At 39.4% G+C, this 72,089-nt stretch overlaps 1 protein-coding gene and 1 pseudogene across 2 annotated transcripts; one reads left to right on the top strand and one right to left on the bottom strand.

Annotated features, from left to right (window-relative positions):
- Positions 1 to 41,882: 41,882 nt before the first annotated feature.
- LOC145104053 (tubby-like F-box protein 7 pseudogene) lies at positions 41,883 to 43,292 on the bottom strand (annotated as a pseudogene).
- A 20,138-nt stretch (positions 43,293 to 63,430) lies between these two features.
- On the top strand, positions 63,431 to 69,241 carry LOC145169173 (calmodulin-binding transcription activator 4-like). Of its 2 annotated transcripts, XM_079087748.1 has the most exons (13): positions 63,431 to 63,580; positions 63,688 to 63,842; positions 64,728 to 64,853; positions 64,965 to 65,080; positions 65,193 to 65,281; positions 65,740 to 65,785; positions 65,856 to 66,362; positions 66,589 to 66,625; positions 66,728 to 66,951; positions 67,060 to 67,718; positions 67,818 to 68,412; positions 68,496 to 68,789; positions 68,958 to 69,241. In XM_079087748.1, the coding sequence occupies exons 2-13, from the start codon at positions 63,830 to 63,832 to the stop codon at positions 69,024 to 69,026; spliced, it is 2,775 nt and encodes a 924-aa protein (XP_078943874.1). In that variant the 5' UTR covers positions 63,431 to 63,580; positions 63,688 to 63,829; the 3' UTR covers positions 69,027 to 69,241. The 2 variants fall into 2 exon arrangements, with proteins under 2 accessions (XP_078943874.1, XP_078943875.1); XM_079087749.1 differs by lacking the exon at positions 63,431 to 63,580 and having other exon boundaries at positions 63,598 to 63,842.
- Positions 69,242 to 72,089: the final 2,848 nt, after the last annotated feature.

The raw sequence follows: 72,089 nt of genomic DNA, 5'->3' as shown, positions 1-72,089 counted from the left end.
ACGTAAGCACACACACATTCATAAGAAGGGAAAAGGAGATCATCAAGTCGTTGTTGACTGGTCATCATCATCGTCTCCACCCTCCAGTGGTGGTGGTTTTTCCTGGGTTTTCTGGGGGAACTCTAGAAGTACCCTAACTCCCCCCCCCCCCTTCCATCTCTCCACCTTCATCTGAGAAGGCGATCAATCAGTCACTGGTCATCATCATCATCGCCTCCAATCCCCCACCATCCTCTCCACAAGACACTGACTTTATATGTAGGTTTCAGGTGAGGGCTACATATTCCAAGCCACGATCGTCCAATCCACTACTGCAAGCCATTGACTCCCTCATCACAAGTGAACGCCATAATTACCACTGAACTCCGCCATCACCACGTTTGAACCTGTCATCGATGTCTACTCCTTCTAGCGAATCTTTCAACCATCACCGTCTCAAGACCAATCTCCCACACCCTCACTCATAGATTTGCTCAATTTATTCACAATCGTCGCTCGATTTATGCAAGTGGGTTTTCATATTTGAGGGCTAGGTTTTTCAATTTGAAATGGTTTGATTTTAAGGTTTGGGATTTTAGATTTCTGGTTGATTTTGAGATTTCTAGTTTTTCATGTTTCAATTTTTGGTTTTCAGATTTAATTTGGTTTGGTTGGGTGTTGATTACATGCGATTGTTGGAAGTAAGCTGGTGGCGAGAGGTGGCTGGTGGTCGGACATGATATTGTTGACCAATATTTTCTGGTGACCTAGTTTTCAAAGAGGGTTTAGGGCCCATTTCTTTTTTAAAAGGAAATAATAACAATTTTTAATAATAAACAAATCAATAAATAATTAAGAAACAACAAATAAATAGAAAAGAAATCAAAAAAGAAATAAATAAGGGCAAAATGGTATTTTTATGTCCGTATGGATGAAACGTCTAAGTTTTAAACTAACGAGAGACGGTCCGAGTTAATTTTTGAAAATAGGGACAAAACGTTCATTTTGGCACTTGCACGATGGATGATTCGTGTAATTTAGTCAAATAAGTTACAAAAGTGTCACTATACTTTACAAAAAAAGGTCCATGTGTAGTTTGTTTTATAGAAATGGCTCATGTATTTAAATAGTATAGACCTTAGGTTTAAGACTTTGGCTAAAACACTTTTATGTGTTGATAAATTTGGTTTCTTTGTAGAAAATAAATTATAAAACTATCCATGTAAGTAATTTATAGAAAAATTCCCCGTGCAAAAAAAATAACAAAATAAAATAAAAGTACGACAAATGGTCCATATGTTTATAAAAATTCAAAAAATGATCCATTTCTTACTAAAAACTAAAAGAGTAAAGGGACCAAACTCTTAATAAAAAATAAAAAAGATAGTCCAAAACTGTAAAATAAATAAATAAATAAAGAGAATATGAAATAAACAAAGTCATAATAAAAACTACAAAAGTTGGCCAAAACTATTTAAAAAAAAGAATAAGGAACCAAATTTGTAAATAATATTAAAATTCTTAGTCAAAACTATAAAAATGAACAGTGATAGATCACAAAGTAAAAATTAAGGACCAAATTCTTTAAAAAAAATTAAAAAGATGGGTCAAACTGTACAAAAGAAAAGTAAGAGATAAAACTGGAGAAAATAAATTGAGAGGTCATTATTTCATGTTGCAAATTATATAAGTTTTATCTTTCTAATTAACCTATCTTTTTCACATTTGAAATTAAAGATTTGGAAGTGATGTCATGGTAAATTTTATTGCAAAGTACGGAGCCATTATATATCATATCTTATGAAAATATTATCATAACAATATTATCATAACAATATCATTCAATTACAGGATAAATTTCATTATTATAACAGATAGATAGTTTAATTTGATGTTATAATAAGAGAAATATCAAAAGTAAAGTGCGATTATGGGTTTTATAAAATACATATCTTATACTTGAAATGTAGTTGTATCTTAGTCGGGGCAGAGCATCTTCAATAAGTTTATGATTTTATTTTGTAGTTTATTATTACTTGATCTTAAAATCATTGAACCATATAATTTATTTGTTTATTTTTAAACAAAACTTCAAAAATGGTCCCTGTGGTTTTTGAAAATCTGAAATTTAGTCCCTAATCTTTAAAACCCTCACAGATGGTCTCTGTGGTTTCAAAACTTTTAACAAATGGTCCTTTTCGCTAACTCCGTTAGCATTTAACCGTTAAGTGAAGGACATTTCTGTCATTTCACAACCACATGGACCATTTATGATGTTTTGCCTTATTTTTTTTAAAAAAAGGAAAAAATATAATTATTTAATATTAAATGGCCCCACCCTCTCTCTCTCTCTCTCTCTCTCTCTCTCTCTCTAAACCCTCGATCAGATCTTAAAAGGCACCACCACCCGGAATTCCTTAGCCGCCTCCGTCATCCACACAAGAAATAATGGTGACTGAGATCTCTCATTCCTTCCTCCCGTTGTCGCATTGCCTCCAGACGGTGTCGCCTCCTTCCTCGACTTCTCGATTCTGCCTCTTAATTTAGATTCATGATGTGGAATTTGCGAGTCTTCAATCAAATCTTCAACTATCATTATCAATATTCTACTACTACTGCTCATCATCGATTCAATCCTAGTCTCGAAAATTGAGATTTCATGTTGTGGAATTTGTGAGTAATTCACTCAATTTGGAAGATCTGATTAATTTGATCCCTATATCTTATTGTATTCCTTCCACTTTGATCGATCACTCCACTCTGTGAATCTACACTTGATGAAGCAACTGGTCATTCAATCAATCGTTTCTTTTTCTTGATTAGAAATCTGATGATATGATTACCTTCACTTCGATTCAAGGAACCGATTGAAGATCTGATTGGAGATGCCGATGAGGTAAGTTATCGCAGTTCTTTTGATTTCTGAAATATTCTGTCTGCTGCTATTTTTTATTACGTTGCTAACAGAACGCCGACAACATTATGCAAAACTTGAGTTAAACCTCAAATCATATTTACAAGGTTGTATTCACAAGTTACAACTAACAGGGGATGGGGTCATCGTCGTCATCAATTCGAGAAGGGAAAAAACACGTAGGAAGCAGAAAAGGTTTGGTGTGGAAGATCTGTTGCCGAGACCGGCGATCCCGTTTTTCCAACGATTTCGTTTCTTCCTTGGTATTTAACCCAACAATAGGACTGTGGGAACGGAGGGAAGACAGTAATGACCAAGGGAGGGTGCTACGCGACGGTGGTGAGCTCGAAGGGTGGTATGGGAGGTCGGGGTTGGTCGTAATCACGAAGGGAAGAGCTGAGGGTGAGGTAGGCTACTACACCGTCGGGATGGAGGCAGCCTCTTCTTGGCCGGTGGTGAAGAAAAACGAGAAGGGAAGAGAGAAGTGAGGGTATATATATATATATATATATATATATATATATATATATATATATATACATATATATATATAGAGAGAGAGAGACAGAGAGAGAGAGAGAGAGAATGAGAATAAGAGAGAGAGGGTGTGGCCATTTAATATTAAATAATTATATTTTTTTCTTTTAAAAAAAAATAAGGCAAAACATCATAAATGGTCCATATGGTTGTGATATGATAGAAATGTCTTTCACTTAACGGTTAAATGCTAACGGAGTTAGCGAAAATAACCATTTGTTAAAAATTTTGAAACCACAGGGACCATCTGTGAGGTTTTTAAAGATTAGGGACTAAACTTCCGATTTTCGAAAACCACAGTGACCATTTTTGAATTTTTGTCTTATTTTTATTAATCATTCAATATATATTGAGTGTTCGATATAATTTTATGTTTAGTATATTTAACATTTCATTTTTTAATTATATTTTATTTTACCCCCTTAATTTATATTTTATTTTATCCTTTTATACTTGTTATTTCATAACTAATTATTTATTTTATTAAATAGTTCAATTATGAAATATAAATTTTATATCAATTATATAACATTTTTAATTCTTTTTTTATTTTTATAACTATAACCTAATATTTTTTTTGTATTTTATCTATATAAAATAAAGACCCGGCATAATTGTACTTATATTTTTGTTTGATTATAACATCTTTGATATAATGTATGTTTAAAAAATGACTAATTAAATAAAAATATTTTATAGAACATTTTAGATAGATAAAGATAAATTAGTTAAATTAAAAAAAAAAGTGAAAAAAAAACTATTGGAAAAAGTTAACTCTTAAAGATAACCATTTAACTAGAGGTTAAAATTAAAAGATGATAAGAAAATAATTTTTTTAAGTTATAATATAGTTTAACCATTGGAAATACTCTTTTGATGTTGGTTATTTGGATCTCATAATCGAAAAGTTGAAAGATCTTGTGTACCCAAAAGTCATTATAGAATGATATTGCTAATAACAAATAATTCTATAGAGTCACACCTTATAGCAAGTTACCATCAATTGATTATTTATTAGTATAATTTAATTATTAATAAATATATCAACACATGTATTTAATTATAAAATTATTATTTTACTAAAATAATATTTTACTAATTACGAATTTATTATTTATGGAAATAATATTAATTGGAGAAATAACAACTTATGAAATATATCATAAAAGTATGATTATTTATAAGTTATATTTATATCATAATAAACTATTTAAAGTTTATTTATATAAAATGTATGTATATATAGGGTGAAGTTCAATAGAGAACCATAATTAACCAAGGAACCAATGAACCAATCTTTTTTTTTCAACTTTTAGAACTTATTTTTTATCAAAAAAAAAAAAACTAAAAATACAGAAATTCATAACTTTTTATCCTTTTTCCAATGATATCAAATTCGATTTTTTTTACGTCAAATTCACAATGTGAATCTTTGAAAAGTCACAATGTGAATCCGGATTCACACGGTGAATCCGAAAAATATTTTTCACATTCAGAGTGTTAATATATGAATTTAGATATTTTTAGATTTTTTTTTCGATAAAGAATAAGCTCTACAAATTGAAAAAAAGATTTGGTTCTTTGAAAAACCAATAATTATGGTTCTCTATTGAACTTTTTCATATATATATATATATATATATATATATATATATATATATATGGAAGAATTCCATAGAAAATGCATAATTAGGGCAACAAATACTAGAACCAATGAAAACATTACACATCATTACAAATGGTTTTAGAATAGATTACACGAATGGTGTAACATCCCAAAATTCATGACCAAAAATTTCATTTATAATATAAGAAAACACTTAATAACTTTGTTCCAAACATTGAAAGCATTTCATTTAAAATAAATATCAGAGTCTAATCCCGAAGATCACATAATGTGGAATAATATGGGTGAATGCGATGCGATCGTCCCGAGCTCCTTATCTGAAAACTGAAGGTGCCTGAAACCAAAACTGTAAACCGTAAGCACGAAGCTTAGTGAGTCCCCTAAATACCACATACCATACATATCAACTGGGCCATACATGCCATACATATTGTGAGCCATACATATCAATCATATATCAAATAAGTTGCTATGTGTCGCACATAGTCTTGCTGTTATGCCACGGGCCGCCACATGGTCTTTCTTTCCAAGCCGGGGGCCACCCCCTGGGTCTTACAGACAAGTGCCAAGAGCCGCCTCCTGGTCTTCCATGCAAGTATCACAAAGACAACTAGCATACATACTACTCTACTTAGCTAATGAGCATACAATGTGCTAGGAGCCACCTCCCGGTCTTTCATACATATTGCCTAGGGCTAAACCTCGGGTCTTCCTACCATACATAATAACATACTGTGTGCCAGGAGCCTCCTCCTGGTCTTTCATGCATAATGCCTAGGGCTAAACCCTGGGTCTTCCTACCATACATAAACTACATGGGTCGGCATTATGGCCGTAGACCCATACACACAGGGAGGAGACTCACCTCGTAAGCTGACTGCAGAACCCCGTGAATAAACCTCTCGTTGCTAGCTGGCAGATCCCCGAACTGCTGATCTCTCGACTCCCCGAGCTATCGATCATCATACAACTTAGATAAGACCAGGCTTCTTATAACTTAACCATAAGTCCTCACTGGGGTAGAAGACCATTCCACCCCTCACATACTCTTGTCCAAGGGTCCTCAAAAGTCAAACTAGGTCAACCTTGGTCACAGTCAAAGTCAATGGTCAAAGTCAACGCTCCGAGTTGACTCAACTCGTCGAGTCACCCCCCTGACTCGTCGAGTTCCCATGCTACTCATAGTCGCAAAACCACGAACCAACTCATCGAGTCCCTTCTCAGACTCGTCGAGTTCCTTCTGTACAGAATCAGGACAAACCAACTCAACTCGTTGAGTCCCTCCCTGGACTCGGCGAGTTCTTCAATATGCTAAGCCTTTCTTAATGGATTAAGCAACTATTCTTCAGATCTAAGCTCCAAACTTCGAATACACTCTGGAAATGACCTTAGAAGGGTAAAGTTTCCAACTTTACCCATTAATACCCTCACTTAATGGATTTCACTCAAACCCTAACTCTTTAGGACCTAGATCTTGGTCCACAAGCCATCCATACTCCAAGATACAACATACAAGCATAGATCTGGACCCTTGACCCTTCCTAAACACGAAAATCTTCTACCTTTCCTTCCATACATGGATTTTTGGGGCTTAAAAGTCCAAAATATCCTCCTCTAGCTCGCATGGGGGCTCCAATGGCATAAAGTTTGCACCTTTAAGCCATAACAGCCCTTGATAGTTCCAAATCTGAAAATATAATCCTTTGAGACGTCCATGTCCCATAGATCAAGCTTCTTGGACAAAAACCCCATAAAAGTGACCATAAGGAGATCTAAGAAACTACTAGGAAAGTTAGAAGCTTGATTACCAGAAAATGAAGGAAATGAGATGTTGCTTCTGGATCTACTATCTTCTCATTGAACCTTTTAGCTCTTCCTTATTCCACAAGCTTCAACAACACGCAAGGATCACTCAAAATGGTTCACAATCTCACACTAAGCTCTAGGGTTTCGTGGATTAGGGTTTGGATAATGGAGGCTGGAAATGGGGCTGAAAGGTGGAGAATAGGATGCTTAAATAGGGTACAAAAACTCGGATTTAGGGTTTCCTAACCCAAACCAACTCGTCGAGTAGATTCCACCACCCGCATCCCAAACTTGCTCCTACTCGTCGAGTTATCCCCCCTTCGACTCGACGAGTAGACCTTCAAAATTCAAAGTATTTCCCTTCATTAGAACTTCCAGATTTTGAGTGTTACAAATAGTCCCTGTGGTTTGTAATATTTACCTTTAATCTACCAACTACCAAACATTTTAACATACACACACATTCTCTCTCTCTCTCTCTCTCTCTCTCTCTCTCTACTGCTTCACCGGAAACCACCGTAATCGTTGGAAACAACCAAAGATTTTTTATATTCACATTCTCCAAAACCAAAACTTCATTGTGTTCTTGAATCAAAGATCACCAATATAACACCCCGGAAACTAGGAGAAAATGTGTCATTCTTAATTAAGGTTTACAATCATAAGTTTGATTCGAAAATACAATACATAATCATCATCATATAAAATCATCAGATTGATAATAACAGTGAATGTGGAAAATGGTCGAGAGTGAATGTTTCGTCATCAAGTCGGGCCCTTCCCCTTAGAAGCGGAAGTACCTGAAATCACAATACAAACTGTAAGCTAACGCTTAGTAAGTTTTCCCAAAATACCACATACCAATCATATAAATGGGCCGAGTTCTGGGCTTCATTCCAACCCAAAAAGCAAGTACGGGCCCCGCCCTGGGGTATATTTCAACCCGAACATATCACAGTGGGCCCCGCCCTGGGGTATATTTCAATCCGTCATGTCATATTGGGCCCCACCATGGGGTGTGTTTCAACCCGATCACAACATGTATCACACAAAAACTAGCATACTGCATAACCAGATAATGGGCTGGCCTTGGTGCCTTCAACCCATAATACCAGGAAGAGACTCACCTCGGTCTGCTGATAAGTGCTAACTGCTCGGCTACTGATCCGTTATATCTCGCACTGAACATAGAAAAAATACCCTAATTAGAATTGGGTATGACTATGGGCCTAAATTCTAATCCAACACCTAAGGTCAAGGTTCCCCTCTTCACCCTACCCATAATGGGCTTAGTCAATCTTGGCCCAAACATCATAATGGGCCCTAAGGCCTAAAGACCCTACTCCGAACACTTAAGGCCCACAAAACAAGTCCAAAACATCCTTGGCCCAAAACGATATTCTGGTTGCCCAAAATACAGCCTTAAACTCCTAGAGTCCAAACTAGAGTCCAATACCGAAGAGCCCAATAACCGCAGCCCACTGCTGAGTACCCGGGGCGTACTCAGCTTATACATTAAGCGTATATGCAGCGCGTACAAGCTTGTACACCCAACGTACTTGCCCTTCCTATCCAACTTCATTCTTTTGCTCTTAATCAGTTAAGACATTAGCCCAAAACTCATATCTGACTTGTTTGGGGTGGTTTATCACGTAAAGTTGCCAACTTTACGTGCATGCATGGCTTAATGAGTACCTAGAGCTCAAAAGAGCTTAATAAATGACTTAATACTTGCATGGAGGTCACAAACACCATAAAGTTGCACCTTTAAGCTTAAGGAGTCCACTAAACATCCATGTCTACAATATTTGGCATCTCAGGTGGTCTTAACTCCTCAAGACCAACCAAAAGGACCAAAAAGGACCAAAACAAACTTAAGAAGATATCTAAGCAATAGATAAGCAAGGTATATACTTTATACCTCCAAAAGCTCCCTAAGATGAAGTATATGTTGGATCTAGAAGCTCAACCACGTCCAAGGCTTGCACCACAAGTTCTTATTGCAAACACATCAAAAATGGATCCTTTTTGTCACTTCAAGCTCAAAATCACTTCAAATGGAAACTTAGGGTTTTTAGGGACGTTTAAAGGTGAGGAGGCTAATAAAGGTAAGGGTCCAAAGGCCATAAATGAGTATAAATAAGGGACAAGTCCAAAGATTAGGGTTTTAGTCTCAGGCCACATACGTCCCGCGTACATGCTCGTACGCCCCGCGTACGAGGCTCAACTACCCGATCAAACGCGCCCCTATACGCTACGCGTACATGCACTTACGTCCGATGTACGAGGGGGTCTTCTTTGCCAACTTAGTTTTTCAAAAAAAAAAACTCAAAAAGGGAAAAACCTGAATTTGGATGTTACAACTCTCCCCCACTTGAATCAGACTTCGTCCTCGAAGTCCTCTAATGCGAATAAATCTGGGTAGTGTTTCCTCATCTCGTTCTTCGGCTCCCAGGTCTACTCGGAAACCCTTCGGATCTGCCATTGCACCTTTATCAAATTCACCACCTTATTACTCATAGTTTTAGTCTTCTTATCAAGAATCGCAATGGGCTTCTCAACATAATTCAGGCGCTCATCCACCTGAATGTCATATAATGAGATCACTGCAGAATCATCGGCGTCACATTTCTATAACAAAGATACATGGAAAGTGTTATGGATCTGACTAAGCTCATCCGGACGATCCAGCTGATATGCAACTCTGCCAACCCGGGCAGAAATCCTGAATGGAACAATAAATTGGGGACCCAACTTGCCCCTCTTCCGAAATCGGATGACACCTTTCCAAGGTGACACCTTCAGTAAAACAGAATCTCCCACCTGAAACTCGAGATTTGAACGACGTTAGTCATCATAACTCTTCTGAAGACTCTACGCGACCTGCAACTTGTCGCATACCTGTTGTATCAACTCAGTGGTCTTAAGCACCACCTCGGTGCTTCCCATGACTCAGTGACCAACCTCCCACCAACAAATCGGAGTCCTACACCTCCTTCCATACAACATTTCGAATGGAGGTCGTTCGATACTAGCATGATAGTTGTTGTTGTAGGAGAACTATGCTAGTGGGAGATAAGTATTCCAACTCCCTCCAAAGTCTAGCACACAAGCGCGAAGCATATCCTCGAGCGTCTGGATTGTCCGCTCGCTCTGCCCATCGGTCTCGGGGTGGTAGGTTGTACTGAAGTGCAGATGAGTGCCTAACTCCTCATGGAACTTCCTCCAAAATCGGGAGGTCAATCGCACATCTCGATCTGAGACCACTGACACAAGCACCCCATGCCTGACGACCACCTCTTGGACATAAATATCGGCTAACCTCTCTATGGATATACTCTCGGAAATCAGGATAAAGTGCGCACACTTGGTCAACCTGTCCACTATAACCCAGATAGAGTCAACACCTCGCGCCGTCCTGGGCAATTTGGTGATGAAATTCATATTGATCTCCTCCTATTTCCACATAGGGATGGGTAATGACTGCACCTTATCGTGAGGTATCTGATGTTCGGCTTTGACCTTCCTACAAGTCAAACACCGCTCGACAAACCAAGCAACCTCCCTCTTCATACACGACCACCATGTAACATCTCGGGTTTTCAGGTACTTTCAAATCCTTCCTTTGGTTTTAAAGTATGTCATTTTGGTCCTTGGATTATAAAGATGAAGCCCTAACAAGCCCTACTAGCAAAATGGTAATTTGGGGAGCAGGGGTTGTACGTTGGGCGTACATGTGAGTACGCTAAGTGTACAAGGGCGCGCCCTAGTATGCCGGGCGTACTAATGTCTGGGTGAAACCCTAATTTTTAGGGTTTGAGGAGCATTTAAACACCTTTATATATTATTTAGCCTCACCCTTTCAGCCTCCAAGCCCTTGAGTCGTTCTTAGCAAACCCTAACCCCATAAGAGAGTGTTTTGAGCTTAAAGTGTGTTATTTGTGTGCTTAAAGAAGAAGGAAGTGCATCTAGGAGTCTAGAAGGGAAGGCAAGCTTGTGGATCTTGGATCATCATCTTCTTGGGAAGCTCCAGAAGGTAAAAAGTTGCTACGTTTATTCTTGGTTTGCTTAGATCTCATCTTGGTAGCTTTATGATGTTCTTTTGTCCCAAAAAGTCTCATTGTTGTGCACGTTTGGTGTTGGACATTTCGGGCTGTCCTTTCAGACCCCACGAAGGGTTCTAAGCTATAAAAATGAGGTCCCTTTAGCTAGTTTGGCTCCATGCTTCTTAACGAAGGTCTTAATGGATTAATACCATGTATTAAGGACTTTTTGGACATCTAAAGTCATAAAGTTGGAGACTTTATGACTCGAAGGTGCATTTTGGACCATGGATCTGATGTTTGGGCTTAAGTGCTTAAGCCATTAAGCACTTATTGAGGTTTTTGACTCTGCAAGGGTACGCCCCACGTATAAGGGAGTACACCCCACGTACCTGGTCAACATCCCTCTTTTTCAGTCAAATGTGAAGCTTCTGTACGCTGTGCGTACCTCCGAAGTACGCTCCGCGTACTCGCATGGTTCAACTGTTTGCGAGTTAACTTGGCTGGGTTGACTCGGTTGGGTTGACTCAGTGAGATTATGGATTTTGACCAGTTGACCTTGAGTTGACCATGTTTGACCAAGTTTGACTTTTAAGGGTTTTTTGGGTATTATTGGGTTTTGATGGAATTGGTCACATGGTGGTTGTAGGCATTTGAGTTGTGAGATGAGATTCAGAGTCAGGCCTTATCAGTTATGTGCTGCTTGTGGGGTGAGTTTTCCACACTGTACTTTCGGGTCGAAGCCACCAAGGCTGGCCATTTGGTTGATAACCCGATATTGTTGATATGTTGAGTATGGAATTGATATGCATGCTAGTCTTGATATACTAGTCTGGTAGATCTGTAGGACTACCTGTGATACTGTCTGCTTATCTGAGTATGTTATTAATTGTTATATGTCGACATATTGTGTGGGTTGGGTTGAGGTTGTACTGCTCGGTGTTGTAGCCAACAAACCTTGGAGCAAGCCAGATATGAGCTGAGGGCCGTGAAGGGCATGCCAGACTCATACTGAGGGCTCATGAGCATTCCAGATACAAGTTGAAGGCCGGGAAGGGCATGCCAGACTCGTACTGAAGGCTTAGTGGTATTCAGTCCGAAGACTGATCAGGTCGGAGAGCAAGCCAGACATAAGCTGTGGGCCCAGGGGGGCAAGCCAGACTTATGTTATGGGCTCAGGGGTAATACAGTATGTTAGTTGTGGACCCATTGCATGTTGTTAATATATATGTGCTATTTGTTATGTATTGGTATTTTGGGGGAACTCACTAAGCTTTGGGCTTACAGTTTTGGATTATGTTTCAGGTACCTCAGAGGATCGCGGGAAGGTGAAGGCGTGATCGTGCACCTCCTCGTGTTTTGTTTTATGATTTTGGTATTACTCTGATAGTGAACTCACTTTGAAAACAATTTGTAAATAATGATGGTTTTTTGGTTGTTTAAAAGTTTAAAATTTTCATGAATTCTATGGATGTTACAAGTTGGTATCAGAGCCTTGGTTTAAGTGAATTGGAGGAACACTTGTGTGAATCCAGTCTCAAACTAAGGAAAAAAAATTAAAATGGTTTTCAAAATAATCGAGTATGCGATGTGTACGATCAGTCGGAGCCAGTAACTAGACCCCAAAATACCATACTGTTATATGATATTGTGATATGTTAGAACAATATGCTAGCGATAGGCTAGGGATCTTCAGGTTTTGCATGATAAAGTTGCCTGAGTATATGATGTATGATAGCCTAGGGTTCTTCTCTAATGGAATTGACATCATTATTGTAGTTGCTTAGTATATGCATCATGGTTATACATAACTAAGATCTTATAGCCTGAGAATGTTTGGTTTGGCCTTATTTCTTGTTCTTGTTTGATGAAGGGCTTAGGGTAGGATCATATATTCGAATGTCTATAGGGTCCAGCGTTATGTATGGCTAGCATACACGAGTGTTGCAGTGTTGGTGGAAGTTTCATGGATGAGTTGTGTGGGGTCATCTGGCCAGTTTTGAGATATATATAGATGTGTGCCCGCGTAAAGCGGTAGCGACAAATAGTTTTTTTGGCGAAGTTTTTTATTAGTTATTATGTAATAAAAAATTACCACTTTTAAATAAAATATTATGTTATACCTTATGTTTATATATTGATGTAAATTAATTAATATTGATGTTTAGTTTAAGAAATATAAATTAATTTATATACATTAATTTAATATTCTAAAATTTTTATTTTGTTCCAAATTGAATTTCTTAATTACTTTCCTTAATTCAAGTCTTCAAGCTTTTGGCAAGTATTAATGAATTGTTTATGCATAATTGATTTGTACAAAAAGCTTTGTAACTTATACCTCTTTAAATTCAAGATATGACTAATATGTTTTATCATATAGTATAAGATATATATATATATATATATATATATATATATATATATATATATATATATATATATATATATATATAGCATTCCTCTAGGGTGTGAGGATTGAGCGTATGAGTATGCTAGCAAGTATTGTTAGGATGTTGTGATGACTCTCTGACACAACTACAGTTAGGTGTGGAAGGTAGTATGGGCCCGTACTACTGAAAGCACAGGACCCGTACACGTAACAGAGAAGTCACAACCCCTAGGGCTTTGTTGGGAGTTGGTTCCCAGTTATGATATGTGTATTATCTGATATCCTCCTGGTTTATTTTTCAGTATGGTGACTATGCGTCGAGTTGAGGCAGGATCTGGATCGGGATCAGGAGCTGGCCGTCAGGGTGAGTCAGCTGAGTTGGATGACAAGATCAGGGAGATCCTGTAGGAGGATCTTGTTGCTCGATTCCAAGCTTAGTTGCCAGAGATGTTTGGGTCTATCAAGACCGCCATGGTTGAGTACTTTGATGAGCGATATGTTGCGTTGTTTGAGACAGTTGCTGCAGCAGCCACTGCATTCGTTGCGGCTGCAGGGGTTGGATCGGGTCGGGCTTTTCAGTATCGGGACTTCGACAATACGAAGCCCCCGACTTTCGATGGGGTGTAGGACCCGATCATCGCCATGAGGCGACTATCTGATATGGAGGGATGCTTCTTCAGTTGTTTGTTTCCAGCTGACCGGAAGGTCAGGTGCGCTCTGAACCTTCTCAGGACCGGAGCGAAGGATTGGTGGAGGGTCGCTACTAGTTCCTATTCTGTTGAGCAGATATCTGATGTGACTTGGGAGCAGTTCTTTGAGATGTTCCGCTCCCGTTATGTTCTGCCGGTGGAGCGAGAGAGGTTTGCCTAGGAGTATCTGGACTTGAGGCAGGGTTTTAAGACAGTGACGGATATAACCAAGATGTTCACGGAGAGGGCTATGTTCTGCCCTAAGTTTGTTACATCTGAGTAGGATTAGATGACATGTTACTTGAGCATGCTCAAGACGGAGATCATGCAGTTTGTTTCTACTCAGCGTTATGGTACATTGTTGGAGATGCATGAGGCCGCCAGGCGGCGTGAGATTGAGATTGATCTGCAGACGAGGGAGCAGAAGTTAGCCTTGGCGCAGTTGCAGCCTGCGCCAAAGTGGTTTAAGACCACTGATGTCAGATCTGGGGGTCGAAAGGGCCGTACTTGTAGGAAGTGCGGCAAGGCGCATGACGATGCTTGTCGATCATCATTTGGGTACCACAATTGTGGCCGGCAGGGCCACATGGCGAGGGATTGCCGCCAGCAGGATCCAGCACTCAGTTCTAGGATTTGTTATCATTGCGACCAGGTTGTCCATGTGAAGGCCAACTACCCATCTCTTGTTGCTAGGTCGGCGCAAGTTCTAGCACCGGCTACTTTGAGGATCACTGCCGGGAGTTAGGGCAGGGCAGAGCCCCCGAGGGCTCGAGGTCGCGCTTTCCATCTTACTGTAGAGGAGGCCAAAGCAGCTCCAGATGTGGTGACTGGTATGTTTCTATTCCTTATTCTGTTAATTATATTGTGTGTTATGCTTATGTTTGTACCTGTGTTAGGTACGTTATTAATGAACTCTTTGCCTGCTCTAGTATTGTTTGACTCGGGTGCGAGTCGGTCCTTCGTGTCTCAATCGTTCAGTAGAGCGTTTGATATGTCCATTGGGGAGTTAGAGTGTCCGTTGTGAGTCTCTATCGCCAACGAACACGGGGTTTTTGCATCATCAGTATATCAGGGTTGTGTTATGGAGATTTTCGGGGTGCCTTATCTGATTGATTTGATCCCTATCCCCATGGGGGATGTCTGCGTGATTGTGGGAATGGATTGGTTAAGCCATTTCGGTGCTATGATTGATTGTGAGGGCCAGCACGTGGTAGTTCGAACCCCAAATGGGGGAGAACTGGTTATCTACGAGAGGGCACCAGGATGGGTTCAGGGTGTTGTTCTGCAGCCAGAGCTCGATAGTATATTCAGCACGGGTGTGCGGGTTATTTGGCTTATGTGGTGCATACGCCTGTTGGGGATCAGGTTTCAGTTTCAGAGGTCCCGGTGGTCAGGGAGTTTTCCGATGTATTTCCGGAGGAGTTACCCACTGTGCCTCCTGATAGGCAGGTCGAGTTCAGGATTGACCTCATGCCAGGCGCGGCCCAGATTTCCAAGGCGTCGTATCGTTTGGCACCTCCTGAGATGCAGGAGTTGTCATCTCAGTTGTAGGAGCTGCTAGGCAAACAATTCATTAGACTGAGTAGTTCTTCGTGGGGAGCGCCGATTTTATTCGTCAAGAAGAAGGATGGTTCACAACAGATGTGTATTGATTACCGGGAGTTGAACAAGCTAACAGTGAAGAACCGTTATCCACTTCCGCAGATTGATGATCTCTTTGATCAGTTGCAGGGTGCATCTTGGTTCTCCAAGATAGACCTGAGTTCTGGGTACCATCAGGTCAGGGTGAAGGAGGAGGACGTGGAGAAGACCGCTTTTTGGACTCGTTATGGGCATTACGAGTTCGTGGTGATGCTATTCTGGCTCACCAATGCGCCTACGGTACTTATGGATTTGATGAATCGGGTATGCATGCCGATGTTCGATCGTTCGGTTATCGTGTTTATTAATGATATATTGGTATATTCCAAGACCAGAGAGCAGCATAAGGAGCATCTTGGCGAGCTTATGGGGGTTTTGAGGCGAGAACAGCTTTATGATAAGTTCTCAAAGTGCGAGTTTTGTTTACGAGAGGTTCAGTTCCTTGGACGCCTCGTTAACCAGGACGGGATATTGGTCGATCCGGCCAAGATCGAGACAGTGATGCAGTGGGAGGTTCTGAAATCTCCCTCGGATATCATGAGTTTCTTAGGATTGGCAGGGTACTAACGGAGATTTATTCAGGATTTCTCCAAGATTGAAGTACCCCTTACTCCTATGACGAGGAAGGGGGTGGATTTTCGGTGGGGCCCTAAGCAGTAGTCAGCATTTGAGACCCTTCGGCAGCGATTATGTGAGGCCCCGGTTTTGACCCTCCCAGAGGGAATTGAGGATTTCGTGGTATTCTGTGATGCTTCCATCACTGGTTTAGGGGCGGCCCTCATGCAGAGAGGACGGGTGATAGCATATGCTTCGCGGCAGCTGAACCCGCACGAGACGAGGTATCCCACGCATTATCTGGAGTTGGGGGCAGTGGTTTTTGCCCTTAATATTTGGAGGCATTATCTTTATGGGGTCCGTTGTACTATCTACGTGGATCACAAGAGTTTCAGACACATTGTGGATCCGCCGAACTTGAACAAGAGGCAACGTAGGTGGCTGGACGTAGTCAAGGATTATGACTGTGAGATCCTTTACCATCCGGGTAACGCGAATGTGGTGGCGGATGCCTTGATCCGCAAGTCGGCTGGGTCTTCTGATGGGGTATCATGTATGATGATATCAGAGGATTCTCCGCTTGTGGGATTGATAAGGGAGGCTCGGGCCGAGGGTGTTCGGGAAGACAACTGGAAGATTGAGAGGATCAGGGGTGAGATTGCTAGATTTGTTCCGGATAGCCGTGGGTTGTTGACTCGTTGTGGTCGGGTATGGGTTCCTATGTCTGGTGGGGTTAAACAGATTGTATTGGAGGAGGCTCATAAGTCTCGTTTTTCTATCCATCCGGGGGCCTCCAAGATGTATTGGGATCTGAGATTGAGCTATTGGTGGTCGTGTATGAATAGGGAGATCGTTTGGTACATTGAGAGGTGCATGACATGCAGGATGGTCAAGGCCGAACATCAAAGGCCACATGGCAAGCTGCAACCTCTGGAGGTTCCCATGTGGAAATAGGAGCAGATTTCGATGGACTTCATCACCAAGTTGCCGAAGATGGAAAAGGGTTTTGATGCTATCCGGAGAGTTCCCATTTCCTGGCGATCTGGAGAGTTCTTCGGCCGAGAAGTTGACCGATGTAAATATATGCGATATCGTTGTTCGCCATGGGGTTCCGGTCTCCATTGTTTCAGACTGTGATGTTCGGTTCACTTCTCATTTTTGATAGAAGTTCCATGAGGAACTGGGCACGAGGTTGCACTTCAACACAACTTATCATCCGCAGACCGACGAACAGGGTGAGCGGACGATACAGACCCTTGAGGATATGTTGCGGTCCTATGTCATTGATTTTGGTAGGAGCTATGACTCCTACCTACCTCTTGCGGAGTTCTCCAACAACAATAGTTTTCACTCCAGCATTGGTGCTCCGCCTTTTGAGCTCTTGTATGGGCGGAGATGTTGTACCCTGGTTTGCTGGGGCGAGGTTGGTCACATGGTTATGGGTCGGACCGAGGTGGTCCTTCAGACTATGGAGATGATTCAGCAGATCAGGCAGAGATTGCAGACTGCTCAGAGTCGGTAAAAGAGTTATGCCGACCGGTGCCGATCTGAGTTGGAGTTTTAGGTCGGTGACATGGTGTTACTGAAGGTCTCACCTAGGAAAGGTGTGATTCGCTTCAGGAAGAGGGGGAAATTGGGTCCCCGATATATTGGGCCATTGCAGATTATTGTCAGGGTTTTCAAGGTCGCTTACACATTGGATCTTCCTGAGGAGCTCAGTCAGATCCATAGCACTTTCCATGTTTCACAGTTGCGAAAATGCGTATCGGATGAGGATGCAGTTGTATCATTGGATGATATTCAGGTTGATGAGCGTCTGAACTATGTTGAGAGACCAGTAGCTATTCTGGAGAGGAAAGTAGAGGTTTTGCGAAGCAAGGAAGTACCTAAGGTAAAGGTACGACGGCAGCATCGGAGGGGCTCCGAGTGGACCTGGGAGCTAGAGGCTGAGATGCGGGAGCATTACCCAGATTTGTTTGCTGCAGCAGACTTCGAGGACGAAGTCTAGTTCAAGTGGGGGAGAGTTGTAACATCCCGGGTTTTCATGTATTTTCAAATCCTTCCTTTGGTTTTAAAGCATGTCATTTTGGTCCTTGGATTATAAATATGTAGCCCTAAGAAGCCCTAGTGACAAAATGGTAATTTTGGGAGCAAGGGTTGTACGTTGGGCGTACATGTGAGTAAGCTAAGCGTACTAGGGTGCGCCCTAGTACGTTGGGCGTACACATATGTACGTTGGGCGTACTAATGTCCGGGTAAAACCCTAATTTAGCCTCACCCTTTCCGCCTCAAACCCTTGAGTTGTTCTTAGAAAACCCTAATCCCATAAGAGAGTGTTTTGAGCTTAAAGTGTGATATTTGTGTGCTTAAAGAAGAAGGAACTGCATCAAGGAATCTAGAAGGGAAAGCAAGCTTGTGGATCTTGGATCATCATCTTCTTGGGAATCTCCAGAAGGTAAAAAGTTGCTACCTTTATCCTTGGTTTTCTTAGATCTCATCTTGGTAGCTTTATGATGTTCTTTTGTCCCAAAAAAATCCCATTGTTGCGCACGTTTGGTGTTAGACAGTTTGGGTTGTCCCTTCAGACCCTAGGAAGGGTTCTAAGCCATAAAAATAAGGTCCCTTTAGCTAGTTTGGCTCCATGATTCTTATCAAAGGTCGTAATGGATTAAGACCATGTATTAAGGACTTTTTGGACGTCTAAAGTCATAAAATTGGAGATTTTATGACTCTAAGGTGCATTTGGTGTAACACCCGGTTTCTGGTACACATTTATTTATAAAATTATTCATTTTAATAGAGCTACTCGACGAGTTGGAAGCCCCAGACTCGTCGAGTAGAAACGAGTATTAGACGCGACTTTTAAGCTATCTATTCGACGAGTCGAGAGCCCTCGACTCGGCGAGTAGGTCTGCCAGAGTGAAACCCTAATTTCGGGGTTTTGTACCCTATTTAAGCATCTTAATCCCCACCTTTTCGCCTCATTTCGAGCCTCCAAGTCCCAAACCCTAATCCTCGAAACCCTAGAGCATTTTGTGAGTGTGTGAGCCATTCTTGAGTGATTTTGTGTGTTCTTGAAGCTAGAAGAAGAAGAAGGAGCTAGAAGGTTCAAGGAAAAGATAGTAGATCCAGAGATTTCCTTCCATCCTCATCACTTTCTGGTAATCAAGTCTCTAGCTTGGCTATTAGTTCATTAGATCTCTTTAGTTCCAATTTATGAGGGTTTTGGTTCAAGAATATAGATCTTTGGGACATGGACGTCCCAAGTGGCTTACCTTCCAGATCTGGAATCATAATGGCTTGTTAAAGCATAAAGGTGCAAATTTTATGCCATTGTAGCCCCCATGAAATCATTAAGGACGTTATTATGGCCTTTTAAGCCCCAAAAGGCCATGCATGGAAGCAAAGTTCAAGACTTTACGTGTTCATTGGGTGTCTAGGGCCTAGATCTTGATTTTCATGCTTTGGGTTGGAGTAATAAGGCTTGTGGACAAAGATCTATGTCTTAATGAACTAGGGTTTTAGCTAAATCCATTAAGGAGGATCATTAGCGGGTAAAGTTGGAAACTTTACCCTTAAAGGGGCATTTACAGTGTGTAGAGGAAGTATGGACCTTGGATCTGGAGAGTAGAGGCTTAATCTGTTAAGATGGCCAAACAGACAGAGGAACTCGTTGAGTCCATAGAGGAACTCAACGAGTTGGATTGTGTTGTCTCGTTTTAGTTTAAGGAAGAACTCGACGAGTCTGTGAAGGGACTCGACGAGTTGATTCGCCAAATCGCTACTGTGAGTAGCCATGGAACTTGGCGAGTCAGAGGGTGACTCGACGAGTTAGATCGCGATTTCAGGGTTCTAGGACTCGGCGAGTTGATGGAGCGACTCGGCGAGTTGGGTCAACCCAGAATGTTGACTTTGACCAGGAGTAAAATGGTCATTTTACCCTTAGAAGGATTCTCAGTTTTTGACTAAGTTATTATTGTGATAATAATAGTCGGGGAGTCATTGGAGCAGCCATCAGAGATTCCTCACTTGAGATTTCAGCAGCCAGCTTGAGAGGTGAGTTTTCCTCCAGTAGGACGGGTCTAAGGCATCAAGTTCGGCCCATATATGTATGATTAGTAGTCGAGTGTGGGCGAGGCCCGTATCTCCCCGTTATCCGAGTGTGGGCAGGGCCCGTATCTCATAGCTTAGTTGAGTATGGATATATGACTGATTGATAGATTTAGTTATACTTGTTGGTTGTATGATAGTTGTATGTATGTTCAGTAGCTGAGTGTGGGTGGGGTCCGTATCTCATAGTAGCTGAGTGTGGGCGGGGCTCGTATCTCATAGTAGTTGAGTGTGGGCAGGGCTCGTTTCTCAAAGTAGCTAAGTGTGGGTGGGGCCTGTATCTCATAGCCAGCAGAGTGTGGGCGGGCCTGTATCTCCCAGTTAGCGGAGTGTGGGCGGGGCCCGTATCTCCTAGTTGCATGTTATACGTGTATGGTATGTGGTAGTTTAGGGAGACTCACTAAGCTTTGTTCTTACAGTTTTAAGTTTTGGTTTCAGGTACTTCCGCTAGCAAGGGGAAGAGCTCGGGATGACTGCATGACACACACCACAGTTTATAGCCTCGGGTGTTTTAGACTCTGATGTTTTGACATATGGTTTTGATACAATATTTTGATATGATGTTTTGGTAATACATAACTTGTGATTTTATTATGATGTTGATGGATTATGGTTTTCTTAAATGATTTTAAAATGAAATTTTTGCACTGTATCTTTGGGATGTTTCAAGTTGGTATCAGAGCCTTGGTTTGAGGGATTCGGATACGCTCTCGGGTGTGTCTGAACTCAAACTAAGGAATTGGTAAGAAAAGTTTCTAAAGAAAATCATTTTATAAAAAGAACTTTGAAAAGAAGAAAAGAATTTTGAAAAGAGAAAAGGGTGTGGTGCATGCAATTAGCCGAGCTCAAGTAAGTACTCCGAAATTACCCATACAAGTTTATGTTATGATATGTTATGAGAACCGCATGCTAGAGTAGGACTAAGGATTTAGGAAGGATGCCTTATGTGCCTGTTATATGTGTATCAACTTTATGATAATTGCATACTAGATTAGGGCTAAGGATCTAGGAATGATGCCGTATATGCCTGTTATATGTATCTCAGCTTTATGAACTGCATGCTAGTAAAGATTAGTCAGTGATGGCCTTATTAGGATATGCTTGATTATGCGTACTCAATGCTCGAATGTTGCTTGCTTTGTGCTTTTAGGAGTTCTAGTTATCTTTTACTAACTAGTAAACGAATATGTTAAGTTACATATTGCGAGGACTAAATAATTTCAGAAGGTTAGGTTTAGCTATATTTCGCAGCTCTCGTCTGAGTCTAACCGTTGTAGGGTAGGACCTCTCATTCGAAGAATTATTTAGTCTTAGTGATATGGAATGGTGTTCGCAAGCTAGTTAGGGGGAGATAGCAAGGACTTCTTATGCAGTTGATGGCGGAGAGTGGGTTGGTGATTACCCTAGGGCAAGCCTAGGATGAGATTAGCATGAGATCAGCAGTAGTAGTAGAAGGGACTTGGTGGAGCCGAGGCAGATCTTGAGGAAAGTACGGATAGATGTGGAAGGTAGTATGGGCTCGTACTACTGAAAGCAGAGGATCCATACTCGAATCAAGGAAGGCTGAGATGAATCTAGGAAACTTGTAGTGTGTGAGATCCCTCGAGATATGATGAGTATACTGATGTTTGTTATGGTGTATTTTCAGTATGGTGACGCTACGCACTAGGCCAGGCGGCAGTTCAGGCGCCGGTGAGGGATCAGGCTCGGGCTCTGGAGCCGGGCAGCTTGATGAGCAGACGAGAGAGTTCATCTCATCTAAGATCACACGCAACATTCTAGACCAGACTCCTAAGATCTTTGGATCGGTCAAGGAGGGCATTTTGGAGATACTTGATGAGAGGTTGGGTGCATTCCGCACCGAGATGGCGGCCATGCTAGGGGCACGCACACTAATATTCAGGGAGTTCAGGGCTTGTGGAGCTCCCGATTACCATGGGGCTCGGGACCCCATTGCGAGTACCAGATGGTTGGCGGACGTCGCCAACGCATTCTGCACCAGTAGATCTCCCGATGGGGACAAGGTTCGACTTGCGTCCTGTCTTCTGAAGGACAGGGCACGTGATTGGTGGGAGGAGGTCGGACGAGCCATTGGGGATGATGCGTTTTAGATGCGATGACCTGGAGTGATTTTTCGGCTAGGTTCAAGGCCGAGCTTGCACCTGTGATTGAGGTGCAACAGCTAGCTAGAGAGTTCCAGGATCTTGAGCAGACGACTGAGACAGTGGCATAGATTACCGCCAAGTTCAGGGAGAAGGCCCTTCTCGTTCCACGGTATGTGGCGGACGAAGAGATGAAAAAGGCCCGATATCATGAGATGTTGAGGAGTGACATTCGGCAATTTGTGAGTCGATCCAGCTGCAAAACGCTGGAGGATATGATTGCCAGAGCTAGAGAGAGATTGATTTAGATATGGAGAGGAAGAGGAAACCAAATGCGGCATCTGGTATAGAGGGCTCGGGCAAGAAGCCCAAGACAGATTCCTGAGGGAAGGGCCAGCAGGGTCGAGGCCGCTGCGGAAAATGCGGTAGGTCGCACGAGGGGACGTGCAGGGCGGGTAGTTCGGGCTGCTTTAAGTGCGGTCGAACTGGGGATGTGAGCAGTGATTGTACTGCTGCTTCTACCACCACTACTGTAACGACGTAAATTTTTCAAACCAAATTTTATATTTTAAAACCACATAATTCTCATAACATATCTCACAAAAATCCCATTTATTTAATTACAAAACGCAACTCCATAATTGTTTGATTAATAATCCAGGATCCTCAAAACATAACTTTCTCTCTGGTGTGTACAATCGAACCGGCGCCTTCCCGAGATCCTGAGAAGAACCTGAAACACATATCACATAACACGGTAAGCACGAAGCTTAGTGAGTTCCCCAAAATACCACACATATATCATTAGCCTCTCATAGCTAAACACCGATAAGACCCTCCGGTCAAGGTGTCTCAGTGGGACCCTCCGGTCCCAAAACTCGGGTGGACCCTCCGGTCCTAGCTCAGTAAGCTCAGAATAATACACAACATATATCACAAAGACATAATGCAGGATATCACAATACTCAATATAAGCACATAAGACATCTCAGTTACACAAAGATACCACTCATGGTAAGTATAATGAGAAGACTCACCTTGGATGATGAACAGCTCCTAGAGATGTTGCTGCTGCACACCGGCCTCTAACACTGGACCAAGATTCACAATTACCCAATTAAGATCTAAGTCCAAACCCTCACTCTTTAGGTCTAAAGGTAGTCCAATAACTAGCCCATCATTAACCTAAAACTCATTGGACTCACCAAAGCCCAATAATGAATGGGCTCTCCCGGGGCCCAACTCTCAAGTCCAAGTGACTAACCCAACTCAAGGGCCCAAGGCACATATATATATATATATATATATATATATATATATATATATATATATATATAATCCTCTGGTCCAAAACTCTAATGCAACAAGCCCATACTCCAGGGCCAACACTCAAGGCCCAAAATGAGACTTAGCCCAAAAGTCCACAGTGAGGTTACGCAGGGCGTACCTCCCTTGGTACTCTCAGCGTACTCACGCATCCAGATTAGCCATCGGGGACACTTGGTCAGTACGCGGGGCGTACTGGAATTACGCTCAGCGTACTTCCCAGGTTCACTCTTTCTACTCATTTGGTCTTAATCAGTTAAGACCTTGTCTCAAATCACAGATCTGGACTCCCTAATAGCTCTTACTCCATAAAGCCAGTGACTTTAAGCCTTTGCATGGCTGATAAAGTCCCAAACCCAAATACACTCACTCTTTACTCCCAAAAATGCTCATATCTCATGCATGGAGAGATCTTGACGACCAAGATCTCATTTTTATGACTCCAAACGACTAAAAGCATCTATAAGGACAAATATTATACTCTGTAGTTCAACAAACTCATAAAGTTCCAAGCTTGGGACATAAAACCCTAAAAATGGACTCAAAACAAGAACTAGCTCAACAATGAGCAAGTTTCAAACTTGATACCTCTGGAAGATGCACCAACAAGTGTATAACTCAGATCCAAAAGCTAGATGCTCAAGCTATTCTCTTTCAAGGCTCCTTCTTCCAAGGACAAACATAGCAAGTCATCACCCCACTAGATCCACATAAGAAAGCCGTCAAGATTCAAACTTTATGCTTCCTGGAGCTAGATCAATATGATTAGGGCTTGGATCCACAAGCTCCAAGCCAAGCAATGCTTCCTCAAGAAACTCCTTCTTCCACAATAAGCACCAAAAACTTCACTAAATCACCAAAAAGCTCAATAATCACTCCAATGGAGGCTTAGGTTCGATTTCTAGGGTTTAGAGGGATGGAGGCTGAAGATATTAGGGTTAGGTTATGAGATAAGGAGCTTAAATAGGGTCCAAGACCCTAAAATAGGGTTCAGGTCTGATTAACGTACACCCAGCATACATATGGTACGCCCAACGTACTTCAAAGAACATTCGCGACCATCCTGGTCAGTACGCCATGCGTACTCCAAAGTACGCCCATCGTACTGCCTTCTTTACTAGTACGCCCTGCGTACGCTTTGTGTACGCCCAACGTACTCGGCTAACCCTGAAATCACAAAACTTCCGAAGGCCATAACTTCTTCGTTATAAATCTGTTTCTGACGATCCTTATATCCACGAAAAGGTAAAGAGAAGCCCCACACTTGTATCAACTTTATTCCTCATGAAGCCCACTCGAAATCAGATCCAAATTCATGAAAAGCCCGCACCAGCACCTTTAACAATACATTTGGGCTCTAAAGCACAAACCAAACTCTTTTATCACACAACCTACCTTACCCACATCCCAAAAAGGGCCTAAGCCTTTCTCCTTCAAAGCCTCAAAAACTTCCCATACTCGGATTAAGGCCCATAGGCCTTAAATCACAAAACAATCCGGAACAGGATGTTACAATTCTCCCCCACTTAAATTAGATTTCGCCCTCGAAATCGTTCTTTATCTTCGCATAGATCGAAACAAATAACCCGAGAAGCACAACCGAAAAAATCTCTTAACATTCAACGATCCCTCTCCCAAGACATCCGAAACCAAATAGAAATTCCCAAGCCGAAGAAGGACGAACCCCCTTTCCATGGAAGTACCTGCTCTAACTCTCCAGAACTGGAAACTATAGTGGTCTGTCTCCCCGACAGACCGCCCATGCAGAATATCACCCTGATAATCGCTCATCGAATAACAGACTCGAATAAAACACTTCCAACTCTGAGTACCAGGTCAGCTCCCGACCCAACGGTTGAACCTCCAAGAGCTACCCCTTGCACACCCAATAAAATGACTTTACAACCCTCCTTTTCACAATAGCTATCTCATCCCATCATATGGCACACAAAGTCACGAAGTTCGCTTTACCTCAAGCGAATACTTAAACCCATCTCATGTCGCCTCACCTTCGGCCTCTGTCGTCTACCACTTACTAGTTCCATGCGTCTCGTGGTCCTTCCCAACCAACAAACCGACCCACTCGGGTCTAAAAACATCATACGGAAACCATTACCACCAAGAATGAGATCCATCTGAAATCCGGAATCTCATCCTGCCTACCCAATGCTCAAAAAGAGCCAAACTCGAACTCGAGAGTCTGGTTCAACAGCAGAATTGGAATCACTCATATCCAATCTGATACTCAACTCAAAATCCAAGATCCGCAAATTTTCGTATACATTACTTCTCCAATCCCTTCCTATTAACGACAAACCCTCCCTAAAATCGCGATATAACGGTCCCCGACCATCACGGAGACCCCAGTCTCGCCCCTGGTCCGGCCACCAGGTTCCCGAAGACTCAAGTGGAAAGGCTACCTAAGCCTAAGAACTCCTCTGCGTCATACTCTGACTAGTGAATACTACAGCTCCCCACAGAACAGTATTCACTCTTATCGACTATTGAGTGCTACGGTTTCCCCGTAGTATCATAACACTCTCTCGCTAACCAGTGAATACTACAGATCCCCGCAGTATCACGACACTCTCTCGCTGACTAGCGAATACTACGGCTCCCCGCAGTACCACGATACTCTCTCCCACTGACTCATGGATGCTACGGATCCCCGTAGTCTTACAAAACTCTCTCACTCACTGACTCACCATGGGCTCACTCCATGGTTTTTCCTGATAATCCCAAGCGATTACTCCCACTCGGATCCACTTGCTCTCTTGCCACCCTATAATCTCTTCACCAAGTCATCACTACACTAATTTCACCAACTCATGCTCCGCAGCTCAACATAGATAGGTGCTTACACCCACCCAGCTTATGCACCACCACTCTGTTGTAAGTTCTCGTCGTCAAGGCACTTTTCTCAGTACATATACACCCTTAGAAAGTCCCACTCCAGCGACAATTAACTGGTGGGTTCCCACTAGAAAAAAAATCACTCGGTACTCCACTCGCCATCACACAACTCGAGTCTCAACACGATCAAAAATTAGGACACCAATACACGGGTACCTCGGTACACCATCACAGCATCTCACGTTGTCTTGCCTCAACCACTGATCTTCCACTTACGCAACTCGAAACCTCAAAATGCTCCCATCTTACAAATTGAAACACGGAGGAATCGTCAATGACTGAAAACACGTTGACGAAAATCCAAAGCTCCCTCCTCTACCGATCACCACCCATACGTAACTACTCATACCGACTCTGAAATTAGTGGACAAATCAAATGCTGCCCCTACGGGAGTATAGATCACAATCTACATCCATACCCACAAATCTCAGCTATTGCACCCTGAACTCAGCGACCCAACCGCCTCGAACTCAACATTTGCAAACCCAAAAAATCCTTGGTCACACTCAATTCTCTGACCAACGGCCACCTGTCGTGCATTCACTCATCCTTTCTTAAGAACACACACATACATCATCTCTACTTGCACCTTGCCACATCCACCAATAACCCAAGTCTCAAGTGTCCACACCGCATATCTCCATAACCAGTCCTATAACCGTACTTGAACGGATCACTGATCCTCTCAATAAAATACCCAGTTCTTCCCCACTCAGGGTTCGAACCATCACCAATTGGCATACCAGCAATCTACTCCATAGACTGTTTCACCAGGTACATCACACTTGAATCTTGGAACGTACCACGTAATCACATCAATGATCCTCCCGACGGAAACCAAGCAACTCCAAATATCCCGTAAATCAGACAAAAATCTCAGAATCCTCCCAACGTGACTGCCTCTAGTCATCTCGAAGCCTCAGACCGACACACCGCCGGATACCCCAACTGTTCCAAATTAGTCCTGACTCTCAATCTGGAAATAATTCACTATCACGCACCTCGTCTCTGATTCCTCGACCAGCTTCCCATCGCGGGAATCATCATAAAGCAAGAGACTTCACTCTCACAGTCGATACACAACGTAGATAACGAGGGCCACCGCCCCGATATACTCCCTTTTAATTACCTGGAACTACTGCTAAAAGTATGCCTCCCTCAATAAGGCACCTCCTTGTTCTCTTCCATCTTAGTCCCACTAATGACTCTCTCATGGCATAAGAAAATACCTCGCAGCAAACATACTGCCCAAATACTCTGGTGAAAAGGTCACCACCATATGCCACCCCACGGGGTTTACCTCCAAACTCTGAAACCGGAAACTCGTTATCTCTTTTGCTTCACCCAAGAAACGGGGACAACACGACTCTTGTCACAGAAGGTGAAGTCTCATCTTTCGGTCGATTACTCAACTCAGACCGCGATCCTCCAATAAGCATCATCTCTACTCATCCCTGAGTCTTGCGACTCCAACTGGCATCTTACCAAAAATCTCTCAGAAACTAACTTGATTTCCATCTCAAGGTATGCTCCATTGAAACTCGTTCGACATGGCCCTCTGGCCCCACACTCTATCATATCTGCTCTCAGTCTAATCAATCACAACGGAATAACTGATAAACTCTGAAGCACTAACCGCCACGAATCATGGTACTAGAACCATGTTATCACCTCTCAATCTGCCACTTAGAACCTCTGGAATTTTCCCTGTTTCGAGTATGGGTCCTCTGCTTTCATTAGTATGATCACATACTACCTGCAACATCTACCCATACTTTCCACACGGACCGTCCCAGATTTCCTAAGTAGCTACTCAACCTTCTCGATCACCAATCCCAATATACTTGTTCGATACCCAGCGAATACTCTCCTTTATCAGCATACTCATCTGACTACGGACACTCCCTAGGCTCTTCCTAGGTTCTCATACTTCTCTGCCATCAGCTGCTAAAGAACTCCTTATGATGCCAGCCATCTACCTCCTGAATATCGTCATATTCACTTAGTAGCTGACTCCCGTCATGAAGAGTTCCACAAAGCACAAAGCAAGCAGCATTCGGGCATCGAATAATCTCCACCAACACGTAAACCCACTCTAGGTTACAACTCTATTTGCTCTACTCGCTCTCAAAAGGTATCACCGAACTCAAGCAGCCCTACCTCTCGCAGGTATCTAACTTCTCCCTCAACAGGCTCCCCCAATGCTCATCTAGGTATCTCTCCTAGATTTACTCCCCTACTCAAATCTCTCTCTAAAAGATTCATGTTGGATACTCTTACTCCGCACATACTCAAAGCACATCACAGATAGCAACAATTCCTAGGCTAAGGCATCACAAATCATGCAACTCTAGCCCTAATATATGATATACCTAGCCTATCTTCTAGCATGCATCACTAATATCTCAATAAGAACTCATAACACAAACAAATAAGTAAGGGTATTTTAGGAAATCACCGTCCGGGCTCTGGCTGATTGTACACACTGCTTCTTCTCGTTTTCTCTTAGAAAATCTACCTCGTTTTAGAAAAATCATTTCTTTTGAAAATTTTTCTCAAATCCACAGTTTGAGTCCAGACATACCCAAAGGTGCATCTGAATCCCTCAAACCAAGGCTCTCATACCAACTTGTAACGACGTAAATTTTTCATTTTAAAACCACATAATTCTCATAACATATCTCACAAAAATCCCATATATTTAATTTATAAAACACAACTCCATAATTGTTTAATTAATAATCCAGGATCCTCAAAACATAACTTTCTCTCTGGTGTGTACAATCGAACCGGCGCCTTCCCGAGATCCTAAGAAGAACCTGAAACACATATCACATAACACGGTAAGCACGAAGCTTAGTGAGTTCCCCAAAATACCACACATATATCATTATCCTCTCATAGCTAAACACCGATAAGACCCTCCGGTCAATGTGTCTCAGTGGGACCCTCCGGTCCCAAAACTCGGGTGGACCCTCCGGTCCTAGCTCAGTAAGCTCAGAATAATACACAGCATAAATCACAAAGACATAATGCAGGATATCACAATACTCAATATAAGCACATAAGACATCTCAGTTACACAAAGATACCACTCATGGTAAGTATAGTGAGAAGACTCACCTCGGATGATGCACACTCCTAGAGATGTTGCTGCTGCACACCGGCCTCTAACACTGGACCAAGATTCACAATTACCCAAATAAGATCTAAGTCCAAACCCTCACTCTTTAGGTCTAAAGGTAGTCCACTAACTAGACTATCATTAACCTAAAACTCATTGGACTCACCAAAGCCCAATAATGTATGGGCTCTCCCGGGGCCCAACTCTCAAGTCCAAGTGACTAACCCAACTCAAGGGCCCAAGGCACACACACACACACACACACACACACACATATATATATATATATATATATATATATATATATATATATAATCCTCTAGTCCAAAACTCTAATGCAACAAGCCCATACTCTAGGCCCAACACTCAAGGCCCAAAATGAGACTTAGCCCAAAATTCCACAGTGAGGTTACGCGGGGCGTACCTCCCTTGGTACGCTCAGCGTACTCACACATCCAGATTAGCCATCGGGGACACTTGGTCAGTACGCGGGGCGTACTGGAATTATGCTCAGCGTACTTCCCAGGTTCACTCTTTCTACTCATTTGGTCTTAATCAGTTAAGACCTTGGCTCAAATCACAGATCTGGACTCCCTGATAGCTCTTACTCCATAAAGCCAGTGACTTTAAGCCTTTGCATGGCTGATAAAGTCCCAAACCCAAATACACTCACTCTTTACTCCCAAAAATGCTCATATCTCATGCATGGAGAGATCTTGACGACCAAGATCTCATTTTTATGACTCCAAACGACTAAAAGCATCTATAAGGACAAATATTATACTCTGAAGTTCAACAAACTCATAAAGTTCCAAGCTTGGGACATAAAACCCTAAAAATGGACTCAAAACAAGAACTAGCACAACAATGAGCAAGTTTCAAACTTGATACCTCTGGAAGATGCTCCAACAAGTGTATAACTCATATCCAAAATCTCAATGCTCAAGCTATTCTCTTTCAAGGCTCCTTCTTCTTCCAAGGACAAACATAGAAAGTCATCACCCCACTAGATCCACATAAGAAATCCACCAAGATTCAAACTTGATGCTTCCTGGAGCTAGATCAATATGATTATGGCTTGGATCCACAAGCTCCAAGCCAAGCAATGCTTCCTCAAGAAACTCCTTCTTCAACAATAAGCACCAAAAACTTCACTAAATCACCAAAAAGCTCAAGAATCACTCCAGTGGAGGCTTAGGGTCGATTTCTAGGGTTTAGAGGGATGGATGCTGAAGATATTAGGGTTAGGTTATGAGATAAGGAGCTTAAATAGGGTCCAAGACCCTAAAATAGGGTCCAGGTCTGATTGGCGTACGCCCAACATACTTCGAAGAACATTCACGACCATCCTGGTCAGTACGCCCTGCGTACTCCAAAGTACGCCCAGCGTACTGCCTTCTTCACTAGTACGCCCCGCGTACGCTTTGTGTACGCCCAGCGTACTCGGCTAACCCTGAAATCACGAAACTTCTGAAGGCCATAACTTCTTCGTTATAAATCCGTTTCCGACGATCCTTATATACACGAAAAGGTAAAGAGAAGCCCACACTTCTATCAACTTTATTCCTCCTGAAGCCCACTCGAACTCAGATCCAAATTCATGAAAAGCCCGCACCAGCGCCTTTAACAATACATTTGGGCTCTAAAGCACAAACCGAACTCTTTTATCACACAACCTACCTTACCCACATCCCAAAAAGGGCCTAAACCTTTCTCCTTCAAAGCCTCAAAACCTTCTCATACTCAGATTAACGCCCACGAGCCTTAAATCACAAAACAATCCGGAATAGGATGTTACAACTACCACCACAATATCTTACCTGATTTGCTTCCAGTGCAATCAGAGGGGCCACAAGAGGTCCCAGTGGCCGAGTTTGGCAGCAGCAGGGAAGGTGGCGGCACCCGCTCCTGCTACATTGAGGATTACTGATGGTCGCCAGGGCTGGGCGGATGCGCAAGTGGCGAAGAGCAGAGCCTTCCAGTTGACAGTAGAGGAGGCACGAGCAACTCCTGACGTGGTGATGAGTATGTATCTTCTCCTTATCTCTTTATTTGTATTGATTATTGCTTATGTTTATGTGTTTGTTATAGGATCGTTCCTTGTGAACGGTATATCTGCCCTGGTATTGTTTGATTCGGGGGTAACCCGATCTTTTGTGTCGCCCGCACTCAACAAGCAATTCGTAGGAGCTCCGAGGGAGCTGTATTGCCCACTTGATGTGGAGATAGCAGATGACAGGACTGTTAGGGTTGCGAGGGTTCATAGAGGTTGTACACTACAGTTATTCGATGAGCAGTTTTTAGTGGATCTGATTCCTATTCCCCTGCAAGGGAATAAGGTCATCGTGGGTATGGACTGGCTGAGCCCCAATGGGACAGTGATCGACTGCGAGCAGCAGCTAGTGAGAGTTCGGACTCCTAGTGGGGGAGGGTTAGTGATTCAGGGCGAGAGGTCGCAGGGTGGATTGACTCTATGCTCAGCAGCGAGAGCGAGGCGCTACGTTCAGCAGGGTTACGCGGGTTATGTCGCCTATGTCATGGATACCCGGGATAAGGGTAAGGCGACAATCGATGACATACCAGTGGTGAGAGAGTACCCAGACGTATTCCCGGAGGATTTACCCGGGGTACCTCCGGAGAGACAGGTTGAGTTCAAGATTGACCTAGTCCCTGGTGCGACTCCGATAGCCAAAACACCATATCGGTTGGCTCCTCCCGAGATGCAGGAGTTGTCTATGCAGCTGCAAGAGCTGCTAGACAAGGGATTTATCAGGCCGAGTAGTTCGCCATAGGGAGCCCCGATCCTGTTTGTGAAGAAGAAGGACGGGTCGCATCGGATGTGCATAGACTACCGAGAGCTGAATAAGGTAACGGTGAAGAACCATTACCCCCTCCCGAGGATTGCCGATTTTTTTTACCAGCTACAGAGTGCATCTTGGTTCTCCAAGATTGATCTGCGATCGGGTTATCAACAGATGCGAGTCAGGGCGAGGATGTGCAGAAGACAGGTTTTAGGACTCGCTATGGTTATTATGAGTTTGTGGTGATGCCGTTTGGGGTCACCAATGCTCCATCCGTGTTCATGGACCTCATAAACTGCGGTATTTATGCAGAGGGGTCACATGATAGCTTACGCTTCGAGGCAGTTGAAGCCTCACGAGGCTAACTATCCGACGCATGATTTGGAGCTGGGGGCTGTGGTGTTCGCCCTCAATATTTGGCGGCATTACCTCTATGGGGTCCGTTGTACCATTTATACGGACCACAAGAGTTTGAGGTACCTCATGGATCAGCCGAATATAAACATGAGGCAGCGTCGGTTGTTACATGTGGTGAAGGACTACGACTGTGAGATCCTTTACCACCCGGGCAAGGCCAATGTGGTGGCCGACGCCCTGAGCCACAAGGTGGTAGCGGCCCCGATTCGAGACATCTGTCTGAGGATGACAGTGATTACTCCATTGCTAGAGCAGATCAGAGAGGCGCAAGGAGAGGGCCTGAAGGAAGAGCGCCAGAAGTGCGAGCGGATCGTAGGCCGAGTGGCCTCATTTGATTACGACAACCGAGGGTTGTTGACCCTGTATGGGAGGGTCTGGGTTCCGTACTGGGGTGGAGTACGACAGGTTCTGATGGATGAGTCCCATAAGTTGAGGTTCTCCATCCATCCTGGGGCGATAAAGATGTATAGGGATCTTCGCCCTGATTACTGGTGGCAATGCATGAAGCGGGACGTAGCGTGGTATGTGGAGAGGTGCTTGACCTGGAGGAAGGTCAAGGCCGAGCATCAGCGACCCCACGGCAAGATGCAGCCATTGGATATCCCCGTGTGGAAATGGGAGGATATCACCATGAAGTTCATCACCAAGCTTCCCAAGACCGCACGTGGAGTAGATTCGATATGGGTCATCATGGATCGGTTGACCAAGAGTGATCATTTTATCCCGATTCAGGAGAGTATATCAGCTGAGAAGCTGGTCGAGATCTATGTGCGTGAGATAGTGACACGACATGGAGTGCCTGTCTCGGTGGTGTCAGACTGAGATGTCCGTTTTACTTTCAGATTCTGGAAGTGGTTTCACGACGAGATGGGTCGTCGTCTCCACTTCAGCACCGCTTTCCACCCTCAGACGGACGGACAGAGCGAGAGGATGATACAAACTCTCGAGGACATGCTACGCACATGTGTTTTGGATTTCGGTGGCAGTTGGGATACGTATCTTCCGTTAGCGGAATTTTCATATAACAACAGTTACCACGCCAACATAGACCGACCTCCCTTCTAGATGCTCTACGGGAGGAAGTGTAGGACCCCAATCTGCTGGGGAGAGGTTGGTCAGAGAGTCATGGGGAGTATTGAGTTAGTACTCAAGACTATAGAGCGGATCCAGTAGGTCCGGAGCAGGATCCAGACTGCTCAGAGTCGGCAGAAGAGCTACGCCGACTAGCGGCGTTCAGATTTGGAGTTTTAGGTGGGTGACATAGTCCTCCTGAAGGTATCACCTTGAAAAGGTGTCATCCGGTTCCGGAAGCGGGGCAAGCTGGGCCGAAGATATATTGGTCCTTTCAGGATTATAGCCCGGGTGGGCAAGGTGGCGTATCGATTGTATCTTCCAGCAGAGCTCAGCCAGATCCACAGGACTTTCCATGTTTATCAATTGCGGAAGTGCTTAGTGGATGATTCAGCGATTGTGCCCTTAGAGGATATTCAGGTTAATAATAGCCTGAACTTCATTGAGAGGCCGGTGGCGATTTTGGATCGCAAGACAAAAACCTTGAGGAACAAGGTTGTTCAGCTAGTGAAGGTGCAGTGGCAGCACTGCATAGGTTCTGAGTGGACTTGGGAGCCCGAGGAGGAGATGAGGGAGCACTACCCGAAGTTGTTTCCAGACGCAACAGACTTCGAGGACGAAGTCTAAGTCTAGTGGGAGAGAATTGTAACACCTGATTTCTGGTACGCATTTATTTATAAAATTATTCATTTTAATAGAGCTACTCGACGAGTTGGAAGCCCCAGACTCGTCGAGTAGAAACGAGTCTTGGACGTGGATTTTAAGCTATCTACTCGACGAATCGAGAGCCCTCGACTCGGCGAGTAGGTCTGCCAGAGTGAAACCCTAATTTAGGGGTTTTGTACCCTATTTAAGCATCTTAATCCCCATCTTTTGGCCTCATTTCCAGCCTCCAAGTCCCAAACCCTAATCCTCGAAACCCTAGAGCATTTTGTGAGTGTATGAGCCATTCTTGCGTGATTTTGTGTGTTCTTGAAGCTAGAAGAAGAAGAAGGAGCTAGAAGGTTCAAGGAGAAGATACTTGATCCAGAGATTTCCTTCCATCCTCATCACTTTCTGGTAATCAAGTCTCTAGCTTGGCTATTTGTTCATTAGATCTTTTTAGTTCCATTTTATGAGGGTTTTGGTTCAAGAATCTAGATCTTTGGGACATGGACGTCCCAAGTGTCTTTCCTTCCAGATCTGGAATCATTATGGGTTGTTAAGGCATAAAGGTGTAAACATTATGCCATTGGAGCCCCATGCAAGCATTAAGGACGTCATTATGGCCTTTTAAGCCCCAAAAGTCATTATAGCCTTTTAAGCCCCAAAAGTCCTTATAAGGATTCTCAGTTTTTGACTAAGTGATTATTGTGATAATGATAGTCGAGGAGTCGTTGGAGCAGCCATCAGAGATTCCTCACTTGAGATATCAACAGCCAGCTTGAGAGGTGAGTTTTCCTCCAGTAGGACGGGTCTAAGACACTAAGGCCGGCTCGTATATGTATGATTAGTTGTTGAGTGTGGGCGAGGCCCGTATCTCCCAATTAGCCAAGTGTGGGCGGGGCCCGTATCTCATAGCTTAGTTGAGTATAAATATATGAATGATTGATATATTTAGTTATACTTGTTGTTTGTGTGATAGTTGTATGTATGTTCAGTAGCTGAGTGTGGGTGGGGTCCGTATCTCATAGTAGCTGAGTGTGGGCGGGGCTCGTATCTCAAAGTAGCTGAGTGTGGTCGGGGACCGTATCTCATAGCCAGCGGAGTGTGGGCGGGGCCCGTATCTCCCAGTTAGCGGAGTGTGGGTGGGGCCCGTATCTCCATGAGTGTGGGCGGGGCCCGTATCTCCTAGTTGCATGTTATACGTGTATGGTATGTGGTAGTTTGGGGAGACTCACTAAGCTTCGTGCTTACAGTTTTCAGTTTTGGTTTCAGGTACTTCCGCTAGCAAGGGGAAGAGCTCGGGATGGCGGCATGACACACACCACAGTTTATAGCCTGAGATGTTTTAGACTCTGATGTTTTGACATATGGTTTTGATACAGTACTTTGATATGATGTTTTGGGAATACATAACTTGTGATTTTATTATGATGTTGATGGATTATGGTTTACTTAAATGATTTTAAAATGAAATTTTTGGACCGTATTTTTGGGATGTTTCATTTGGACCATGGATATGAGGTTTAGGCTTAAGTTCTTAAGCCATTAAGCACTTATTGAGGTTTTGGACTCTGCGAGGGTACGCCCCGCGAAGAAGGGAGTACGCCCCGCGTACCTGGTCAATGTCCCCGTTTTTCAGTCAAATGTGAAGCTTCTGTACGCTGCGCGTACCTCCGGAGTACGCCTCGTGTACTCGCATGGTTCAGCCGTTTGCGAGTTAACTCGGTTGGGTTGACTCAGTGGGTTTATGGATTTTGACCAGTTGACCTTGAGGTGACCAAGTTTGAATTTTAAGGGTATTTTGTGTATTATTGGGTTTTGATGAAATTGGTCACATGGTGGTTGTAGGCATTTGAGTTGTGAGCTGAGATTCGGAGTCAGGCCTTATCAGTTTTGTGCTGCTTGTGAGGTGAGTTTTCCTCACTGTACTTTCGGGTTAAAGACACTAAGTACGACCCTTTGGTTGATAACCTGATATTGTTGATAAGCTGAGTATGGAATTGATATGCATGCTAGTCTTGATATGCTAGTCTGGTAGATCTGTAGGACTACCTGTGATACTGTCTGCTTAGTTGAATATGTTATTATTTGTTATATGTCGACATATTGTGTGGGTTGGGTTGAGGTTGTACTGCTCCGTGCTGTAGCCAACAAACCCTAGAGCAAGCCAGATATGAGCTGAGGGTCGGGAAGGGCATGCCAGACTCATACTGAGGGCTCATGAGCATTCCAGATACGAGTTGAGGGTCGGGAAGCGCATGCCAGACTCGTACTGAGGGCTTAGTGGTATTTAGTCCGAAGACTGATCAGGCCGGGGAGCAAGCTAGACATAAATTTTGGGCCCACGGGGCAAGCCAAACTTATGTTGTGGGCTCATGGGTAATCCCGTCTGTTAGTTGTGGACCCACTGCATGCTATTATTATATTTGTGCTATTTGTTGTGTATTGGTATTTTGGGGAAACTCACTAAGCTTTGGGCTTACAGTTTTGGATTATGTTGCATGTACCTTAGAGGATCGCGGGAAAGCGAAGGCGTGATCGTGCACCTCCTCATGTTTTGTTTTATGATTTTGGGATTACTCTGATATTGAACTCATTTTGAAAACAATTTGTAAACAATGATGGTTTTTGGGTTGTTTAAAAGTTTAAATTTTTCATGTATTTTATGGATGTTACACACCAATAGCTCATCCTCAAATCTCGGTACATCTTCATGGCCCCTGGATGGATAGAAAACTTGGACTTATGTGCCTCCTCCAAAATCATCTGTCTCACCCCACCAGATGTCGGAACCCAAACTTGTAACGCCCGTGTTTCTAGGCTATGCATTAATATTGACATAATAGTCTAGGTTAACCTTTGTAACTCATTTTGAAGAAATGAAAAGGAATTATGTGAATATTATGTGAATTATGTGTTTTATGCTTAATTATTAGGATTTAATTAATTAAGAATAAAAATGAGCGTCGAAAATAAATATTAGATAAAGCCGATATTTATTAAGAAACTTGTAGTGGGCGTGACAAGGATTACAGATATATAAAGAATACCGAAATCCGAGTTATAACGAAGAAGTTATGACATGTCGAAGTTTCGCGACAAAACCGACACTGTGCCGAATGACGTAAAAAGTAAGTTTTTGATAAACTACTTTTTAGCCTTAGTGATCTAAACGAAAGTCGTAGTGTTCGTTAAACCGAGAGTATGTATAAAAAGAACGCCCAAATCTGATTTCGTATGAGGAAGTTATGATTTTTCTAAGTTTCAGCTTAGCAGTAGACAGCTAAAAACTCGAATTTTAGATCAAGTGATTTTTAGCCGACATAACCTAAACGAGAATCGAAGGTCTCGTCAATAGTAGTATAACGGTAAAAAGACAGACGAAAACGGACGTCGGATGAAGAAGTTATGAATTTTTAACGGATTTCCTGTCCCGGTCTGTTAAAAATAATAATATAAAAACTAAAGTCACAATTAGCCGACGAAGTCTAAACGAAAGTTGTAGAGCGTAATTTTACCTACGCGTGCATATAAAGAACGTCAAAAATGGAGCCCGTATGCGAGAGTTATGGATTTTAGAAGTTTTTGCACAAAAATCGAGAAAAAATGCCAAATCCGAGAAATTTCGCATGGTGGGACTTCGGCCACGTCACCTTCGCTGCATGCGTGCCACATGTCCGAAACTGCTGAGTCACCGAGGCCAGCTGGTGAGGCGTGTCGCAACCCTCGCATCCGAAGTGCAGGTCCAACCGCGGTCCGACGCGTGCCCAGGTGACTCCTCGCATCCAAAGCCGCCTCACCTCGCACCGACGCATGTCGCACCAGCTGTCCGAGCTTCGCAGGCGCCACCTCCCATCCCTCGGACCCTAGACCTCGGTCCAATCAGAGGCCAGCAGCTGGACCCTCGCACGTGCGAGCCATGTGCCTTCTCTTCGGATCTGCTGCCGCGTGGAGTCTTCTCAGCCGTCCGATCAGAAGCCTCGCCCCTATAAATAGAAGGGTGCGAGACCTTCCGGGGGTTAATTTGGAAATTTGACATTTTACACCCCTAAACCCATATTTCTTTCATTCCAACTTCCCCCAAAGCCCCGGTATTATACCAAACACCCGAAACGCTGGCAGGCTCGCAACCTGTAGGTGTTAATGACCTTGGGTGTTCCTTTGTTGTACTCCATCCCCCTCATGGTTGCCTTTAGGACATGTATGGCTGAGGAGTCCCCTTAGCAATAGTGTCCATCCCGATGATATTCCTTAGGCTAGGTCCCTTATGATAGGTGTTTAGGGACGTAAAGTGAGGATAACGGGAATGGGTAATCAGGGTTATTGTTGATTGATGAACTTAATAAGTTTATTATTATTGTGGGTTGAAAACCCTATATGCTCACCAGGCTCCCAAGCCTGACCCACTCAGCTTTTTATGTTATAGGTAGTTGTTGAGAGAAAAACTTGGAGACACACTTGAACAAACGTTAGAACAAGTGGATTGCGGAATAGTTAATCTCGAAGGATCTAAAAGCTCAACAATAATATTAATAAGTTATAGTTAGATAGTTAGAGAGTTAGTTGCGGAAAAGTAAAGAAATAGAAATGACTACAATTGTTATATCAAGTATACACATAAGTTGATTCATAACAAGGAATGCATTCAAACCAAGTTAATAAGGAAGATCAAACTTAGTGATTAAGTCACAGAAGACTTGCTCAGAAGAGAGGTTATAATCAGTTGTATTCTAGTAATGTTTGAGAGTAAGAAGTGGTGCGCAGTAAGATAGAGAGATAGAAAAGATAACTTGAGAAGTGTATTTAGAGTAGATAGATGTGTGTAAGTTATCCGTGTTGAATACAAGAGAATGAGCTCTATTTATAGAGACTCATAAAGTACACTAGATTACATCTCTAAGAGTAGCCATGCAAGGCATACTGGACAATAGAGATTATTATAATAAAGACAAGTAAAGTAATCTAGTAAAAGTGACTGCGGTATGAAGAGACTCTGGTTGTGGTTGCAGATGAAGAAGTTGACTGCGGGTGCTGGATGGCTGCGGTAGCTGAAGAGGTTGCGGTAGCTGAATTGGTTGCGGTAGCTGAATTGGTTGCGGTAGCTGAAGTTCAAGAGGGTCACTTTTTATGATTCAACAATTTCCCCCTAAGTGACCTCTTTAACTTCGGTTCAGCTATCAAGTTTGAGGAACTTGATCAGGATCCACCAAAACTTCCTGATGTTTTCCAGCCAGGTGATTCTTCTTAAGATCTCGAACTTGACTTCTGCGGTAGTGTGCTTCGATTTTTCAACTGCGGTTCGGCAGATGTCAAGTTGCTTCTTGGTGAGGCGATGCATGGCAGTCATAGGAATGAAGTATTTGACATTATCGATCTTCCTTTTGAAAATGACTCCAAGTTCAGGAAAGTTGGTTGCACCTAAGGATCTTTCTTGATAGCCTTCGGTAGGCATTGGTGCAGCCTCGAGAGGTGGCAAATCAAATTTCTTGGCAATGATAGGATAGATATCTGCATCGATCTTGGCAAAATCACAGACCGTTTCCTTCAGAAAAGTATTGGCCTTTTCAAGCGCAATCTTCATTTTCGGGTGCTTTTCTGACTTGTTTATGCTTTTGATCTGTATCGGAACATGACATCCCGAGGTTTTGATATAAAAGGAAAATATACACTTTCTTAAAGAAAGGTTTTGATAAATTTTTATCATGTTTTGTTTTGGGGACCAATTCCGCAACATCTTTTAAAAGGATTTCTCTAACTTTATTTTAAAAGCATAAATTAAATCGGTCTTTTCTGGCCGAGAAATTAGGGGATGTCACAAAACTCTACCACACTGAGTCAATAATCCCCGACTGTCTCTAACAAACAACGGAATTTGCCCTCTAATATGCTCAATCTTCCATTTTTCCTTCATCAAATCCAAATCAAAATGAGGAGAAAATGTTGGATCCAAAGTCTTGAGAGTAAAGCCTACTCCTTGAAGGTCCTTCTTCACAACAAAGAAGCACACAACTCACTCCAAAAGCTCAAAATGCTCAAAATGAACTAGGGTTTGCAAGGAGGGTCGATCTTGGATGGAGGCTGATAAAGGGAAATGTCTTGGGGCTATAATGGTGCTTAAATCGTGCACAACCCCTAAATATTAGGGTTTTGGTCTGAACCACGTACGCCCAACGTACAGGAGTACGCGCAACGTACAAGAGTACTCGCAGCGTACTGGTGCGGGGCTTAGTACGCTCAGCGTACCAAGGTGTACGTCCAACGTACTCAAGCTACACCCAAAGTCACAGAATTACCCTTGGGGACCCATTTTGCAAACAATTCATAACTCAAGGGTCTAAAAGCAAATACCTGGAAAAATAGATGTTACAATTTTTTTTGTCTTAAACCGATTCGTTTAATTGAAAGGCATGTGTTCAAGTCTAATTTAAAACATAAATGATAATTAGAACTAGATTTTTTTACCATTAAAAAAATTAAAATTTTGATTTTGATTTTTCAAATAATAATAATTATTTTAAAAATACACATTGAATCTCTTTCACTTATCATTCTAGTTATCTTCTTCACTAGACACATAACAAAGATTAAGCAAAATGTGAACACCGAAGGCTTTTAGCCCATAGTATTATAGATATATTACCAAAATAGATTTACTTTATATATTATTTTTTAAGTTATTTTCTATGCCTTATTTATCTTATTGTATTTTATCAATTATATATAAAATACCCCGTTACTACAATTGGTGGCACGATTTCATATCATTTACATGGTATTAGCCATTTTTAGGGTTCTGCCTCCCCCCTTTCCCTCCTGCCCTCGGACCTTACATCTTTTCTGTCCCAGTAAGCATCGACTTCAAGTTTATCACATCCCTGGTGATATTTTCTTTTCATACCCATCATGCCTTCTCCTCCTCCTCCTCATCCTCCTTCTTCTTCTTCTTCTTCTTCAACCAGTGATGCGTCTCTAGCCATGAAAACTGTTCTGCACATGATTACAATCAAATAATCATCTTCCAACTACTTGTTGTGGAAGAATCAGATGCTTCCTATTCTCACATATCAAAATCTTTTGTCCTAAGTTGACGGTTCCTCTGTTTTGCCTCCAATCAAAGTTCTTAAAAATGGTAAAGAAGTTCCAAATTCTGATTATGGCTCCTGGTTATCTGTTGATCAATGTGATGTCATCATTCTAAATGCTTCTCTGAGGGTACGTGGAACATGTTGTTCTTCCCTTTTAAAGTCGACGGTTCAAATTCCATCTGGAGTATAAATAAAATTAGAAATAAATTAGATTTATTATTTAAAAGAATGATCATATATAAAACTATTTAAAGTTTATAAGATATTAACTTCCATAGTATGTTACAAGGTTAAGTAACACAAAATAAGACAACCAGATTTTTTTTATGTGTTTATATTATACTAGGTTTAAAACCCGTGGAAACCACGGATTAGAAAGAAAAAAGAAAAAAAACAAAAAGAACACTTTGTAATTCAGAATTGTAATGACTACTCAAATATATGAAAAAAAAAGTATATGCAAACAATTATTTTATTCTATAAATTTTTTTATTAAAACATTATACTTTAAAAACTTTGAACTATTTATTTATAGTTATAATCCATACATAATCCATGGTGAACATATCATCACCAACTTTTCCAAACCGAAGCAAAACCGTTTCACCATCACCTTTCCCACCCGGTTGACTCGGGTCCAATGTTGCCACCAACTGAAAAATCTTAACCGATGCAACTGTAACCCGCCCATGGAAATTCAAGCACCAACACTGCAAATGTTCATGCCACCATGGAGCTTTGTTTCTAAAAAGGGTTTGAGTTTGACCAGAGTCAAACTGTTGATCTTGTGATGTGGATGTGGATGTTAGAGAACACACCATTCTTCTCGGACCCCTTGATTTCAAAAGATTGAATTTGTATGAAGTTTCTCCAATTTCAAAGTTACTTGATGGAGCTTTTGGGCTTATTTGTTTGCTTTCAATTCGCCTCACGGATTTGCTACTTAAGTGTTTTGCACCATTGTGTGGTGGTTGGCTATCATATATTGTGAACTTTGTGCCAAGAAAATCTGACCTGTGAAGGGTAAAATAGTCATTATGTCCATATTAAGTCATAAAGAAGCATCAATGTATATGTTAATTACAATATAACAACTGTCGAGATAAAACACACCTGGTTAATCCGTTCTGAATTAGATAATCCTTTATGCATCTTATTTGAATATGATTTTCACGAAAACATTTTTAGTGAGACCTGCAAATAGGAATTAAAATTAAAAATTCAACATTGTTTTTCTTGCGGTCTGAATGAAACTGAGATCAATAAAAGTCAACCCTCAATATCATAAATGCATTCAACATTGTTTTTCTTACAAGGATTGTATCTGAAAGGCTGAATAATCAAACAAATGATTGTTTGCCCAACTAGTAACACTTACCATTTTACCCTTCTCTTGCAAGAATAAACTGAAGACTATTTCTTCTAGTAATATTTACCATTTTACCCTTCTCCACTTCATTTGCTCCAGAAAAGACCACATTGCCCCTATGTTGGAACCTATGTACATAGTTCATATTTACTTACATCACTATATGTAGATATAAAATTGTGTTTTGCTCATATGTAGATATGAAACTGTGCTGGATCACGAAGCTTGAAATCATTATCATTAATTATAATAAACTAAAAAGTATTTGATACATATGTTTACAATTAAAATAATATATACCGTCCATTTTTTTCAGCAGTTTCACAATTAATGTTTGACTGTAATTGTTGAAATCATTATCATTAATTATAATAAACTAAAAAGTATTTGAAGAAACTCAAAGCTGCACAAATGGTTTAATTGACAAAAATAGATCTAATATCTTAGAAAACAAATAAGAAGCATATGCAATTACACATAAAATCAAATTTTCTATATAAAGTCTTGGTTCTTCCAACAACATGTCATTAATGCACATAATGATCCTCCAAAAGTTAATCGGATTCTAGAAGGAATAAATAAAACATTGTTTATTTGGTTTAAAAAAAAAATAAGAGAACCATGTACTAAACTGTAAACGCAAAGAAGTATACAAATTGAAACAGAGCAAATGCAATTTTAGTAACAATCCATCTCTATAACCAGGTAAGAGAAACATGTACTAAACTGTAAGTATCTAAATGACAAAGTGATTAGAACTATCATAAGCAAAAAAGAGTTAAAAAAAATGAATAACAATAAGAGCCTGAAACACAAGTAAAATTAATATTTTTAATAAATTATGACAAAAGTCCCTAAAATCTTCCTTTTTCCTAAACCTTAACTACACTTTTTTATAAAAAATTCATAACATGAATAATAGGATATTGAAACTGTAAAGACTTTCTTTTTTGCTGTGTTCCCTAGTATCTTTGACCACAGGTTTCACATCAGTTCTATTTAGAACTGCCAAAACCCAAATCAATTTCAATAGACCTATAACATATACACAACATATTAGACACACATACCCAGTTAAATGCACAGAAACACAGTTAAACAGACATATATACATACAAATATCTAGTGTTAGTACACTCATTTGGAGAGAAAGTAGATATTGTATAGCCATAAAAAAAGGTGAAGGGTTTATCAAAGAATTGGAAGTTTACATACCAGAATACACCTAAGTTGATCACGTCCTATAATAAAAAAAAATCAAGAAAGAGATCAGAAATCAGGGTAGACATTAATAGAGATCCAATCCCGCTTCTCAATATTAGAGTCGTTGTCTTTTCACCGACTACACAACTTAATTTAGTGATTAAAGAAAAAGGCAAAAAGATAAACAAATTAAAAGAAGAAGGTATTGCAAGATTAAAACGCAAAAAATACATAGCATCAAAATATTTCAACATACCTTCAAATGAAAAGTAGAGATGAAGCATATGGTTGTATTGATGTGATTAGTTCAGTGGGGGGAAGAAGACGCAACTGGGGATGGGGATGATATAAGAGATATGAGCCGAGAATATAAGGGGGTATGACGATGTATTAACGGGTTAGTGGTGGTGGTGATAGAGGTGACGAAGGTGGTGACAGCCGGCGACGTTGATGCTAACAGTAATCATCTAGGGTTTATTTGGTGAAAGAGGATGGTGTAGAAGATGAAGCAAGGATGTGAAATATTTAGAAGGAAGAAACAATAAAGCCAAGATCAAGGAAATCGGGATTCGAATGAAATCCTGATTTTTAGGCTGATAAAATGCTTTCTAATTTGAAATACTGATTTTCAGGAAGGAAGAGAGGATTATGGACGAAGAAGGTTGCAGGAAATAGAGTAAAAGGTTAGGAAGGGCAATTTAGGAATTTCATGTAGTAAAAAAGAGCGGGAAAAATAAGTCGAGGAGGGCGTAGATACATGCCACGTGTCATTTTGGTATTGTTTTATTATAAGAGAGGATTAAATGTATTAGGTTATAACCCGTGTTCCACACGATCGATAGTTTTGAATCCAATAAATTGTAATTTGTAAGATATTAACTATAATGTCTAAACTTTAAACGGTAAATTATGTTTCATATACGATTTACCTTATCAAAGATAATAACTTTTATTAATCATATTGAAGGCTTCGAAAAATCCTTACAAATCTCAAATTTTGTTGGCCGATACAAAGACCATTCCAAGAACATGCTATTTGTTAAGTTGTATAATATATTTTCAAATGTTATGTGGCCTTTTATCATCTAAATTAGGTGTAAATCACGTTTTCATTTCACCTTAATATAAAAAATAAATTTATTCTCTAAAACAAAAATGATTTCATATGCTTGGTAAGTTTAGTACATACACATAAATTAGGGTTCAATCAAGACGTACAACACTATATTACATTATTATTCTCTTTAGAACGATATTAAAACAATTTTTATTGAATTCTAACCTACTATAATTAGGTTGAAAAGAGATTGACGGCTATTTAGATGAGGCTAATTTTATTATTGTTTTATTTTATTTTTATAAAATTATTTTTGTTTAATTGCTTTAAATAAAATTATAGATCAGAATTTTTAAAAAAAGCCTATATGGATCAAAAAGCTTCTTAAAGTAAGATCAAATCTTTTTTACTGCCCGACCCCAACATATTTGAAGAGACCACATACGAATATTCAATATAAAGGACTTAGACCATAAGTTCCATGATACTAAACGTCTTTTGCTTGATATAGTTTAATTAAAGTAATTGCTAAGACCCAAAAGCAAAATATATATATATATATATATATATATATATATATATATATATATATATATATATATATATATATATATATATATATGAAAAACTTGAAAGATCAAAGTGCAATTTAACAGGGGCTTTGCAACAAATGGTTGATTTCTTTTTTTTTTAAATTAAGAGAAATATAGTTCAATACATATCGATGGAAGGCAAAATGGCAACAAGCTGCGCCGCTAGCCCTTTTTGGATGACAAAACTAATTCTTTTGAAAACAACATCTATGGATCTAGGAGATATGACATTAGAATGCATGACCCGTTGAACTCTGTTGAGGAGCTCCACCGCCTCTGGTGCGAGAAAACCAAATGTATCAAATGCAAAAGGTACAAACACATGTTGATTTTCTATACATGCATTCTCGTGCTTTGCCATTTTGCACGCAACGACTTTCAAAGCGGCATGCCCTGCTGTGAAACCCCCGCTCCTCAAACCAACGAGAGGAGAGACCCCAGTAAGATCCACACATGCGTGCTTCCCTCCTACCCATCCAAAGACCAAAATGTCAGTCGGTCTAAGTGTGGACCTTCCATCCTGCGGGTCCGTCAAAAAGTTCATTAGCGCTTATTTCTTCGCAGAAATACCAGCACACCGACAAGCATCAAAGAGAACATCCCTAACCACATCATGTATGTACTTGAAACCAGGAAGCTCTCTACAATGAACCGCATGTTCCCCAAAGGTATCCTAACATGCCTTGCGGCAAACTGGGCTTATCTCGTCAATTGGGAATAGAGGAATCATGAGGCGGTAACGAAGGATAGTTCGGTACTCCACAAGAAACATATGCTGGCCAAGGCCATCAATAGGGATAGTTAGCAGAAAATCCTAAGCATGAGGTGCCCGCAGACACTCAAAGACTGCTTTCTGTCTAACAGTCATGTCGAAGTCGACTTCCATATCTTTGACGATTTTGCTAAAAAGGACACACACCAATGATTTTTGGGATTTAGGGGGGGTGTCCTTATTAGTGAAACCGCTACAGTCGAATCCCGGGATCGTATCACGAAGACGAGTCATAGCACATAGGTAATCAGAGTCCATACCACATATGTCACTGTCACGTAAGATGGGGTCTTATAATGCCTAAGATTGGGCCCTCGAGGCTACAAATGCGTAGGAGGAAACCTCGTATGTCGAGTACAAACCCAAACCACCAAAACAAATAGGTAATGCAAACCCCTCAAAAATAATAATAATTATAAGATGACAAAATTGCAAAAATGGTCCATGTGGTATGCAAATTTTTAGGGTTTTAGTCCAAACCTCCAGTTTTTTGGATTCATGGTCCTTTTCGAGTGGTTTGTATGTGAAAATAGTCCCTCCGAAAATTGAAATGACTATAATACCCTTGGGGTATTTTCTTTTCATTTTTCTTTCATTTTTTTAAATTTAATATTTATTTATTCATTTTAACAATTAAAAAAATAGCAGATGGCCCACCCACCTGTCACACCCCCAAACCGGAACGGCGGAAACGTTCGGGGGCGGAGGACGTCATGTTTAGTATCACAACACATGTATCATAGCAATCATAGTAACAAACAACCATTGTATTAATAATAAAGTGTTTACAAGTAGTGATTCACAAAAGATTGAATCCAAAAGTAATTAACAAAATAAGACATGAAGCTACTATACATCATCTTCTGAATCCCATCACGCGTACATGTATACTAGTTACCTGAGAATACAAGTTATTTTGAAAGAGTAGATCAGCATTTAAGCTGGTGAGTTCATAAGTATTTTAGTGATGTAAAGTAAGTTGAAAGTTCTTTTTAGAAAAGTTCGTCTGTTCCTCCAGAATATCCTATATCTTCTGATATGATGAAAGTTAAGTAAAAATGGCCCTACAATCCTTTCTATGAGTGCTAAATGGATACAAGTTATATATAAAACTCAGAGTAAACAAATGTGACAACCCGATATTTTCCAAGTCAATGTAACATTCAAAAAGTCAAATATAATGAACTATTTGGAATCAATGAAAATAGCGTCAAAAATGAAGTGTCCTAAAATCTTAATTGGGATGCATAAAGTGTTAGATATCGTGCCAAGGTTTCCAAAAATATAAAGAACACTCAAATCCGGGTTATAACGAAGAAGTTATGACCAATCGAAAATCCGCGACACAACCGGTAAAACACTGTTAAACGTAAAAAGTGAAACTTCAATAAAATACTTTTTAGCCGACACAACCTAAACGAGAATTGAAGGTCTCGACAATAGTAGTACAACGGTAAAAAGACAGACGAAAACGGACGCCAGATGAAGAAGTTATGGATTTTTAACGGAATTATCCTGTCCCGGCCTATTAAATAAAATATAATTAAAAATGAATTCAAAATTAGCCGACAGAGTCAAAATGAAAGTTGTAGATTATATTCTCACCTACGCGTGGATATAAAGAACGTCAAAAACGGAGCTTGTATGCGAAAGTTACGCATTTTTGAAGTTTTTGGCACACGTATCAAGGCTTATTCGAAGGGAACGCCCTGCGTTCCGAGGGAACGCGTTGCGTTCGTGCTAGCAGACTGCCATCCCATCCGAGGTTTGTAAGCAATGACGTGATCTAGCTTCGGAATGCGCTGCGTTCAGGGGAACGCCCTGCGTACCCAGCAGGAACGCCCCGCGTTCGCACCGAGACCAGCCCCTATATAAAGGGTGCGAGGGTTCCGACTCTCATTGCTCATTTCCCTCTTCTCTCTCATTTCTACTCCCCGGTTAGCACCTCGAGACGAACCCGACACCCCGGTTACGTACCCGAGTCCCGACGAAGGTCCGAAGCTCCAAGATTTCCGAGAAATTCACCACTTTCCGATCGAAGTGCCGCCCGAGAAAATCTCGTTTTCTTCGAATCACCACACTTTCCAGGTGAGTTCATACCCCTACGCTTTTACGTCCTTTTCATGTTTTAGGGGGGAAATACAAGTGAAATACGAGAAAAACTTATGTTTTGAGATAAGCATCAGTTTATATGGATTCAAATACTTTATCTACATTTTTATAAATGTTAAATAACGTTGACACCAACGTTACACTTTACATGCAAATATGATATTACATCTAGTTTCTATCACCAAACGGAACACACTTTCGAAAAACTATAATGGGTATAGTTTACAAGTTATTCATTACATCTTTAAATAAACACTGTGAAATGAAATACTTTCATATAGACTTTTCTTTTCGTAAATCTATTAATACTAAGTGTTGTGAGACATTCAGCTTCAACGTACTCTCTAGTACGCATTTCAAGTCCTGTATTATAAACCATAATCTCTTGGAGGGAGAGTGTGATACTTGTGTATAGATCTATACGGGATTGACAATCCCGCACCTAAACTGTTAGCTACAGTTAGACCGGCAGGTCTGGGGTGACAACCGTCATAACACTGCAACGCCTGAAGAACGTTGTTACAGGCAGTCTGGGTCAATAGCATGGTTATAAAACTTACACGAAGTATTAAAATAAGTTTGATTTACGAGACTCTCAAATGCATTCAGTAATTACATTATATGTGTATAAACTCATTTTCCCCATTTTAGTACGAAAGATACTATTGAAATCCAGCGTTTGGAACTTTTTCAAACTGTCAAACATACATAGAAAATATTGGATTTTCTGGAAAAACACGTTTAGCTATTTTTACTAAAGGATATACAAATTTCAGTACAAAAACGCTTATGAACTCACCAACTTAATTGTTGACACTTTTTCTTCAAAACTACTTGTATTTCTCAGGGAATCAGTAATACAGGTAACTATCAGCTTTTGGAGAAGGAACACTAAGGCGCCTGTTATCAAAACATTTTAAATCATCATATTTATAATATTCTTTTGAAACATGTATTACATCCAACAATGTAACTTTTCATTATATTTATGATGGTTGTGTTTACTTTCTTTACAATACTCAATTGTTATGATACTACGTGAAGTCATCCGCCCCCGAATGTTTCCGCCATTCTGGTTTGGGGGTGCGACAACAAATAATGAGTTGTGTGAATCTGCCCTAAGCCCACAACCAAACAAGGAACAGGAAGTAGGGCGGAAATCACACATCCCATTGTTTGTTAGATCTTCGTTATATATAGCCCTGGCGCATTCATTTGGTACTCACGGAGTTAACTGTAATAGTTCCTTTATATTTGAAGAAAACATTCTTTAAGAATAAATCTTATTTCTTTAGTAAAAATGGTAACCACAATAGTTCCTTCTATAATCACTTAGTTTACACTAGTTATATATAATCTGATATCGAACGGATAGTTGACTGTGTGAATCTGCCCTAAGCCCACAACCAAACAAGGAACAGGAAGTAAGGCGGAAACCACACATCCAACTACCTATCGGATATTAATGATATATAACCCTTGTGTATAAACTATGGTATTATAGAAATAACCACTTAAGGTCTTTTACGTTATATTGGTTTAATTAAATGGATTAAACCTTTTGCTGATAAGTTTCTAGTTTAGTTTACTCAATGTTCTATTGTTTGAACGACTACTAGAAGTAATGACATTCTGTACTCTTAACGCCTCAGCCGATACTGTTGCGAGTTTTGTATATATTTTGTGTGTTTTATTTATTATTGTCCGGTACTTTACCAATGTACTCTTTATAAATGACTCCAGCTTGATATATTGTTATCACCTCGTGTTTTCTAACCCTGGCACGTTGTAATCGTACCTTTGTTAGTGCAACCCCGGTAAGATATGTTATTATGTAATATCACCTCGTGCTTGCTAACTCTGGTACGTGTAATCGTACCTTTGTTAGTGCAAACCCGGTAAGATATGTTAGCATGTAATATCACCTCGTGCTTGCTAACTCTGGTACGTGTAATCGTACCTTTGTTAGTGCAAACCCGGTAAGATATGATAATATTACCAACTCTGGTACGTGTAATCGTACCTTTGTTAGTGCAAACCCGGTAAGATATGATAGTATGTAATATCACCTTGTGCTTGCTAACTCTGGTACGTGTAATCGTACATTTGTTAGTGCAAACCCGGTAAGATATGATAGCATGTAATATCGCCCCGTGCTTGCTAACTCTGGTACGTGTAATCGTACCTTTGTTAGTGCAAACCCGGTAAGATATATTAGTATGTAATTCATGATTTGTTCTCCTGTTATCGATATAGTATGTCCCTCCCTGAACTAGTTATTGTATGATCCTCCCTGTTTAGTTATAGTATGTTTCTTCTCTGTACTAGTTATGGTATGTTCTTCTCTGTACTAGTTATAGTATGTTCTTCTCTGTACTAGTTATAGTATGCTCCTCTCTGTACTAGTTATAGTATGTTATTCTCTGTACTAGTTATAGTATGTTTTTCTCTATACTAGTTATAGTATGTTCCTCTCTGTACTAGTTATAGTATGTTCTTCTCTGTACTAGTTATAGTATGTTTTTCTCTATACTAGTTATAGTATGCTCCTCTCTGTACTAGTTATAGTATGACTGAACCTCTAACTATACCTATTATAGTTTACTAGCATGTTTACATGAATTGTTACTGACTTATAGAAAAGACTCGTTTATCTACTGAGATGTGATTGGATTTCAAAAATAAAGTTTTATAAACAACAGGGTAGCATAACTTAAAAAGAGTTTTTGAAATGTTTTGATCGCTCATGAAAACATAAGCAATCCTTTAAAATGATGTTTATAGCAAAACATTTACACAATTATCATTGTGTTCAACTTGTATTCCCCCCCCCCCCTAAAAGCATTTAAAACAGTTTAAAAGATTGATTATAGGGGTATGAATTCACCTTATGTGGGTGATTCAAACGAATAGGCGAGTAAGGATGAGGAGTTCCACGAATGAAGTCCCGAGACACAAACGAATCCTAAATGACATAAAATGGCATATATTGGCATGAAAATAGTGTTTAGAAGCAACTACATGAAAGGAAACACTCTTAGGGACTAGGAAACACTTGGACTAAGTGTTAGAATCACATGTGATTCATCAAAGAGGTGTGTACGACCACCATAAGGAGTGTACGGCCATGGGTGTACGGCCATGGAGTGTACGGCCGTACACTCATGGTGAAATATGCACAAAAAGGGTGTTTGAACCATGGGGAAGCTTGTAGGTCTATTGCTAATCAAGAATAGAAACTAGATTCTCACTTTGGAGGCCCTTTTTGGGTGTTTTGAGGGGTGTACGACCATGCAAGGGTGTACGGCCGTACATTCCTTTTGTTCTTGAGTTATGGTCGATCCTAGGGTGTTTAACAAGTGATCCTAACATGTACTAAGCATAGGGAAAGGATACTTACAATTTGGAGGCTCAAAAGGGGTTCACAGCCACCAAGAACAAGTGTGTGTTCTTGGTGTTCTTGGTGAAATGGATGAAGATTTGAAGATCTATCATAAAGAGTTTATTTCAAGGATGAATCAAAGGGTGATACATGATTAAGAAGGATAACAACACAAGGATGGAAGAATCACTTACGTTTTTGAAGATCTAGGATGAAGAACTCAATGATAGTTGAGAGAGGAATCGATTTTCCTGACTTGGAAGTGTGAGGAATGACTAGAAATGAAATGATATCATACTTATGGAGGTGGTGTATGGCCAACATGGGTGTACGGCCGTACACTCATGTGTACGGCCGTACACTCCCTCTGATGGAGTGTTCGTCTTGATTTCAACGCGAAGAACTTTAGCTGACACTTCCCTAAACCCAATGCTTGAATGTACTGAGCTTAGAACCCTTAAACAGACTCTAAACAATGCTAACTGATAGCAGGAACGGGTCTGACACTCGGTTGAATGGAATGACTGGACTTTACAAGGTAAAAATTTTCGGGTTGTCACACCACCTCTCTCTCTCTCTATCTCGTCTGTGAAACCCACCTTCTAGATATGTGCATCGATTATGCCAACTGTGCCCCACTGGAAATCGCCCCTCCACAATCCATCACTGCCACCGTCGTCCTCTATCTCCTCTTCTTCTCCGACAACTTCGCCTCTGCAAACCCTACATCGACGAACACGAAAACAAACCCGACTCAGTTCGTCCCTCTTTTTCAGTTCGTCCTTCACCGTTCGCCCCTTTATTAGATCTACGTCCCTCCCAAATGACTAGTTGAAGATCGGAGTGGCAATGTTTTCGAGTTGCTAAGGTTTGCAGCGTCTCGTTTCTTCTTCAGATCTCTGAGCAGACACATACACTTCATACGTGACTCGACAAAGGCAGCGAAGGTGAAGCCAAAGAAACCTTTTCTCTTTACGGAGGTTCGCCCACGATGACTTCCTCTCCCTCCTTCTCCGACGACATCCTTTGCAAAAACCCTAATGCAGCCGCCCTTCTAGGGTTATCTCTGAGAACGTAATCCACCTGAGGCGGTGGGAGGAAGTTAAGTAATCAGAGTAGACAGAGAGGAGGAAAGAGGCGATGGTGGATTTCAGATTCATACACACACATATCGATTTCAAAAACGAAAACATACACATACAAATCGATTTTTGGGGATGAACATGTTGGATTAATGTCTAAGTCCATAACTATAATTGGTAAGACTTGACCCGACCCGGCATGGTCCATTTGGGTTGCATGGCATCATGCATTTGGATAGACTATAATGAGAGAAATAACACTTAAGGTTGGTTAATATATTATAAGTTCTAATATATTAATAAGGTTATTTAATTAGTATTGATCAAGAATTAATTTGGAATTAATTAAGTGATCAAAAGGAGACTAATTAAATATATGGGTTGATTGTGTAAATCATTCATTCTTATATATGTGGGCTTGTGATCCAAGATTCCTTATGTTGGACTAAGTCCATGGGGTGACCCATGGATACTCCATGGAGGTTAAAATCCATGGAGCATAAGGAATGGGTAAAGTTATGAGTTACATGGTGTAACCCTAATAGCCACCATATAAAAGAATCCCATGGCTCAAGAAATCGTGCACTAATGTGTGAGTGTGAGGGCTAGACGATTTCAAGGAGTGTTCAAGTTTCTCTCAAGTTATTCCAAGTGTATTTGGTGTTGTGTGAACCATTTGAGGTGTCACACTTGGGGCACTAGGCACTCAAGCTTCATGAAGATATTCTACATCCAAGAGGTATGCATTCTATCTTGTTATATTTATTATTTTGTATGCTAGATTAGGATAATACCTTGGATGTTCATAATTGTATGTATAATAGAGAAAACATAGATCCAAGGTATTTAGGGTTGCATGTACACTTAGGAGTGTTAGAATGCTCATAACCCAACAGTGGTATCAGAGCCTAGGCTTGTTTTCTTGTTATACTTGCAAAAGTAGCTGAAAAATCGAGTTGGATGCATATATTCGATTGTTTTGGCTGGAATTGGACTAGGAACATTACCCTAAGATGTTTTTGGACTTATAAACTTGTTTTTGATGTGGTAATGTTCATGCTAATCCAATTTCTAAGATAATTGTCATAATTTCAAGATTTGTATTAGTTTGTATGTTCATGCTAATTTCTTGAAGATTGATGATTTGAATTATCTTGTTCTTATGAGGTTCTTAGATTAATAGAAAAGTTGTGTGAAATAGTTGTTTTCAATCCATTTTAATCTAAGAGTTGATTCCAAAGTGTGTTTTTGTAACTTGTCCTCAAGTTATATGAAAAGTCACATTTAAGAATCATAAAACTCATAAAAGTTGGCAAAGGTTACAAAATGAAGAGTCTAGTTCTAATTAAATGGTTTTATGACTCCATAACTTGTCCTCAAGTTATGGAGGTTCAAGAGTCTCTTCATTAAATTAAAAAAAAAAGTGTAACCTTAATTAGTTCCATAAGTTACAACAAAAAAAAAGTTATTTTTTTTATTAATTAGTTTAAAGTCTTCCATAACTTGTCCTCAAGATATGGAACTTGAAGAGTTTTTTTTTAATTAAAACTACTTTAAACTCATAAGTTATGGAATTAATTAGTTTTGAATAGTTTCAAAACTTGCCCTCAAGTTTTGGAATTTGAAAAGTTTTCACTTATGAATACTTTAATTCCAAGTTAGCCCTTAGAATTTTAAAAGTTAAAATTCAACCCTTATACTTTATAATATTATAAGTTAATAATATTTATATATATATGTATAAGAGTAAAGTCAGTCTTACCGTTAGTAGGCCTCATTCACGAAGCCGGTCTATAAGGGGGGTATAAGGTTACTGCCTATAAAATGGCAGTTTAATGGGTGTCCACTCTCACCCACCGCTTCCTTGACTGGTGGAGGGTCGTTAGCCGAACGGGTAGGACAAGGACTATAATTCTCCTTTCATTAAAAGTATTATTGATAAATACTAAGTAACTAAACTCTTATTAATACCCAATCTTAGTTACTTAGGAAAATGTGAATTTGGTGCTAACCCATGAAATTACACTTTGCACTTTGCTTAAGTCGTTAGTGGAGCGTGTGTGGTTAACCGGCACACTAACCTGGACTTAACAAGGTAGGCAAAGGGTAACTTAATATTTATCATAGTATCGGTGGAGCGTGTGTGGTTAACCGACACACTGATTAAGGGGTAAATATTAAGGGTACCAAGTATATTTTCATGGTTATTCACACCTTGTTTTGTGATCCTCGGCATCCCAGTCACAAAACCTGAAGGGCACACTCGAGATTGAAACATGCCTTTGAATAGTTCAATGAATCTCAAAGATCTAGGACTTTCAAATCCAATTAAAACCTAATAAATTATTTCGTTTTTCATGGTGGAAATTGGTGAATCGTCATTCACCTACCTTCAAATATTTTATAGCTTGGATTACGGCATCCCTCTTCTAAGTTATAAAATAGTTTGTTGGGTCCTAGTCTTAATATTTCATATTGGGTGTCATATTAAGGACTTTAGATCAACTATCTTGAATATCTCCCAAAAGATGTCTAGTTCAGACATCTATGATCTTCCCAAATCTCTTGGAACTTTACTTCCTCCACCTCCTCCAATTATTCTCCCTAACCCACAAGTTCAAGGCCACTCAAGCCCTAATGGCAAGCAAGGTCTATGTGTGATCACATCTTAGAGATGAAGTCACATATTGACAAGATGGGAGAGTTGGGTGTCAAAGTCTTGAGAAAGTTGGATGTTCAATCACTTTCTAAGTCACATAGTGAGTTCCTTTAGGACTACTATGAAACAGACTATGACATGAACCTTAATGATCATATCTATTTGCTTGGTGCTGCTGAATCAGCAATGATTTGGAACGATAGTAAAGCAAATTTGATTAGAAGATCAACTTCCCAAAAACTTTATGGACAGTGACAATGGTGACACTGGAAATCCAGAAAAAGCATTCTCTTCCCAATGGAAAGGGATTGGCCATAGTCAACCCGGTTGACCAAATGGTAAGGAGAAAGGCTAAGTCTGAGATAGTCCCATTACCAAAGGGTCCATATGTTTATTTTGCCAAAGGAAGGGGCGTTGATTGTAAAGCTGCCAAGTTTACCTAAGGATGTTAAAGTCAATAAGTCTGACTCTACTTCAGGTAGAGCCCATTATCTAACTCTGTTAAGTTTCTATTCTAAGATCCTCATTACATGATGTGACTGGGTCACATGTTGATGTTTTAAGAATCAAAGAATAGAGAGAAAGCTTAAAGGAAGTATATGCTGATTCTGATTGCGTAGGTGGATTTCGATCGCATCAGAATTTTGAAGCTGTTACTTAGGAGTTATGATATATTGCTTAGGAATAGATAACAACAAGTTTTTCCGTATGCATTTGCACTATAAGGATAAGTTTTTTCCGCAAAGTTTTGAAATAAAATAAAAGTTTTTAATTTTATATTTATTTTAAATATCCTTACAAGTGGCATTTGTGAAAAATGGTTGTTTATATGATTCCATTGATAGCAATATTTGAAAAAAATGGACTTGATTCTTTCGTTTGTGGTAGTGTCATAATTTACCAAATAAGGAAAGATTCTCATTCCCAAGGCTTCAGTTGGATAGAAACTTGGAATCATGCAAGTTGAATAGTATGATGAATGCGAACTTTCAAGCATTGGAAAATTAAGACTTGTTCACATGGATGTGTGAGTCAAGTTAAGGACTAAAGGGATCGAGTACACATTCTTGTGCACTGGTCAAGTCCACCACAAAGCTCGTTAAGACTATTCGTCATGATTTACTAAATTTTAGTAAATATGGTTATACTTACAAGTTTAAGTATAATTCTGAAACATTGGAAAAGTCTCAATGTATGGCAGAACGAATGGGAAGAATCAAATTAGGCAGACAGATAAAAGTTTCTCAAATCTGAAAAGATGGGAGAGTACTTTAGTATCATGTTTTGTGATCATCTTAATGATTAAAGAACCACATCACAATTGGTCTTCTAAGGACATCTTAGTGCATTCTTATGACTAAGAAGAGGAGTCATGAATTGTTGAAATGGTTAAATCAAGAAGATGAGTCATACTTCGTTTCAAAACAAGTCTTAGAGTCATACTCCAAGACTATAAGTTGAGTGACATATCTTAAAGAAAGGTTTATAACACTTGTCAAATGTAAGAGTAAAAGTGTCCTACTCTTGTACATTTGAAGTTGGTAAGTTGTGATGTTTTGGATTAAACAAAGACCAACTAAGGCCAATTGTGTGAAGTGTTTGTCTTGATAAAGAATCCGCACTATCTCTTGAATATTTGGCAAGATAGTCTTATATGTCAAGAGGACAGTGGGAGTCTTAAAGATCCTAAAAAGAATTTCAAGAACTAATCAAGAATAAAACCTGAGGTTCTTCACTAGCACACGACTTGAGGTTTATAACCTATCATGTTGACATATTTTGTGCCCATTCCAGTTAAAGTTGGCTTTGCATAGGAGTTCTGAAAGTTCTCAATTGGTTGCATAACAACTTGGACGCAATGGCAGGCCCTGTACTGCCAGGTGGCAAGAAGTTAAGATTGCATAAGTTCAGTCCATATGAGTTTGGATTTGTCATTATCCTTGTCTTGTGACTATGGTTTTGACGATTCACATGGATAAGAACACATACACCATAAAATCTAAGGGTCATAAGGTTTCTCTCCGATTCATGAAAATGATGGTGAGGAAACACTTCCACCAAGTAGATTTGAAGCAGATGGCAAAAGGTCTAAACAATTGAGACTATGATTACGACATCCATTTTCATAGTTCTGAAATTGTTTAGACACACATGCATGCTATCTAAGGAAAGGTGTATGATTTTGATAAAGTTTTATCAAAGCATCTCGTATCAGAAATCTGAACTTTGGTAAGGAAGTCAATAAAGTATTGATTTCTAGAAGTCCAGCTGATTTCTGAGTACATGTCAAAGCTAGTGGGAGCATAAGTGTTATGCTAATAATCATCATGTTAGTGGGAGCATGATAATTATTGTTAGTGTTGCAAGTTAGCAATGTTAATTATAGAAAACAAAAGTTTCAATTCGTGAGGCTGCAGGGATTGAAAAAGTTGTTTTGCTATAATTAAGGGAGAGGATATACTTCATTTCAGTTCTAAAGGCTTAGATTGAGACCTTAATCGTCTTTAGTCAAGAATATATATATGAATTTCATGTTGGATTGGTTCAACTTAAGGAAATTCTATATATTGCGTTCTCAAAATTCGATTATGATTACGGCATCCCTCTTCATAGTCAAATTTTGAAAACATGGCAAATAAAAATATTGTAGCAAAAGACTGGTCTAGAATCATGTCTTTATGTGAGACATCATGAATCGTGTACCATTTGCTTTGGGTACAGGATCGATTGCATGTGCTATAATATTTGTCATTTCTAAATTTTTCCAAATGCCCAGAGGCATTAAGAAGGGAAAAGGTCTAGAATTGGATATGACTAAAATGATTAAGCAATTGTCGAGGACAATCTGAGGTTTACCAAAGATTGGTTGCTCAGGGACAGTTGGAAGTATAGTGCTAATTTTGGAAGGACCATATTGACATATTCTGAAAAGAGGCATCTCTTATTCAGAAGTGATAGTCAAAATGAGAATATGGAGTTGTCTCCATAGGTGGAAGTTATCTGTGTAAGATTAGAAAACTTGATGCAAGAAGCATGTCCAAAGCAATGTACTTTGAATATGAGACTTAGTTTCCATGGAGTTGATCTCCATTGGAATACCTTATAATGACTGTTGACAAGTCTTTGTGACTTTGTACATATTCATTACAGGAGGGTCAGTGCATATAAGTTTAAAATCTAAACAGATTTCGATAAATGATAGGAATTTGAAATTCTCACATTTTTCGATAAGGATTTGGGAGTGTGAAATTAGAATCATTGAAATTATGTTCAATTGGTTTATTTCACAAAGTAAGGATCATAGACAAACATAGAGTGCATACTTGGTGTATGGCAAAGCTATTGTTTAAGAAAAACATAGTGTACATGCTTGGAGCATGGGACAACTAGTGTTTTTAATTCAAGTATAAAGTTGATAAAACCGAAACAATGAATAATGAGTAATCAATATGGTGATAAATAAAAGTGTTTATTTATATTCATAGGGTTTGATACCATATTTGATTCATTTATTCTTGTGTTTCACTTTGCATGTTTTGACTTCCAGAATAACTAAGTCGCTCTTCCTGAATGATTAAGTTATTCAAACCATCCACAGTCGGTCATATGTTGGAAGTAGATATGAATCAAGACTGTCATGGGTTGGTTTGTAGAGGTCCAAGTTGGTGGACAAAGTGGTGCTACAACACTCATGAGTGCTCATAAGTTCTGAGTATTGGATTCAACCCGCGCTCATTTGAATCACTTCATGGATTTTATCACGAGTGATCATGAGACGATAATATCTTATATTCTTCAAACCTAGAGATATGAGTTGTTACTATGAGTTGGTTATACATTGATTGCACGAAAACGCATTGGTAACTCGATGTTATAAAACGTGCATTTGTGTATGATTCAACAAGTAGTAGAACAAGCCATATGAGTCGAAGTTTATCCATTCCTTTTACCTTCGGGATAAAAGCGATATATGTGGGCCCCTCGATGATTTAAAGATGATACATGTGAGTGCTTGGCCAAGCCAGGACTGATTTGATTTGTTCAATCAGTCAGTCATCATGAATCGGAAATCGGGAAACAACAAATGGACAGAGAGAATGATTGATAATCCATGTCTCAGTCCATATGATATCTAGAATGGAGGAATATATGATCCCTTATCTAATGGACAAGTCATTGACAAAGGTCAGAGTTCATCGACAAGGTCAGAGTTCGACAGAAGCTTTTGAGAGCTACGATTGCTGATCGGTTCCTGAAGTCATACGCAATAATAGTTTTAGACTTATCCAAGTGGGAGACTGTTGGATTAATGTCTAAGTCCATAACTATAATTGGTAAGACTTGACCCGACCCGACATGGTCCATTTGGGTTGCATGGCATCATGCATTTGGATAGACTATAATGAGAGAAATAACACTTAAGGTTGGTTAATATATTATAAGTTCTAATATATTAATAAGGTTATTTAATTAGTATTGATCAAGAATTAATTTGGAATTAATTAAGTGATCAAAAGGAGACTAATTAAATATATGAGTTGATTCTGTAAATCATTCATTCTTATATATGTGGGCTTGTGATCCAAGATTCCTTATGTTGGACTAAGTCCATGGGGTGACCCATGGATACTCCATGGAGGTTAAAATCCATGGAGCATAAGGAATGGGTAAAGTTATGAGTTACATGGTGTAACCCTAATAGCCACCATATAAAAGAATCACATGGCTCAAGAAATCATGCACTAATGTGTGAGTGTGAGGGCTAGACGATTTCAAGGAGTGTTCAAGTTTCTCTCAAGTTATTCCAAGTGTATTTGGTGTTGTGTGAACCATTTGAGGTGTCACACTTGGGGCACTAGGCACTCAAGCTTCATGAAGATATTCTACATCCAAGAGGTATGCATTCTATCTTGTTATATTTATTATTTTGTATGCTAGATTAGGATAATACCTTGGATGTTCATAATTGTATGTATAATAGAGAAAACATAGATCCAAGGTATTTAGGGTTGCATGTACACTTAGGAGTGTTAGAATGCTCATAACCCAACAGAACATACATAAATAGTTTCCAGAACGAAACTTACACATGCATACATACATAAATCGATTATAGATTGGATTTATGGGTTTTCTTTTGAAAAATATTTAGATTTATAAGCGTGTGTTTGTTTTGAGCACTGTGTGTTCTTGAGGCCGGAGAGATTGAGAGTAGGTGTGCAAGAGTGTATTACCATGTGTGTTTTTTAGAGAGATAGAGATAGAGAGAGAGAGAGAGAGGTGGGCCCTCTCATTTTTTTTAAATTATTATAATGAATAAATAATTATTAAACTTTAAAAAAATGAATTTAAAAATAGAAAATAAATACCCAATGACATTAAAGTCATTTCAGTTTACCGAGGGACCAAATCCGCAATGAAACTAGCTCAAAAGGACCACCAATCCAAAAAATTTGTGGTTTGGACTAAAACCCCAAAAAAATACATACCACAGGGACCATTTTTGCAATTTTGTCTTAAAAGATTACTGATAGTTACACACATTCAACCAGACACACCCAATCATAGACACATATCCTATCATGCTCTTTTTGAAGTGGTCACATAATAAAATAAAAAAGGATAAATGAAAGAAATAGCAACATGATGTCATTGTATATTAGATCATCATTTTTTATATTACAACACTATATCTTTAAATTCTTTTCATATTAAGGCGTATATTTTTTAAAAAGCTACCCAATATGGTGTTGTATATTTCTATTTTGTTTGAAACCCTTTCACCGGATTTCAAATATAAAAAAACAAATAACAAAATTATATTTCATTTACATTTTATTCATAAAGCTTCTTGTTCAAACTGAATATTTAAATGATTTTTAAATTCCAATTTAGCTTATTGTTGAAAGTTTATAGGAAGTTGATTCTAAAACATACAAAATTGTCGATCTCAATCTATTTTAGAAACGTAATTGACAAATAGCAATACAAAAACAAACAATGAATCACAAATTTGGAATATATCCATATCAATCTTTTCTAGATATGAAATTGGCCATGAAATTTAAACAAAACAAATGAGATTGTCTCAATAGAAAAGAAAAATACCACAACAGATAACAGTGCACAATTGTTCCTGAGTATAGGTCTACAAAATCCCATATGATTCATCTCGTTAGCAAGGCATCAAATTGTTTGTCATAGAGATAAAGAAGATCGAAGGCGTTCTACAATATGGAAAGAGAGCAACATTGCGCGGATTTATAGATTATTAGCTCTTAAACGCCATGTTCTTGAACATAAGGGGATAGTGTGGTTGCATCTCACTATCCAATTGCTTTTAACGTCCACCGATGAAGCGTGTAGGAGAGTTAAAAGACTGAAGTTTTGTTTGCGAAGGTATGAAGGATATGAAGTTAAGAAGAAGATCGTTGGTGAGGGAAGAGAAACATCAATGGGTTAAGTTATTGGTGAGGGATCAATAATAAATTGGTTGAATATTGAAATGGTAATCCGTTATAAGGTATGCAATTCAATTTCAATCCTTCTTAATAAATGAAGGTTTTTTTTTGCCATATGTCAATCTTTCATGAGTTTTGACACTTGTCATTTTGTGGTATTTTTGAAATAAATATTATTCACTTGTCAACTTGTCAATTTTTAAAATTAAATTATATACTTATATATGTGTAAAGTATTAAATATCATATATATGATATTAAATTGCAATAAATACGTTTTTTCCTTTCTTATTTTAAAGTTATACATTAAAAAATATTTTATGTTTACACTTTAATGTTTAATTTTTTTTAAATCAACCCGTGTAATACACGAGTCTCACACCTAATATATATATCAAACCGAGCACAAGACAAACATATAAGATTCAAATTTGAATAGTTGGATCCTGATTTTATGCGATTAGGTTGAACATTTTTTCAAGATAATTTCGTTGAATTTATGGAAATTATGGCAATACAAAAAAGGTAAACCGATTGAAAAGCAAAAATCTAAATGAACTACATGTGACAAACATTAAATATACATAAATATCTAAATGAATGAAAACACATAAGATTAAGATATACATGGAACCCGCTGTGAAATCCTGCAACCCCTACTGTGAAATCCTGCATCCGCCCCGGGTAGATAAAACAATCCGTTTGTATTAATCTTAAGCCATCAAGAAATCATTTAATATTGTACAAAAAGTCTTATAGAAAAAAATACAGGCAATTAATTACGTATTCTTGACCTAAAATTGGATCAAACGACAATATAATCGGTTGACATTATTTTTAACAATTTTTTTCATAGAATTGAAGTATTATTTTGATAAATATAAATTTCAATAGAAAAACTACTTAAAATAAAGTTGATTTGGGAAAGAACTGAAAAATTGGATAAAAAACGTTGCACTCATTACTGAGTTTGAACACAGCGAGAATGATGTTTTCGTTTTTAACGTTTTCTGGCCCTCCTTCACTGCGAATCTGGAACCCACTTCGCACTTCGCCATATACTAATTCATGGAAGTTGGAACCACCTACCGCCTCTTTCAGTCAACAAAAGCGTATGTATTTCGTCTATCTTTTTTTTTTATAGTTTTTGTCAATTTCCACCGGCGTTTGTTATCTCAAATTTGTAGATTAACTTCTTGATTGAAACTATGGATCGTAGTTTCTCCAGCAGTGTTAGATCTATTCCGCCGTACGCCCAACTTGCTTACTGTTGCAGAACTTCGTTCAAAGCTTTATGTTAATTTGCTGGATGAATTGGAATCTGTTACTCGTCTAGTCAATTTTGTGTTGAATATACACGGATGATGATGTCAGGTACTGTTCTGTTTTTTTTGACCTTTTAGGTTTAGTTGATTTTTTTTCCATTTGTGGAATATTTCTTATATCCCTATGCTTCGTTTAGGTTTTATCCTGGCGATTTTTATGCGGAGGGAAATTGTGTGTATTACGTGAATTCATACTCGTATTTTAGTTCATGGATGACTTAATTTTACTCGCATTGTTAATCTCACACAATTCGAAAAATTAAGCTGTTACTTTGATGTTATGTGAATGAACCAGCAATCTGCAAAAATTCTGGAGAATTTAACATTATCTCCTGCAATTAGCATCACCATCGGCTTGGGCTTAATTATTTTTTTATTGAAATTTGAGGCATTAAGTTGTTCATAACAACTAAACAACTTCTAACAATCATGTTTTTGTATTTTGAAAAATAAGCATTTGTGGTGTTGGTTTAGAACCACAATAGCTATGTTTGTGATATTTAATTAGGAACCAAAAAGATCGGATAGATACATTATTACACGATATAAAGAAGGATTTAAAGATGAGACATAGGTCCTTTGTTAGACTTGTCATTCTAAATAATTATTATTTTTTATTACATGAGGAAATAGGGGACAGAATCTGAAAGGGAGAGACAAATAGGTAGTCTATGGTTGTTATCATGTGAGATGTTTTTCTTTATAAGACTTTTAAGTTATAATTGACTGTTATAAGGAAGTTGACCCTGTGCATGATTTCAGGTTTCTATGGTACTATGTCACATGAGTAGTATTAATATGGCCTTCATATTGCTATCAGTGTTACTTATTTCTTCTATTCATAATTTATGGGAACCATGAGGGACTATACAAATGGACACCAAGCTTAAAGCTACCTTCATTTTTTTCCTTTTTTTATTTCATGAATTCTCAGGATATAACCTCCAGGATCTAATTCAAGAAGCACAATACCGTTGGCTAAGACCAGGAGAGGTGTTTTTTATACTGCAAAATTATGAGGAAAAGCAGCTTAACCATGAGCCCCCTCAAAAGCCTCCCAGTAATTTTCTGCCTTTGCTTTTATATGTTCATTGATATATATATATATATATATATATATATATATATATATAATATTCCATTGATCTTGTTGATTTAAAATCTTTGACAGGTGGCTCTGTGTTTCTTTTTAACAAGAGGGTCCTTCGTTTTTTCCGTAAAGATGGTCATAGTTGGCGAAGAAAAAAGGATGGAAAAAATGTAGGGGAAGCGCATGAACGTCTAAAGGTTTTTCTTTTTGCCCTTTTGGTTGTAAATTGTAATCTTTTTGTGTTGTTCTTTAACTGCAAATAGAGGCTTCCATCTTTTACCAATGATTCAACCTTTTTTTTTTGTATAGGTTGGAAATGTTGAAGCTTTAAGCTGTTACTATGCACACGGCGAACAGAACCCAAATTTCCAGAGGCGTTCTTATTGGATGTTGGATCCGTAAGTATCCATCACCTCAAAGTTTTTGTGTAACTGTCAAACATAGATACATTCATGCATCACTTCTGTAGATATGGGGGTTGTTTCTTTTGACTTATAGCTTAATGGGCTAAGCACTTAATCTGGACAGCTGTGTATGACTATTTCTTTTTGACTTAATCTGGACAGAATTAACTTAATGGGCTAAGCCAAAAAAAAAACCTTCTTTTTCCTCCCAACACCTGTCACTTTCAAATTGATAATATTGTCAATTGACGTGCAATGCGAAAATTGTGTGTTAGAATATAAAGGTAAATTGGTCATTTACCATCATTCAGATGGTTTATTAATTCAAGTCTAGAAAAGAAACATAATGCATCACTTTATCCAAACATACATCATTACCCATACAAGACTTTATAGAGGAAAGAAAAAGAAACAACCCCTTGGCCCTTACTCTTGTTGATTTCTGGTGGCAGGCGTATGGAGCATATTGTACTTGTTCATTACAGGGATATAACCATAGTAAGTCTGTTGAGCTTTTTTTTTTTTTTTTTTTTTTGAGCTTCTATAAGATGCATTCATAATTTTGCAGGGTAAGCATAGTGCGGGGCCCATTTCGACCTTGATGTTGGGATCTTCTAACATCGTTCAGGGTTCCAACTCCTACACCACATCTGCTTCTGAATATTATGAACATTACAACAGCACATCTGGTCCCAGTTCTGTGGAAGTTAGTCCAGATGTTGTTATCACATCCAATGGGACAACTCACTTCAATCAAACAGAAAGTATTGATGGTTCACCCGATTTTGAAATTAATCAAGCATTAAGAAAGCTTGAAGAGCAGTTGAGTTTGGACCACTTGAAAGATATTGGCACATTTTATAGCGAGAATGAATTAGGATTCACAATTAGTGAGCAAGATCTTGGTGGATCTGAAAGGTTGCAATATGGTTCAGATAATTATGTGTCTCTACCCAAGGATGAATTTGCTATTCCAAGTCAACAAACTTTATTTTGGAAAGACATGCAAAAATACGACGAGAGTACAACATATGATGGTTCACTGGAGTCTTACGGATACCCATTAGATGAAAATGTAAGCTTATTTTCATTGTCTACTTTGATAACTACTCCCTGTTGACTGTTGTTATTGTTTACTTTTTCTTTTTTTGTGCAAAATGATTGCAGTGCACCTACACATTAAACATGTTCACACCTCTCTCTCTATTATCTTGTTGATATCCTCACTTGTTAATTTATACAGTTGTTTGCAATTCACACCTTATTTGAGTATGTTCACTGTTATGTTGTTCTTGAAACAGGAAGTGCTTTTGCCTCGACCAAGGACAGATAATGAGTGTAAGTCTAGTGTTTCTTTTTGCAACAGAATGAATGGATTCTAAAATAGTAAAGCAACTGAAACAATGAATCTCTGACAAGACAACTATATTGTGTTTCCAGCATCCATATTGGCATCTCAAGAACTTGAAATTTCAACATTTCCCAAATATGTCCCTGCAAACAACATGTACCAAAGTGATGCAGACTTATACTCAACATTGTTTGACCTAGGTCAAATTGAAACGCCACTTGCATCAGATTCAAATCTAACCATTGCACAAGAGCAGAAATTTACAATTCGTGAAATATCCCCAGACTGGGGTTATGCAACTGAGCCAACAAAGGTATAAATGCAATGCCTTTAAACTTGTATTAGAAACTTTTCCAAACCCTAGAATAGTAATGCAGTGGATTAAAGTTTGTTGAGGAATAATTTTGTGTGGACTGTGCAGGTACTGATAGTTGGGAGTTTTACATGTGATCCCTCAGTAGCAGATTCTGAATGGATTTGTTGTATGTTTGGTGACACTGAAGTTCCTGTTGAGATCATTCAGGAAGGAGTCATCTGTTGCCGGGCCCCACCTCATTTACCTGGCAAAGTTACCATCTGTATCACTTCTGGCAACCGGGAAGCTTGTAGTGAGGTCAGGGAGTTTGAGTATCGTCCTAAAGATAAAGATAAAGATAAACCAACCAACTTAATAGAGAATGAATCAACTAGGACCCACCAGGAACTCTTATTACTTGTCAAATTTGTGCACATCTTACTACTATCTGATACTAAATCCACTATAGCAACTGATCTTCCGGAAGGTTCAATAGCTGCTGGTGAAGACTCATGGGGTCAAGTCATTGAAGCTCTTTCAGACGGAAGTCTGGCATCTTCTAAAACAACAGAAGATTGGCTTCTAGAACAACTTCTAAAGGACAAGTTCCAAAGGTGGATTTCCAATAAATCCACCTTGTCAAAAAAAGAACAAGAGATAATACACATGGTTTCTGGATTGGGCTTCGTGTGGGCCTTGACACCTATACTTAAAGCTGGTGTTGGGATCAATTTCCGCGACATCAATGGCTGGACTGCCCTTCATTGGGCTGCTCGTTTTGGAAGGTAAATTTAAGTTTCTCTTTTAATTATACAAAACAAACAACATATATGTTTAAATGTGTATTTCATCCCTTCCATTGTCTGTAATGTAAACTGTAACAGGGAAAAGATGGTGGCTGAGGTTTTAGCCTGTGGTGCAAATGCTGGAGCAGTAACAGATCCATGTCAGCAGGATCCAAACGGACAAACCCCTGCATCCATCGCAGCCCAATATGGGCACCAAGGGCTTGCAGGTTATCTCTCAGAGATGGCACTCACTACCCATCTCTCATCCCTCACCCTCCAAGAAACCCAACTCTCTAAAGGCTCTGCTGACGTGGAAGCCGAAAGAACAGTAAATAGCATCTCAGACTCATACCTGGATAGCACCAAGGATCAGGTGTCCCTCAAGTCCACGTTAGCTGCTGTGAGGAACGCGGCTCAGGCTGCTGCACGTATACAGGCGGCTTTCAGGGCACATTCTTTTAAGAAAAGGAAACAGAAGGAAGCTGCTGCTGAAGCTGTTGGTGAAGTTGAAGATGAGTATGGTATTCTTCCAAGTGAGATTCAGGGACTTTCAAAGGCGGTGTTTGGAAATTCACGTGATCGTGATCGAGATCTTCATCATGCAGCAGCTTTATCTATTCAGAAGAAATATCGTGGTTGGAAAGGCCGCAAGGATTTCCTTGCACTTCGACAGAAAGTTGTCAAGATACAGGTTCTCTCTCTCTCTAACTAACTAAACTAACTAACCAACCAACCAACCAACCAAGTATATAAATTTTTTTAAATGGTTGGCAGGCTCATGTGAGAGGCTATCAGGCAAGGAAGAATTATGAAACAATCTGTTGGGCGGTTGGGATAGTGGAGAAGATTGTGTTGAGGTGGTACAGGAAAGGAGTGGGTTTAAGGGGATTTCATGTGGATTCGATTATTGGTGAAGATGAAGAAGAAGAAGACTTTGTGAAGGCACTTAGGAAGCAGAAAGTGGATGCGGCTCTAACTGAAGCTGTCTCCAGGGTGCTTTCTATGGTCCAATCTCAGCCAGCAAGGCAGCAATACCAACGTATGCTTCACAAATATCGCCTAGCCAAGGTCTCACTCACTAACATAACAATCTGTCATTTTTTTTTTCTTTTGTATTTATAAACAAATATTTACTGTTATATTATGACTAACAATATATATATATATATATATATATATATATATATATATATATATATATATATATATATATTAATATTTGAGCAACTTTTTCAGGCGCAACGAGGAGATTTGCAAAGTGAAGGAGCCTCAATGTCTGAAGGTGGTATGAATGAATTTATGTAGAGGGAATTACAATGGTTAATTAGTTGATAGTGTTGGGTGTTTATAAAGGTGGTTGGGTTGAGTATGTATATAATTATATAGTTAGTTAAACATGTGGCATAATGTATTATGTATGTGGATGTCAGATTCGGTTCGGTTGTAAATCCGCGGTATACTACTCTTCTTCTAAGAGATTTTAGTAAGTAACTTTACAAGTTTCTTTTGGATGTATCAAAGTTTTTGATGCTCTATTTTTTTGCCTTGGACAAATCAGAAGCTATTGATATCAACTTTTGTCAAAAAAAATTATATATAGCTCATGAAAAAACAATTTTTTTAAATAGTTAATGTCATAAAAATATGTTTTTTTAATGGAATATATATTTCTTTTACGTTACAAGAGTCAAAATACAGAACATAATATTACATAATCTGTTTAGAATATTTTCTACAATACATACTATATTATTTTAATAGTTATTAGCTTGATTATGAAGGGTGAATGCATTACAACCATACCAAAATAGGGTTTAATTGTTATCAATAAAGTTTGTTATAAAATTGCTTTTATATGCAAAATATGCAACTATTTTTGTTGGGTTTTTATTCAAAAATTGTTTCAAAACATAAACATTGTAACAGAAGACTTAAGATTTGAACAAAATCCCACCAAAAGATCATTTTGCAAGACTTAGAAAGATTAAAACAACCATAGAAGGAAAATATTACAACCTTTGAAGATTTTGGTTCTTTTTGGCAATTAGGAAGTTGATGAAGATGACTTTAAGTTTTAAAGAATCTCTCTAGAAATATCCACCAAGCAAGATGAAACCACCATAATATGCTAGTATACCACTTATTAAAATGTTCTTAAGCTATAAAACATGTTCCAAAATATGCTTAAAGATAAGTAACATTTAAGACCATTTCTAGCACTAAATGAAAGAAAGAAGAGAGGGAATGACATGATATCAACAAAATTTGGCAGCCAAAGAGAGCATTTTTCATGTGTAAAAGGATCAATTTACTTCTCACATAAAGCCTTTCTTTTATACCTAAGAGCATAGACAAATAACAAGTCAATAAAGTAAGAAGTATGACACTCTTACAAGCATGACATGGAGATTAAACTAATCAAAAGCAACACATGTTTTGTCTCCTTAGATTTTAGGCCATGAATAAAGAATGAGACCAAAAAGTGTTCCACACTCAAGCTCATGACTAGATGTTATATATATATATATATATATATATATATATATATATATATATATATATATATAGGAGTAGGATTAAATGATAACACCTAAAAGGTTGAGAACGCGAGAACACATCTGAACCATTTAAAAAACTAAATCTAAGGCTATTATCGAATGGGCCATTTATGTAAATTCTTAAAATTACAGGAATTAAAGTGTAACTTTAAAACTGTCATAAGGGTAAAATGGTAATTGATTGTTTACCTATGTTTAGCAATTCCTACAATCTCTCTCTCTCTCTCTCTCGTATCTCTCTCTCGTATCTCTCCCTCTATATCCCTGCTTCTGTATTTTTCACAACCCTAGGGCCTCCTCTCATTCCAGTCGCCGCTGGGTGTGAAGAAGCAGCGAAGTTTTGCTCATCTCTTCCGGCTGTGAGGTGTGAGTCGTCGGTCTTGGTGGGTGCTTTGCTCCAGTCGATAGAAGATGAGCGGATGGGCTGTTCGGTGGTCACGCAGCCACGAGGAGGGGATGCGATCAATCGTTGGGTGGGAGAAGCACCTCCGGTGCTTCACTGTTTCGCAGAGGAGAAAATGAAAACAACAATGTCGGCTGGAGGGCGCTTCTTCTGTCTCGACTGGAATGAGGGAAGGGGTCTCGATGGGGCAGTTGCTTCGATCGGTAATGATTCTCTTCTCTTTTCTTTTTATTTTGACTGTAAATCAATGAAGTTTAATAAATAGGTTTAGATGGGTGTTTGGGTTTGGTTGTTTGACAGAAATTGATAGAGATGAAAAGAAGAACAACAAAAATTCCTTTTTCTTTGTTTGTTTTGATAGAAACTGATGAAGGTATGATTATTTGGGTGTTGATGTTTTACAGTGAATCGGTGGGTTTTTGTTTCTTGATCATCCATATCTCACAAAAAGATTTTATAATTATACATATTGATTTTACTGTGGAGTGTTGATTTTGTTTGAGTGTTAATCTTTGCTTGAGTGTTCAGGAGGTAGAATGGTTGCAATGGGAGGACCAACTGGAAAAATTTCTGAAGAACAGAGGCAAAGAAAGAAACACAATCCTAATTTTCGAATTTTTTGGTAATAATTTCTTGAAGGGGGTGCGTGAATGGTTGTATTTATTTATGAATAGTACGTGTATTCATTTATGAATAACATTGTAGTTATGTGTGAATGGTTGTATTCATTTATGAATAGCACGTGTATTCATTTATGATAGAATGTGTATTAATTTATAAATAACAGTGTATTCATTTGTGAATTGCAATGTATTCGTGTGTGAATGATTGTATTTATTTATGAATAGTAGTGTATTCATGTGAATGAGTGTATTTATTTATGATTAGAGGTATTCATTTTATGAAAAAATGATAATTTTTACACTATTTTTTATTTTCAATTTATGAAAAATGCATTGAATTATTTGTAATTTGATGTGTTTTCATTTATGATTGAAAGTGTATTGATTTGAGATTGGATTTCTATTCATTTTTTTGAAAAACAAAAACGTGAAATAGTAGAAAATAATATTTTTTTTAAGATTTTCTTTTCAGATTTAAAATAAAAGGAAATATTAATTTTTTTAGGTAATTTTTTTGAAACGGTCATAAATAATTTTTGGGAAAAATCATAAAAAAAATATTTATATATATTTCATTAACTAAAAGGAAATATTAATTTTGTTAGGTAATTAAAATCATTATCCCTAGATTTTAGGAAATCATTAATTAATATTTATATAAAGTTACTAATATACCCTTATCAAATGATTGGTCCAGAATTGTTCTCGCGTTCTTAACCTTTTAGGTGTTCTCATTTGATCATCTATATATATATATATATATATATATATATATATATATATA

The sequence above is a fragment of the Lactuca virosa genome, chromosome 4 (genome assembly GCF_052849685.1).
Source record: "Lactuca virosa cultivar CGN04683 chromosome 4, Lactuca_virosa_CGN04683_v6, whole genome shotgun sequence".
Lineage (NCBI taxonomy): Eukaryota > Viridiplantae > Streptophyta > Magnoliopsida > Asterales > Asteraceae > Lactuca > Lactuca virosa.
The sequence above is the reverse complement of the archived record's forward strand: the minus strand, read 5'-3'. Positions and strand labels throughout refer to the sequence as shown.

What these genes read in the sequence shown, in the direction of transcription:
- LOC145169173 (XM_079087748.1), top strand. An exon ending in GCCCCCTCAAAAGCCTCCCA is followed by an intron (nt 64,854 to 64,964) that starts GTAATTTTCTGC and finishes AATCTTTGACAG; the next exon opens with GTGGCTCTGTGTTTCTTTTT. An exon ending in AGAAAGTTGTCAAGATACAG is followed by an intron (nt 68,413 to 68,495) that starts GTTCTCTCTCTC and finishes AATGGTTGGCAG; the next exon opens with GCTCATGTGAGAGGCTATCA.